The sequence below is a fragment of the Lygodium microphyllum genome, chromosome 15, assembly GCF_053477565.2.
Source record: "Lygodium microphyllum isolate KBCC chromosome 15, Lygodium_microphyllum_v1.1.10, whole genome shotgun sequence".
Classification (NCBI taxonomy): domain Eukaryota; kingdom Viridiplantae; phylum Streptophyta; class Polypodiopsida; order Schizaeales; family Lygodiaceae; genus Lygodium; species Lygodium microphyllum.
The window spans coordinates 82557422-82629510 of NC_141149.1; the positions used below are offsets into that span (position 1 = coordinate 82557422).

General features: G+C 41.8%; 1 protein-coding gene across 1 annotated transcript; it reads right to left on the bottom strand.

Annotated features, from left to right (window-relative positions):
- Positions 1-7184: 7184 nt before the first annotated feature.
- OVA9 (glutamine-tRNA ligase, putative / glutaminyl-tRNA synthetase, putative / GlnRS) lies at positions 7185-32232 on the bottom strand. Its single transcript, XM_087694370.1, has 23 exons — positions 31726-32232; positions 22964-23014; positions 22818-22889; positions 21114-21213; positions 20822-20917; positions 20613-20674; positions 20427-20528; positions 20142-20240; positions 19807-19959; positions 17490-17545; positions 12766-12856; positions 12593-12679; positions 11567-11764; positions 11385-11483; positions 11137-11268; positions 10904-11040; positions 9770-9869; positions 9467-9562; positions 9011-9111; positions 8822-8927; positions 8659-8748; positions 8429-8558; positions 7185-7590 (listed from the first exon to the last, which is right to left on the bottom strand). The coding sequence occupies exons 1-23, from the start codon at positions 31873-31875 to the stop codon at positions 7493-7495; spliced, it is 2406 nt and encodes an 801-aa protein (XP_087550496.1). The 5' UTR covers positions 31876-32232; the 3' UTR covers positions 7185-7492.
- Positions 32233-72089: the final 39857 nt, after the last annotated feature.

Here is a 72089-nt window from a genome sequence, read left to right on the forward strand (position 1 = left end):
TCGCTTAGAGTCCCAAGCAAAAACAATGGAGTAACCTTATCATTAAAGGTAATGCCCTGCGAAGTCAAGTTCTTGAGAATAGCATGGAACTGGCTCAAATGAGTAGACATTGTCATATTCTCCTTCATGCGTAGGTCCACAAGCTGCTTCAACCAATACATCTGACTTGCTGGACTTTTCTTGTCGTAGAGGTTCATAATTTTATCCCAAAGCTGCCAAGCACTCTGTGCTTCCTCAACCACATTGTAATGCACATATTCAATGAGAGACAAGATGAGGGTGGACTTGCATAACTCATCAAGCTCATCCCATTCGTCATCAGTCATAGTCTCATGTTGCTCGCCATGCATTCTTAGTGGCTTTATCTGCGATTTCTGCACCAATACCTGCTAAACTCGGCTCTTCCAATAGGCATAATTCATACCATCAAGCTTAATGATATTGAAGATAGCACTGTCAGTGAAAGAAAAACCCATAATGCATTCCAAAACATTGCAAACAGTTCAAAACTGCTTGTTGTTTTCTACTCTAAACTGCCAAAATACCACCAAAACCAAGGCAAAATGACCACGAACTGATACTAATGATGATGTCCACCAAGTACCATCAAAAGTATATAAAATCAGGATGATTCGACATGAAAATTCCACATTAGTCCATACACAACTGCTTGCTGTAATAAATTACAGCCAGGTACAATGAGAGCAAACTCTAAGCGAAATCAACGCATTAAGTCAACCACAGACTGTCAAAGCATAACCAACATCAAGCGGGCATAAATCAGCATATGACAGTCATATGGACATTGAGCAAATACCCAAGCATGTCAAACGAATCCATTAGTAAGCCAGCACACCCCCTGTGTAATAGGGCAAAGTGTACACAATACTGGCAAGACCTGACACAAAGGGGTGTATGCTCAGTAAGTGCAAAGCCCAAATCAGCCCAAGTACATGTATGCCGACCACGACATATCAACCATGCAACATCCAAGTGAAGAAGATCCCAGTCTTAGAAGACTCAAAGCTCAATAGCATAAACCACCTACTCACTGTCTGTCAAACATCCAACGATACTCCCATTGGCACAAAAGCTGTATGGTTCAAGCCAAGAAGCTCAAGAAAGGCATATGAGAGCACCAGTGACGAACGATCCAAGACCATACATCAATAAGACATCATGAGCATATAGGCTTTGTAGCCTCCAAATAAAGCATCCATAGACATCAACTGTATCCCAAATACAACTATGGCAAGCCAAGAAATATCCCAAGTAAGTTCTGGGAAGCTAGATGCAAGCCAAGACAAGGCACTAATAGCAATCATCTCCAAACAATGTAACTGGCATGTAGTAGTGGCATATGCCAAGCATGTAAAGACCGGTCAGACATAGGTAGCATACATGCCATATGTACATCCAAGACGGAGCATCAAATGTATTCCAAAACTAGCTCAAGCTCAAATGAAGATCTGGGACCAAAGACAAGCTCGATGTCGTACCCTGAAGGTCAATACTTCATTGCATATCCCAAAGACATAGCCCAAAACCAATAGGCATAACCAAACTGGAGATAAAATAACCTGTCAACCAAGGTAGCATAAGTCCCAACCAACAACAAAGTGTCCGCATCCAAATCAAGGCTCAATAGCTCTCAAATAGCATATCCAAGCATAAACCATGATGACCAAGCATCAATATATCCAACAGAACACCCGAATGTCAACAAAGAGCATTATGCATAAGCAATCCCTAATAAAACTTTGTTGCCCAAACAATATACAACAGTAAATCCCTGCATAAATCAAGCTATGGAAGCTTAAACCAAGTCCCAAAGCATCTCAAAACATTGAGCAAACATCCCCAAAGTATCTGGGCATCAAATACCAAGCCTCCGGAGCATTACATAAGCTAAGAGCATGACATTTTCTTGCTGTAAATCAACTCAGATCTATCGCAAAAAATGATGTGATCAGAATTTGGTATATCTGATATCGCCATCGCATCCAGAGCGTGCCAAAACCCCAAGTTAGACTCTTACCTTGCCCAAATCGGGTTCCGGATACCCGAGATATGAGAAAAAATTGGATTTTTAAGCCAGATTTTGAAACAAGCGCAAAAATAACGTGACCTTATTGTGGGGCCTGCTGGTTATGCTAAGGATAAGGGGGCATACAAGATGCCCAATGAAGCCAAGGAACACCTGCAAAGAGCCTATGAGGGCCGGAGAGAGGCGAGAGATGAAATCTTACCTCAGGGGGAAGAAGCCATGGCTGGCATTGAAGCTCCAAGCTCTAGGTCTTCAATCCGGGCTAAAGTAATGTCGTGCCAAGCTCCATGATCAAGATCTAATCCAAAGCTATGATATCAATTGAAAGGTGAGAAGGATTGAAGCTTGCTTGGAAGTGAGATATGGCGGAGAGCAAGAGCAAGAAGAGAGAGAGATACAAATGGAAACTCCAACAGTCACAATGTGTGACAAGGCCTTCCTTTATTCAAACTGTCACTAAAAGAATAAAGAATAAAGTGACGGTGACGGGTATCCACCACCTGCAGTGTGCAGTGGTGGATACTGTCAGTGTAGAAATACACGGGCTGCTAAGCAAAGGCGCCTTTACCCCCAACATTTAGCTTAGTAAACTTTTTGTATCTTTTTCCTATCATAATATTCATTAGTAGCAAACTTACAATGCATGCATGTGTATACACACATACTGACATTATCAATGGGACTATTTTTAAGTGTTTGTTACTAACTTTTCCCCAACACACCTTACTTCTTAGACATTGGTTTGATTGTAATTGATTTAGCCACACCATGTGAACATGCCTTTATCAATCCTCTTTAATTCATCCAAAACCAAGGTATAATAAATATTTCCAAGCCATCCCACTTTTTCAAACTAGCTTTGCTGGAAATCATTATCAAATGTTTATGTTTCTAGAGTCGTCAATGTTGTACTAATGGGATAGTTCCAATCTTTGAACTAGGTGCATTAGACAAAAGGTAATGGTTACTTTAGGCTTACTTTGTTTCATTTGCTTAAGTAGAGCATAATCCCTTCCTCTTGCTTCTATATTCAAGTTATGCACATCTCAATCAGAACATGGACAAATTCTAATTTGTAGCTTCTCTACTCCAATATTGTGGAACAATTTATTAACATAATCAAGCCTTTAATTACCTTTCAATTTTGGACATGCACTTCTCCAAGTTGTCAATCTAATGATGTTCTCGTGAATAGTTGGTTGTTTATTGGTCATGGGAGAAGTTGGCAACCTTTGGACGAATGAACAACCATCGAATCACAAACTTGCCTTCAATAGATAATCAAAAGCTCTTTTAATCAAAGTTTACGGTTTTGTAATGTGGTAAGTGCATCATCATTGACTCATGTAAGCACCGAATTGACTACTGACCATGACACATTCTAGCAAACTGCAAATGATGCATTGATTTGTTCCCCTTATAAGTTATTAACTATCACCAATTATCTGAGTATTACAATGCCCATATTTGTAATGGTGCAGGTATTAGCAATTGACCAATCAACTCATAAAGCATTGCACACTAAAGCTCAATGATGAGTCTTGTTATGCATGACATGTGAATCTATAAAAAGTAGTAGAGTGAGTAGCCAATCAATAGTCCTTACAACCACTTGCTTGTGATACCCACATTCTCATACTTTCACACATCGACCAAGTGAAGGTGCATTGCATTTCATCAAATGTTGTTTGTCTATCCATGTGAAAATATTCAAATGCCATGCAAAGACAAATTTGTTACTCATATCATGCCACAATTACCAAAATTTATGGCAATAAAGCATTTTGATGTAGATACATTGTCACATGATAGCCTACTTGGATTACAATGAAGCTAGTTTCATACCCCAAGATAGGGTTTTTAGATATTAAAAACTCAAACTTATAGTGTTCTTGCATCCACTACTTTATATTGAGAATGGCCATTGGAATATTTATTGAACTATTGGGCAAATCAACCTTGATGTAGAATGACTTAATCTTCACATTTTCATTTCCACTTTGTTGCCAAATCATTGCAATAGAAACAAACAATGAGATTGATTGAAAAGTGAAATTCAAAAATTCAAAAATTCAAAAATTTTATGTTTACAAAGCATACATTTGCATCAAATGCCTCACGAATTTGGTCCAACCACGCATCATGATTTTGAAATTTCTAATAACTATGTTTATATTGCATGACAACACGACATTCCATATTTTCAAAATCTAAGGTATGACCATATCTAAGGTACCAAGTATTGGTTGAATACATGAATTCGAACCACACCCTCCTTATTATAACCTTCAAGCTAATTTGATTTAGTAGCCTTAATAAAGGTTCTCCACGTCAACTTCCTCTCTAATAAATCATTTGTCTAGAATGTTAGGGAATTATGGAGTACTTGTGACTTTGCTCAACTAATTTGCTTTAGTAGTCTTAATAAAGGTCCTCCATATCAACTTCCCCTCTAATAAATCCTTTGTCTAGAATGTTAGGGAATTATGGAGTCCTTGTGACTTTGCTCAACTCTCTCCTACCGAGATTTGGGACTATCACATGGCTAAAATTACCAAGTATTCTAAGAACCACGATGAGCAACAAGCTAAAAGGGAGACGGGGCAACTTGCTACAACCAAGGAGTTTAGAGGTGCATTGCTAGAGGCCTTGGTGTCATACCCTGGTGATCGTATATAACTTCATCTCCTAGAGGAAGTGGAAGTATTTATCAAGGATTTGGAGCTCTACAAGATGTCTAGCCTCGAGGTCCAACTAGGGCGAACACTCTGCTACTACAAGAGGCACCTACCTCAACATATTTGGGCACTTCGAAACATAAGTAGAAGAAAGAAACCATTGCCTTGATTGAGGATGACAAGGGCAACCAATACTTTGATGAAGCATCCATCTACTATTGTTGGGATATCCTTCTCTCCATCACAAGGCTAGGAATGAAAGATCGAGGAATTCTTTCAATATATGGATCGATTTGTTGATCATGACTTGGCCCGTATCTCTAGCAAGGCCCTTTACTAAGGAGGAGTTGGTTTTTGTGGTCAAATCAATAAAAAAGAGCCATGCTTCGAGGCTTGATGACTTTCCTACTCAATTCTATCTTGAGATATGGGACGTTTTGTGTTGATGACGTATGTAATATGCTTGATCACTTCAAATTTTTTTGGCAACATGTCTAAGATTGCTAATGAAGGGATCATTAAGCTGGTGCCCAAATTAACGGAAAGGATGAAGCCTAAACATAAGAGGTCACTCACAATGCCAAATGCTCCACACAATCATGGCAAAATCTTTGGCACACAAGATTGAGCATGTTCTCAATCCGCATGTACATTGCATGTAATATGGCTTCATTCATGGTAGACATATTCAAGATGCCTTTCTCAATGTCATACTCAACATTGATCATGCACTAGCTCGTAAAGATGATTGTTTGCTCCTCAACATTGATATTTAAAAGGTTTATGATCAAGTTGTCTTGGCTACCCTTGAGAAGTCTACATTTGGTAATTGGTTCTGTCTTATCATACATGCCTTACTCTTAAATGCTTAGGCCATCATGTTCATCACCGATATGCATCAAGCAACTTTGCTCTCCAACGAAGTACTAGGCAAGGATGCCCTATTGCTCCTTTGCTATTTGCAATACCTACACCTTCTTTGCTGTATTGATCATGCTTTAAGGGCTCAAATGACTCATCCTTTAGTTTTACATGATGGTAATTATTTATACACTCAAATGTTTGTTTGTGATAATTCCAACATCATGCATGCTAACCCTCTATGCATAGGCACTTTACTTGGCATTTATGATGAGTTTTCTTTCTTCTCAAGCTCTAAGGTCAACAACCAAAAATTTGAGTTTCTCTACTAAGATGAATTGGGATAGAATTGAAGGCTTGTTCAAGAGAGTCCTATGGTTTTACAAAGATGCCAAAGGATGGCTCGCCATTCCTTAGAAACAAGTCACTTCACACATAGATAAGGGTGGACTAGGGCTTAGAGTACAAATGCAGGTCCAAAGGCTCTCAATCGTACTTCTTAAAAGATATATTAATGAGCAACCATGGTCTATTTTGATCAGTAACTAGATCTCTACCTCCAAAATGTATGGTATCATGCCTTTGACAATGGATTTGTCCTAGCTCGTCAAAATGCTAACCTCTACTACGAAATGCCACGTAAAAGGCTTGGATGCTAGTAAGATATTTAGAATCAAGATTCAAGTTCTTTTCTTAGTGTGAAAGAGTTGCTATCAAATTTGGGTTGAACAAGAAAGAAGCTTCCTAGTTACAAGATGGAATGTCTAAAATGAAAGATGAGTGGCTTGCCTCTCCCTACATGACCAATTAGGCTTTTCTTAAATACTTTGAACAATTCTCGTGGTAAACCACTAATGGTTGCAAAAGGAAGGGCAGGCTTGGGGAGCGCAATACAAGGTGGTTGCTCATGACTGCGAAGCCTTGGCAAAAAGAGGACCCTAGAGGGGTTTTAGGACATGGAAGAAGAATCTCAAAGATGCCACTGTCTCATTCAAAGTTGGTGCTTTGCTTTGGCTACTAAAGATGAGATATCCAAGTTCCGACACGTTAAACCAATGTGTGTTTTGTGCGAGAAACAGGTTGAAACTGTCAAGCAAGCATGCATGTTGGGATTGTCAAGAGACTAGAGCCTTGTGGAGGAAGATCAAGAGAGCTATGTAAGGGATGAAGTTGCACCTCATCGTTGGGTGGAAGCAGATGCTACTTGGAGACCGCCGAGGCAATCTGAATGAAGCCTCTGAAAAATTTCGGAATATTCTCCACCCTGCTGAGGTTGGAGCCCATATGGTCAAAAAGATGACAAAGTCTGATGAGGCTATCAAGCCCATTTTTAAGCTCGTCAAAGGGCCAAAGTCTTAGCTCCCCCCAACTACTAGGGGAGATGTAAATATTTTACCTTCGAATATAATATAAATCTCACATTCTGTATTAAAAAACAATTTCAGAAGCATGCATACTCAAACACACTAGCATTGCGCATGGGTAAGATCCCGTGATTAGCACATAGTAATGGTAAACTTTTGGGGTAAGGATGAAATCCCTTTTACCTAGACTGTAACTAAACACATACAAGCACCGACAAATATAAGATTCTTAGATGTTACAAAGCTGCCTGGCCATGGTCAACTGCATTAGGTTATCACCCAGGTTTTACAATTGGCCTGTTAAATCATTTGCATAAGCAGTCGTGATTTCATGTTTTGTAAGATATCCTTCGCTTTACAGTCAAATTGACAAAATTATAATATACAATTCAAGCTTAATTATCACCTCACACCAAGAGATGTTTGCTGTGGACCTCGGTGAAAATTAAGCAACATCAATTTCTCTGCCAGCTCTGAGTAAGCTTCACCGCACGTGCAATCCCCTATCTTTTTACAAGCAACATATGAAACTTCTAGGGTAGCTATTTACCCCCTGCCTTTGCATAGGTGTCCCTTAAAGTAACAGTTCTGTTGAAGACTAGTTTCTTGGGGCTCGAATCCATGTCCACGCAGAAGTAGCCTGCAAGAAGACACAAAGCTGAGAATAAACCTGTGAAGTTCTACATACAGTTACAAATTTCACAGTTCAATTGGTTCCCACTTATTCAATAGCTTTCTATGTTCTGTTGCCAGGTCAGTGATGTACAGGGCCCAGGATGTAGCTACAGTTAGGAGTTAGCTATGTTTGCTTAGCCTGATACTCTTGGACAGACAGAAAGCAACTACATTTTTGTCTTAGAAAGAGATGTGCTGGACAGTGATTCTAACTCTTGAAGAGGATCCGCAAAATAAACACCCTTGTCTCACTGAAACTACCACTTCAGATTTGAACATGTTTCTAGTAATTATGGGCTCAATCCAAAGACCTAGATCTTGCATATCATCAAAACAGAGCATTCTGGATTATAAAAAACATTCACTATACGTATCCAATGACACTTGTTGCATCAGCTCGTAAGGTTAAGTCAACAGAGGCAGGTGACGCTTGGACCACTCAAGCATCATTTAGTAAGTAGCATCAAGTGAACACTACCATTCAATAATACCACTGCCTGCACTGGATGAATACCTTCTATACAGCTGTCCATGTAATCAGCTGCATCAATGGTGACTTTTAGTCATACCCGCAAACAATTGTCGCATGCAACTCTCTAAAACAGCCTAAACCTGATTAGCTCATCCCTATTTTCTGACATTCAAAGCCATATGTACACCTATTAATAGTTAGTGGGCTGATAACATTCTCATTTTCATCCCGGCTTTACAAGTTTAAATTTGTACATCTTACATTGAACACTATCAGAAGCACAATAGACAAAATAAACTTATAATAACTTCATCATAGGATAAATTTATACCTAATCGTTCAAATTGGAACTTTTCACCAGGTCTAGCATGTTCCAAGGAAGGCACGGCAAAAGCATCAGGGATTACTGTTTTTGAATTTGGGTTTAAATCGGAAAGCCAATCCTCAAGCTCACTTGGGTTCTGCAACCATTCAGTACATGTACTAGTTATCAACCAAACTGGAACAGTAGACTAGTTGAGAGCATTATGAATGAAACTTGTCAATTGAAGGGAATCGGACCTCTGAAAGAAACAGCTTTTCAAATAATCGAACCTCCACTTTCAGTGGACTGACTCCACATGAAGGCTCGGAAACCCAATGAATAACACCCTGCATAACAGAGTAAATGTTTACTGTTGGCACAATAGTTAACAATTAAAGAAGGCCAAGAGCTGAACAATACCTTTGGTTTAGTGCTCTTTGTGGGGTCATATTCAGCATGTAGCTCCACCACAGTGGTCTTATCCTCCGCATAGATGACATCAACACATTTAATAGGGAAAGCATATCTGCAAGGTCCGTGTGACTAGTGCATAAGTCTGATCATAACATTTGAATATGAAAGAGAGAGCCATCATGTAAGGTAACCAACCTCAACATAACTGTCTTTCCAGGAGCAAGACCATAATAATCTTTGGAATCCTGGAGTCGAAAGTCTGATGATTCAATGTACACAACTCTGCTAAATGGTACCTGTTTGGTGTTCACAATTTCAAATCAGACCATACATTAATTTATATTTTACAGGAAACTCTGTAAGGGAAAACCAGACAGATGGATTGGTAGAAGGATAATGCAACCATATATGGTTGATCTGGACTGCAAAAGTTGGAAACAGACTAGCTTGAGAAATACATCACCACCATCTAATGTGTACTAATTAAATTCTTCAGGCCATTTCACTATTTCACCGTATACTAGAGCAAGAGAAAACCACACAGACTGCTGGAGTGTCAAGTTTGAACAAATCATTTGGAGAAATACAATATTACGATCTAGTGTGTACAAATTAAAGTCTACTTTACTGTTAAAAGACAAAATGAATTACCTTATAATGGGATGCATTATCACCGTCAACAGCATCTGGCCAAAATTTTGCTGGCAGATTTATTATAGTACTTGCCTCCAGATTTCTTATCACTACCTGCAAAAACAGTTCCTCATTGTCAATTCAAAGAGTGCTTAGCTTGGAGTAAGAACTCGTAATATTGTCCAAGAGTCCTTGTCCAAACATAGTGTGACTTGGAGTAAGAACTCGTAATATTGTCCAAGAGTCCTTGTCCCAACATAGTGTCACCTACCACATCCAGTTTTTGTGGCATTCCCCAATTTGACACTTAGGATATCTTACCTTAAGAGGCTTCAGAACAACCATCACTCTTCGAGAATTTTTATTCAGATCCTCCCGAATGTAATGCTCAACTTTATCGAGCCTGATCATGCTATTGTCACTGTGAACATAAGCAAATATACTTTTTGTATGAATTAAAGCTGGTCACAAGTTTACTTTCCAAAAAAAAGTAGGAAAACTTATGTGCTCACAACATGAATTAGAAGAAAACAGTTGAATACATTTCTGGAAGAACCAATAAACAAGACAACAGCTAATGATGAAATGTGTTTATAGTACAAGAAATTATCATGTCAACAAATATTATTTTCTTCATACTTGGATTATATGAAGCTTAGGTGCATCAACTTTTATGCTCAAGGTTCAGCATTGCAATGATAATGTGGCAGTTGGACCTTGTGCCAACCTTCGTGGATGGGTGAAGGTAGGATATTAAGCAAGCATGCTCTTCTTTAACAAAGGTGGAGATACTGTTAGGACACATACATTTTTAGTGGGAACGCGTACACCTAGCATCACCACTGACTGTGCAGCCAATGACATGACAGGTGCTGATCTGGTAGGCAGGCAGACAGGCATGTAGACAGACAGAGACACTGGCCACAAAAGGAAGATATGGGAACCAGCTCGCACAATGGGAAGTCCTAGTCCAATGAGCAACACACCATACCAAGGAGAGCAAGCCCACTATGGGTATAAAGACAACTTTCTTCTTCAACCAACACTCTGCTGTATATGGTTTACTAGGTAAGTCATAGACCTAGGTTTTGCAAGCTTCTATGCAATATAATTTTGGAGATTCCTTGATTAAAAAACAACACCATGTAACTTTTCAAAAAGAGCTTTTCAATTATCTGGGAGCACACATTGCTAACTTCATACCATCTGGCCAAAGCTAAAACTAAGTATATCCTGAGGTTCAACCAAGCATATCCTACAGCTAGAACTAAGCATATTCTAAAGCTAGAACTAAGCAAAAAGAGCTTTTCAATTATCTGGGAACACGCATTGCTAACTTCATACCATCTGGCCAAAGCTAAAACTAAGCATATCCTAAAGTTCAACTCAGGAAGTTTGTTGGAACACCTCCACCATTCGTCCTGAGAACAAAAAAGATAAAAAATAACTGAGTACCTCCTTGTTATCCCCACATCACGAACAAAAGTGTTTATCGCTTCTGGAGTAACTCCTTTTCGTCTTAAACCTGCCAAAGTCATTAGACGGGGATCATCCCATCCATCTACCCATTTTTCCCGAACCAATCTGTTCAGCTGCTCAAAATACGCTGGATAGTACAGTAAGTGACTGGGAATCTACAAACAACAGATGGTTGATATGGTCACTTCACTGATAGAGCTAGCACATACCTTCCGTTTTGAAAGGACCGTATTTGTTACACTTAATCGAGAGTACTCCCAAACATAAGGACAATACAGATCTAGAGCTTTCAGAAGCCAGTAATACGATGCCCTTCGGGTCTCAAACTCCAAACTACAAAGCTGTCAAAAGAAACAAGGTCAACATTGCTGTGAATGCTTGATCAAAGCTGCCAGAAAATGACAAAATATGGTTAGTGTCAAATAAGACAGTTGACACAGCTTAAAACAACACTTACAGAATGAGTAATATTCTCAAGGGAATCAACTATGCAATGTGTGTAATCATAGCTTGGATAAATGCACCACTTGTCACCAGCATGTGGGTGAGGCGTGAACTGTCCAGCAGAGACACATCATTATCCAGACAAGAGACTCTTATATTAGGTAGTATGAAGCTATACTTTAGTGAAATGCATACCTTTATCCGATACGCAATCAGATCATACATATTATAATTGTCACTCTTCATATCTTGCTTCATTCGGAGGGTTGCCTTTCCTTCATCAATCAATCCCCTCCTCATGTCATCAAAAACTTTTAGTGACTCCGCAATTGGGCGGTTCCTCCATGGGCTTTCCATTTTCCTTTCCCTGTATTCTTTGATCTCATCTGGAGTCTGGACAAAAGAGCCAAGGCACAATGCATAAAAGGATAACTCTTCACAGTTTAAGAATGCCCTGTAGTAAAAATCCAAGTCTGTATTCAATTTAAACTCAGCTGAGATCTTAAGAACTCCTGATATAGTGAGTCCCTATTGGCCTTTACCTCTTCCTTGAAGGTTCAAGAAGTGCTTAAGCCCACTACAGGCTGGAAAATTTTCCAAACAAAGAACCAAAAATATTGACTTATTAAAGTATTTCAGGATTCAGGAAAGCAGCTTATTTCTGGCTTTGTGTTTGTTGCCTCCAGACTGAGTTAGAGGACTGTTAGCGAATAATATAGTGCGTACAGATATTAAGGTCAAAGGGGACAACCTTGTGGAATTATCGGTTGCACAAAAACAATACCCTACACAAAGCCTCCCAATGATGAAGTCATGCATTAATGTATTCTTCTGTCAATTTAACCAATTTCAAGGTTGCAAGCAATATATCTCAAGCATCTAGCATATGAGCCCATTCCATACTTGTTGTTGTTCATTGGCATGACAAGGGCATTCTCTTCCATGAAATGATATCTCTAACTCATCTCTGATCTCCTTTGTGACAGGTTAAAGTCGTAACTTTGTTAATGCAAAACACTTCCATGTGATAACATCCTCAACTCATGTCTGGTCTACGCTAACATCTATCAACTTTAAACATTGGAGGCAAGAATGTTAATTGCAACACTGCTCAAGTTCTTTCAGGAGGGCCTCAAAAGGAGTGTGCATTCCAAATGGTTATGCTTCACTTGAAAGTACAAGTTTTCACAAGCTTCGATGCATAGTACGAGATTAGCATACCTGATGATCCACGTATGCATAGCCCTTCTTGATCAAATCCACTGCTAGATCATACAGCTCCTGGAAATAATCGCTGCTATATGTGACCTGGAAACCCACTATGAACTTGAGATCCAGTTGAAACAGTTGACTAAAGCACAAAAAATTGGACTTCTTCAAAAAATCAAGTTTACCTTGAAAGGTTTCCATCCCATCCAATGAACAATTTCTTGTATATGGTCAATATATTCTTTCTTCTCAGCTTCAGGGTTTGTATCATCATATCTGTTGCTCAAAATCAAGTAGCTCTTAAACCATGATGTAGTAGAATTTAGAAAACACTTTCAAGTGCTGATGCTAAATTGTGTGTTTTCGTCATTATTGTTAGTATTTTTGTTCTTTTTGGATACCCGGGTGTGTGTGTGTTTTGGGGGGGGGGGGGCGGGGGGGGGGGGGGAGTATGTTGTACAATCCTGAACAGTATACGAGGTTTCAAATTCTATCATCATATCTGTTGCTCAAAATCAAGTAGCTCTTAAACTATGATGTAGTAGAAAACACTTTCAAGTGCTTATGTTAAAGTGTGTGGTTTTGTCATTATTGTTAGTTTTTTTTTTCCTTTTTGGATACCCTATGTCGTACAATCCTGAACAGCATACAAGGTTTCAAAATGTATATGAAAATTTTTGACCTTCAAGGAGGCATGCATTAAGATTTTATGCAAGTCAAAGTGGTCCCTTGTATTTCTACCCAATCCAAGTACAAATATGTTTCAACATGCTCTTCAGCAAGCCTGTACCATTTGGGTGGAAGTGGTGAATTTTCCATCTCATCTATGGCCTTTGTTTCCACTAGTTTTGAGATTGCTCTTAACTTATGATCTAAGAACCTTTCAAAGCCAATGGGCTGCATCCCCTCTGTTGAGAAACCACTTCTTCCGTTTACACACTTTATTTAGGGTTTTGCACTAACAGCCCTAAAAAGGGTTTTGAGATTGCTCTTAACTTATGATCTAAGTACCTTTCAAAGCCAATGGACTACGTCCCCTCTATTGAGAAACCATTTCTTCAATTTACACACTTTATTTAGGGTTTCGCACTGACAACCCCAAAAAGGGCTAGTGTCCACATTTTGGCCAATTTTTCAATGGGCCACTTTTTCAATGGGCGCTCACACAATGGTCCGCCACCCTAAACAACTTATGCCTATAAATAGGCAGTCACTTCATTCATTCTTCACCACGCAACCTCTCTCTCTTAAGTCATTCTTCACCCCTCTTCCTCCGTCATCACACCCCCTTCCCTTCTCTCACCAACCCCTTCCACTGCCCTCACACCCCTTCAGGAGGACATTGCGGTTCATGGCTCATTGCTGCCTTCACCCTTCCTCTTCTACCTCAGGCACCATGTTCCATCATCGCACCTTGCATTTGGAGCATCTTCCACCTAACATCACCATCATTTGCTTGGCATACACCCTTCTCCACCAGGCTCCTCCTTCACCTACGTTCTAGTGTGGAGATCTCCTCCTTGCCTAGCGTCATCATCTCCAGCTTGGCGTCAACATCTTGGCCTCTGGCGATAGTCTACATCACCGAGCATCAATGATTTCATCACTTTCTATCACAAGGGCTGCTGGGACCCACGTTTTAACTATCACAGGGGCTACTAGGACCTGCATTTTTTGAACCTAGCTCCTCCTCCATCACTTGGCGTCACTTGTCTATCACCAAGGCTATTGGGACCTGCGTTTTTGCAGCCCAGCTCATCTTCCATCATCTGGAGTCAGCATTTGGGCTGCTCTCCTTGTGTTTAACAGCTCCAACACTCTGGGATTTGTGTTTTGCTGCCCAGGTCACTCCTTGGCATCGGAGGACTGCAGTTCGTCACTCCCTCAATAGCCAATGATCATCTTCCACATCTTTGACGACATTAGAGGAATGCGGTTCGCTCCCTCAACAACCGACTTTTACCTTCTAGGGATTACTTCAATAGCTCAATACCCGAAGGATTGCGTTTTACTCCCTTCATTGTGCAGATTCCCCACAAGTGATGCCACCTAATTCAAACAACACAATGCAGTTATATTTTAAGCTTTAGGTTCGTTGTATCAGCTTTTCTTCTCATAGCATGATTCAGTGCATCATCATCATGTTCTTGTGTTTCTGAGTTTCTCTTCTCTCTCAGTGTTTGCCGTACACACACTATATTACTCCCCACAAACCCTACTATCTCTCTGCAATGTTGCTTATTTTGACATGGTATCAAAGCATACATGCTATTTTTTTACATGGTATCAGAGCGTAGGAGCTCAAAGATGTAAAGACCCTGCTTATTAAATAAGGCACAGACAAGTTGCAGATCCGGAATCATCTACTAATTTCCCCCTCGTTTATGCCGCATCACCAAAAGACATAGATACCTTTCTCTTCCTCTACGACCCACCCTTCCTTTTACAAATTACCACTCTAGTGCTATGACTTCTTCACAAGCAAATGGACAATTCGTTGGGTTCTCTTCCGACATCACGGAACCCCACCAATGCTTGCCGCCACTGAAGAGTCGTAAGGAATGTCGTCGTCATCACCACTAGAAAGCAACTGAGAAAGGGGCCATCAATCCCTTCCTGCAATCCAAGGAAGCTGATCCTTTCTGCACCTTGCATTTCTTCTTGGTGGAGGATTGAAGTCTGAGTCTCAAGCAGATGATGACTCGTCGAAGGAGTCCACGTCCTCCTTCATCTTCTTCTCCTTTTTCTTCCTAGTAGCCGCTAACACTTTTGCAGTCCTTCTGTAAATGACCTTTCGTTCCACAATGGTAACATTAGGTCTTCGACTTCTTCTTCTTCAAACCCCTTGCTGAAGTTGCAAGAGCCTCACCAAAACTTGACGAAAGCCTCTCCTATAACCACAATGATGCCTCATGCTCAAGCAGCATTGAGGTCATTTGTGTTAAGCTGATAGGAGTCGATGATGTCTGCGCCCTCAAAGCATTCGCTACTCCATCAAACACTGAAGGGAGTTTGGAGAGTACAAGTCCAATAAGATGAGCCTCTAAAAGGGCACACTGCATTTGCCAAAGCTGGTCTTGGATCTAGATCAAATGAAGTAGAAAAGACTAGATAGTATCTTTGGCCTTGAATGGAATTTGTTGGAGCTGTCCATAAAGAGTAACTGCCCTCATGGTGGAAGGTGCCGCGTACATCAGCCAACTTCATCCATACTTCAAAAGATGTCCTACAGGAGATAACTGCCGATAGGACTTCTTTGGATACACACCAAAGTAAGGCCGAGTAAGCACGGGCATCGTCCGAATCCCTTATAAGCACCGCTTCCTCATGGCTGTCTTCATCAAAATCGACTCGAACAAAAAAAGGCCGTTGAGGACGTTCAATAGCTCCGCAAACCTCGTACCATGACCGCTTCTATATTAACCAAGCCTTCATCACAGCACCCCATGTAAGATAAGCAGATCCATATAACTTGTCATCAATGGATGTGCACAAAGGAGCCATTTGTAGAGGATTTAGAAGAGAAGTAGAGGAAAGAAGGTATTTGGAGAGGGAACACAACCAAACCACAAGCACAAACTAAAGAAAATGAAAGTTCACATGCAACATTCACCAAAATCTGACCAAAATACAAAGAAATCTGCTGCGAAAAGTCAAAAAATCAGCAAAAACTGCCTGAAACAGAAAAAACGGCCAAATAATGCAATCAACCAGCCAGGAGAAGCAAAGACACCAAAATCCAGGTTGGAACTGACATGCAAGGAGGAGAGGGGTTGACGCAAGTAGTACGGACGCTAATGTCAGTAAAAACGCAGGAAAACAGGTTGCTTGGGTAGAGCAACAATCACCTAATCAGCAATGGTCGAAACAGTCCTGAAATCAGTAAAGAAAACATAGGAGGAGCATAGAACCTGAAATTTGATAAGTGGAGCAGCAATGGAAGCGTAAACATCTGCTATAACAAACTGTTGAAACACAAGACAAAAGAGAAAGGGAACGAAAGAACACTGAAGAACACAATACAGATGAGAACTCGGATGTATGCTCGAGAAATGGAATCCATATATCCAACACAAGACAATTGCATACAACAATGAGTCACTGAATATGTGGGCACCGGCACTGGCTCCTCTCTCCACGGAATCTCCACACATGTGACAGCAGATGAGTCACTGAGTGAGGAGGAGGAGCCTGAATATATAAGACAAAAATATGTCCTCAATATGATCAAGTCGGCCAGCAATAAATGCTAAATATGACCAAAATGAAGACCGTAAAAAATGTCTACAATATCCTAAATAATGTGCCCAACCTTTGCATGCACAAACTCACACATGAGCTGACATATCTGCTAAAAATGTCATACCACACCATTAGGTATTTCCTCAAGTTGTGATTGACGTTGGCTATATAAAGCTACCCTCTTATACTCTCTATTCACTTGAGTGCAAGGACCTCTGTAGCTCATGTTGCGCTTTTTGTGCATATATGAGTACTTTTTATAAGCCTATTTACTCAAACTCTCTCATCCTACTTAGATAGTTGTTCTCCTATTTGAAGTTCTTCGCCCAAACTTTCAAACATACTTAGACATATTAATGCTCATGTGAAAACTTGTATGTTGAGTTTTCTTCCATGTCCCATTCTTTAAACCCCTCCCCCAAAATAAACAAAAACAAAAAAGGCTTGGCCAAAAATTCAGAGAATCCGATAAACGAAACAACATATTTGCATCTTACAAAAAAGAGCCAAGTATATTCAACTGCAGGCAGCCAAAAACGCTTCACACTTTTGAACTCCTGATCTTAAAATATAATGCAAAAGTAAAAAAACTAGGATGCCCCTAAATTTGTGGTTTCCAGACAAGATTCCTACAAAAAAGTTAAACAAAACCACAAAGGCAAAATACCTCAAATAGCAATTGCCATTCCTGTCCTCTGCCAATCCAAAGTCTACAAATAAAGCCTGGAAATACAATTCTACACAGTTTTAGTACAAAAAATTTTCTATGAGATCATTGTACCATGCAATGATTAAATCAATGCCAATATGCAAGATAATCATGCAAATTAATGTAAGAATTTTGAAAAAGGCTTCAGCCCTACACAGCTCCCTTTGATCATCGAACATATAAATCAATTTGAGAATAAAATATTCAAAAGACTACAAAAAGTCTAACAGACCAGAAAGGGCTTCCCCAGCTTTTGTACATACTAATCCATGCATTGCATGCCCACCTTTCAATTACCTGTCTACGCTTCAAGTGCCATTATGCAAGATAATCAAAAATTGCCTCCAACCCTACACAGTTTCCGACCCTACAAGTTTCCCTCTATAATAAGCATGTAAATCGACTTCAAAGAATAACATGTCCAATTAATATACCAGAAAGAGTTTGCAACATTTGGTCATTCTATTGCATGCATTGCATGCATTGCATGCTCACCTCTAAATTAGCTGCCTATGCTTCAAGTGCCCAATGTTATAAGGCCTCTAAATAAGGAGAAGCCATGAAGTGCACCAAACACTGGTTGGATTCTCAATTAAGACATTGACAGGGGTTGAGCATATGGACTAGATGGTTAGCTGGATGGTGGTTCATGTGGATATAACTATTGGGTCGAGTGAGAAGAGTAATTGAAGTTACTGGAGTAGACACTTGAGGCACCTCGCAATGAGTGGAAAATGATTAAGTGGCAGTTGTATCTTCAGTTTCATGTAGTAGAAATATTTTTCCCTCTTATTCTCTCTCTTGTAATCATGTCTGTTGTAACCTCATTATGCCATGTCTTCTTTCACTCCATGCATTTCAATATAAAGATTTTGTGCAACCTCATCGCAACTCTCCTGTTGATACTACAGATTTTGCTTACCACAAAAAGACTAAAAGCCACCTCAGTGAAAATTATTGATAACAATACAAAGTGCAAGGCCCCTAATGTCTATGAAACATGAGGGATAACTCCTACACTATCTGCTCAAAGAAACTGAAAAGTACCTTGGCTCATGAAATTTAGGGCAAGGGTCACAAAGAATTTGGCCCAATCAATTGTTGGTAACAGAATGAATTGAGAGATTGTGTGGCAACAATCTAGCTCCAGTCCTTTTGTGCTTTCTGATCATGTTCTAACTGCTGAATGAGTGTGCCAGTCTTGAGCTTTTTTGCCTTTGAATTCTGAAAGGCCAGTTTCAGGATGTAAGGACAACGTCACCCTTCCTAACGAGTAGAAGAGAGTGCCCTCTTTCAACGCTTCTGTATTGGACCTCCCCCATCTCCAGCCCCTCTAATAATGCTATTACCATTTGGAAGGAAAGATCATTAATAGAGACTTAGTTTTCAAGGCTAGAAAAGCCTTTGCCCTAAGTCAACACATCAAAGAAAAGAACTACTCTACAAATGTCTGGGGGGCTTTGTCTAGGGATACCTACATCTACTAGCTCACTGCTGAGAACCATCATTCTGGACTCTGATACCCAACCTAGGTGAAGTTGTCTTATGCAAATGGTTGGCCGTGGATGCAAGAATAGATTCACCACAAGACCCAGTAAGCTTGTTGAAGGAGCAAGAGTAAGTTCAGCTGAGGCTCTTCAAACTTGTCATGCCATCACAGAAAGAAGGGAAGAGGAATGAGGAAGGGCTGGCACAATGGACTCAGCCGGTGCAGTCCTGCAGCCTACAGGAGGGAAGAGGGGAATGACTGAGTCAGAAGAAGAATGAGAATGGAAGCTGGCAGCTGCAATGGCAACAGGACTTGTTCAGATTATTGATTCTTGCTCCTGATTAGTTATGATTTTGCAGCTCTGAAGCCTATTTTTACAATTTGGCAGGTCCACACTGTGTATGAGAGTTTCCACATGTTTGGTTGCCATGGTTTCACCTGCAGCTCCAAGCTAATTTAAGAGTTTCACCTGATGTTGATCTAATATTGATCGTTCGACATCAAAGAACTCCTTGATATCTCTTTACAACTCTCTTGCTAACATCAGAGATACAGGCACTCTTTCAACCATCCAAAAGTTAATGGAAAGGGAACAGAGCAAATCAAATTCCATCACTAGGTTCCCTCTTATTGAATATTATTTAGGGAATGGCATGCATGCGATCAACTCAAAGTAACAACCAAGTTCATCAACAACACATGCATATAGTCGTAAACAAATTCTCTGCCTTAGCATGCCCAATATGAAGATAACCATTGAGTTCAGAGAGAAAACGAATTCTCTACCTTAGCATGCCCAATGTGAAGATAACCATTGGGTTCAGGAGGAAACCTTGTAAAAACTTTCCCACCAGTGAACTTGAGGTGGTTTTCCAACTTTTCCTTTGAGTTGGATGGCCTCCAGATTGTACCGTCACTGAAAAATATCTCTGTGTGGACCTGTGACAAGAATTATACTTCAGCTGATACTGAACGAATCTAAAAATTTCAATGACCAAAGCAAATGACACATAGTTACTCAAAATTCCAGGTGTCCTACCTACCTGCCTAGAAAAGAATTGACAACTGAACTCAGACACAGGAGTATCTTCCAATTCAAAGGTACTCAGATGAAAGTGTACCTGTATATTTTCGCGAGGATCAGGAAAGATGACAAAAGGATTGATTTCTTCAGGAGTAGCATTTGATGTGATTGCCGCTGCAGTTGTAGCAGTTACCTCCTGTTGGACATGATGCAGAGACTTTCCCATAAGCCAGATGACAAATAAAACACTCAGAAACACAATTCATTCAATACTATCATAATACACTACCTGAAAAGAACAATGAAATAAAACTCATGTGAAATACAACACCCAAAAGTTAGTAAATTAGCTTTAAACTTCCATAATATGTTAAATGTATACCTCGGCCTTAGCAGCCTTCTCCTTCTTCTTCTTGACAGGTTTCTCATCATCTTCTGCTGTCCTCTCTCCAAGTAGCTCGCTGAGTTTTCCATCCATCTCCTCCTGCCTCAAAATTAGTAGCAGATAATAAAACTTAAGAGAACAACCTTTTAGTATGTGGGTTACTTCAAAGGGGAAAAAATTTACCTTCACTAGCTTCCCATCTGCCCAGGGTAGATCTTTCCGAACCTTGCCAAGCAATATTCCAACTGCACACTCTCAAATAAAGCCAAGCTCATTTTCAACAATAGACTCTTCTAGAGTACCCTTATACACTTCATAGGAGTTATGCAGCTTGTAATTCAATTCTTATTAGATTAAAAAGAGAAAATCCATATGTATCCTTGGTAACACACCATTGACTCTGTATCGCTGTGTGAGTATGAGTTCTCTGTTTTCCTCAATGGCAGCTTCAACCGCTCTCTTGATCTCTTCAATAGTAACTTCAATACCTGCACATTAGCAACAAGGAACCAACAAAGAAACAAACCCTTGATAGACTAACTCCAGCATTCTATGCAACTGCCATCCAACTGCAAATGAGCACTGAAAATATACAAATCTAGGGTAAACAATATATGCATGCTTTATACTTTCATGAAAAGTTATATAAGCGTGTCACCAACGCACATACTGTCGTTTACTTACCTACACCACAGTACTTCTCAAACTCTTCTGTGTCAAAATCTTCTGGGCCCACACGAGACAGGAAAGAGAAAGCTGCTTCCAACTGAGGTGTATTTTTTACCTGTCCATAAAAATGTGCATGATCAGATTAACTAGGTGGATAAGGCATTGGCCTCTCAAATTGGTATGCAAACATGTTGATAGAATATGAGGAGCAACAGCATCCAAGGAAACTACTTAGATGTATCAGCCTAAAATGCCTCATAAGCTCCTCAAAGTCATTCCAGAATCCAGACTTCCTCATTCCTGAAGCCTGTCTAGTCCTTTAAGCATACTATATGGATATAACATCCTCCAGCAGTATGTCATGGCTCTTAGACTTTAAGTTTATTCACTTTTCAAGTGAGACTCCTGATCAAACCTTACAATGTACCAAGCCTAGATTACAACAAAACGAGCTTTAGACTCAGACTGTGATCTGGAAATGTTTTAATCCTAACTGGTTATTCTCACCCTGGATCAGGAAGACATATAGCTGATGAATCAAGTCACTCTAGGTGATTATCATGTGCCCACTGATTGACACTGGCTCATTCTCTGCTGATCACTCATAAAGTGATCGTAATCCGGTATCCCTATGATATGTCTAGCGCCAACTTGGGGTATCATAACAAAATACAGACTAATCCTAGAGAGGTATGCCCACTGATTGACACAGACTCATTCTCTGTTGATCACTCAACAAGTGATCATATCCTGATATTGATCATCAATGTCTGTTGGGTATCATAGCATAGTAAAGACTAATTATAGTCAGAAATTATAGTGACACATTTGGTAGCACCTTAGGGCTGGTGTTATCTCCCAAGGGTCAGGGAAGCTTTGTTACTGAGGTCTTTATAAATAGAAATCTATGTGTTTAGTAATAGAAACCTCTTTTCTCTGAAAATTTATTTTAATTGTTTTCCACTTTCTGTTTTCAATTCAAATTGTTTTTGTCATGTGAGAAAAAATGAAATCAGTAAGAACCAGTGTTCATTTTGCTCGCATTATGCTTTCTGTTATTTTTAAAGAATTATTTATATTGTTTCTTCTCCCTGACACCCCATCTGAGTAACACTACCAACGATGAGGATCTTGTGGGAGATCATCTAACCAGCATACATAAAACTCTGGCTGGACTGTAGCATTCCAGATAATCTCTCAAAACAAACCTAACAAACTCCTCCACTGGAGCGACTGGATATGTCTTGAAAAGAGAGAGTGCCTAGATAAGAAACTCCCCTTAATAGAACTAATGGTACAATTGAAATATCAGGTAAATAAGGTGACCGTTGTGAAAAGCTCAAAAATAAGAAATGTGCATTGAACACGGATGGGAAACAAAAGGGTATAGGAAAAGGACATTGCTGCCACACCATCAAATTTGTCTATTGTCAGACTGGTAAAATCCAAGAGGTTCAGTGCCAAGCTACCCTTCTTTTCATCCTGCTACGATTGTTGGACATCCCTCAGAAAACTTTTCTCCATTATAATCCTCACACACTTTTATTTCTCTATCTGGATGGCCATAATGCATCTTTCTGCAAATGCAGGTACTTAAGCAGGTGCATTGAACCAAAAAACAGCATCTCAACTGTTTAAGGATCATCCATATTGACAAGTTTTCAAATTAATATACACTATCTGTGAGAGAGAGAGAGAGAGAGAGAGAGAGAGATGTACCTTGGACTCAGTGATGTAATCCAGAAACCAGCAACGGTGCTTCAATGCATTAGCAGGATACTTTGTTGCCACCTACATTGAAAACTATGCATGATTTATATGTCTAGATACCTCTTGCATTCTTACCAACACTGGAAAGGTATTACCATGTACAAAAGGTTGCCTGTCGCCTTGTTACATCCTTCTTGTACTCCAGCCTGTAATTAAAAAATAATGTACCTTAGCTGGCAACAGTATCTGCTGTCCCTTTGCTTTTTCATCAATTAAAAATCTCAACAGCTCATCAACTACTTGCATTTGGTATCCAAGTCCAAAAGTAAAATTTTTGAAATGTACCAAATTGAGGGTGCAACAAACGACTCAAACCTAAAGAGGAGCATTACATATTAAGCTTTCATTATCTCATTTAAACATCCCCAAAACTCAAACTTTAATGCACAAAGTGCTAGGTTCAAATGCGAACTTGAGTCCCAACAAGTCTTTTACTATGTGGAAGCATGTCAATAAGCTTCGACAATTACAAATGCAAGTCCAAAATGCAAGGAAGGTGATTACCTTGGAGGACATGGCGACAACTCTTCTTTTACAATTACCGCCCTGATTTAGTGCATCTTATTCTACCTTGATTGCTTCAAGGTGGACAAAAACACTTAAGTGGCAAGAGTTGATTCCGATAGTCATGGACCAAGAGAAACAACTCAAGGGTCAGAACGCTCTCAAGACAGAGGCTTTGACTAGTCAATCTTCACAACAAAAGGGAAAGAAGAAGAAGAACAACAACAACAACAAGTACAACCAAGATAGAGCCAAGGAGCTTACTTGCCACATCTGTGGCACAGGTCATAGGAAGGATTGCCCCAACAAGGACAAGAAGGACACCAAGAAGGAGAAGAGTACAAAAGACTCCAACGGCGGCTGCTCCTTCATCCGTCGCCTTCCTCCATTTGGAGAAGATTGAGAATGTTCCTTCGACGACCACTAATGCAACAATGTTGGCCCCACAATTTCGTGACAAGATTGTGGATAGTGGTGCTTACCACCACATGACTCCTTCAAATAGTATTGCTCATATGCATCTAATGCATGGGCAAATTCTCATAGGTGAAAGCTCTTCGGTCATGATCAAAGGAAAAGGTAATATGCAGCTAATTCTGGATGGGTAAGGTGGTGCCCACGCATCAAAGGTTCTCTATGTGCCGGGTTTAGAGTATCATCTCCTTTCAGTAAGTAAGATCTATGCTCTTGGTTTGCGAGTTGAATTTGATAAGGACTCTTTTCAAGTTCTTAATGGGATATCCCAACAAGTTCTTCGTGCAAGTCATGCGGAAAATGGAGTCTACAAGATACGGACTTCATTTGCCTTTTCTTCTCTTCTTCTTTCTTCTCAAACTCAAACTAAGCTATGGCATGCTCGGTTTGGCCATCTCAATGACAAATACCTTTGGAAGGCAACTCATGATCCGCTTGTGCAAGGAGATTCGTGGAGTCTCTAGCAAAGGGGAGTAATGAGCATCCCGTACTTGGAGATTCATGTAATAGTTGGGCACCTACTCCAATGCCTTTGGAGCCTCTACCTGTTGAGGCTTCGCTCTCAATGGAGAAGGAGATTGCTTCACCATTCGATTCACCCATTTCACCAACACCAACAATGGACATTCCAAGGACTTTGGTAGAGATAAAGCAATGAGAGGAGTATCACCCCCCCTCCCCCGGGTGGGCACATGATATACCCCGTGATTCAAGGATTGAGGGAGTCCTTGAGGAGTGGTAACCAAAGAATGGCCTATGGCATTCTCGGAGTAACCAAGCACACTACACCGAGCTTGTTTGTACTAACTATTGTTTGATGCCTCATGCCATACAAGATAGAGAGCCCACCTCCCTAAAGGAGGGCTTTTAGTCATAGCATTGAAAGAAGGCTATGGAGTAGGAATTGGATGAGATGAGTGGAATGGCACTTGGGATCTTGTGCCTCAACCCACTCATAGGAAGGTTATTAGGGTCGAATGGGTCTTTAAGACCAAGTATCATAGTGATAAAACTTTGGATAAGCACAAGTACAGCTCGTTGCAAAGGGCTTCACACAACAGCCAGGGGCGGATTTCCATGACACATGCACCACCTATAGCTTAGATGGCTACCATTAGGGTCATTCTTGCCTTAGCTAGCCATAGGAGATGGCTCGTTTATTAGCTTGATGTGAAGCAGCTTGCTTTCCTTAATGGAGATTTGAAGGAGGAGATCTATCTTGAGCAACCTCCTAGCTTTTCCTCATCCAATGACAATGTGTACAAGTTAAAGAAGGCCCTTTGCAGCCTCAAATAGACTCCACATGCTTAGAGTGAGAAGATAGACTCATTCCTCCAAGGGAAGTTAACGTACCAATGTTCCTCTTCCAATCCCCAATTGTATGTCCACACCTTAGCTAGACGGCACGTATTATTCGTACTTTATGTGTATGATCTCATCTTAAGATATGCCCATGCCTTGAAGGTCAAGCAAACAAAGGAGGCACTACATGAGGTGTTCAAGATGACAGATATGAGTCTTCTTTACTTCTTTCTAAGTCATGAGATTTGGCAAACTCCATAGGAAGGTTTTTAAACTCCCAACAAGGAGCTTTTGACTACGTTTGAGATGGAGGGATGTAAGGCTATTTCTACTCCTATGGATACAAACTAGAACTGGCCCATGCAAATTCTCTGGCCGCGATGCCACCCACTACAGTTAGTTGATTGGGTCGTTGATATGGCTTCTTAACACTCTCATTCATTTGTGCTTTCTTGTGGCTTTGCTTGTAGGGTTCATGAGCAAGACCAAGTTGGTTCATTGGAAAACTGCTATGAGGATTTTGTAGTTCCTAAGGTGGACCCTCAATCTTGGTATTCATTATCTATCAGGTATTGAAGATTCGGCTTTGGTTGGACAAATTCAAATTGGACCATCAATATTGACCAACGGCGATCAATGACAAGATATTGCTTTACTTCAGGTGTAAGTGTTATCTCGTGGAATAGCAAAAAGTAGTCCAACGTTGCCCTTTCTTCTAGAAAGACGAAGTGTAAAGCGGCATCTTTTACCACGAGACAATGCAACTTTGAAGGTTACTAGGAGAGCTTGGTTGCCCGTAGACAGATCGTATGACACTTCATGGCATCAGAGGGTTGCATTGCTTTGGCATGGAACCCTATGTTTTATGCTAGGTTGAAGGACATTGAGATACAATACCATTTTATTCAAGAGAAGATCTTGGATGGGACCATCAATGTGGTATATTACAAGACAGAGAACAATTCGACAGACTTGTTTACGAAGGCGCTTCCTCAAGCCATTCTACGACAACACTCTAAATCCATGAGCCTTATGCCACATCCAAGATCTGAGAGGAAATGTTAGAGATTTAGTCATCCCCTAGACTGGCATTGTCAAGCTACAGTTTGTACAATTAGTTCTCTCACGCACAATTACCCATTTCCTATCAATTTTGCATTTTCAGCAATCACCAAGAGCAAACATATTTTACTAGGTAGCTCAAACAATTTTGGGCTAGGGGCAATGGCACATGGCAATTCACGAGCAATTCGTTGATGCAATTGGACTGCTGCAGCCAATCAGCCACATCTAGCTGCTAGTCGGTCAATTTTGGCTAGCCACCTTGATCATTTTTTGGCCAGAATTTATGATATTTACAATCAACAATTCGCCTACCACTCCACTTGTGTTTCAAGTGGTGAGAGAAAGAGATCGGCTCGAGGAGATACTTTGGCAGCCCGTTCGTATACGTGTATCTCTCTTCTTCATTTCAGCATTCATTGACTGCAGATCTTTACATTCTATTGTCTCTTTTCCTCTCCTTCTTCTCTCGTGTTCATTGTCTTTCAATCTTGTCCATACGCTTCCATGTTCATTGCACTCTGACACATGTAGCATTCATTTATGCATCTCACTATGCAAAGCAACCCTAAGCAACCAGAACTTGAGCAATCTCCACCAACAATTCTTTTATCACCATTTCTCCATGTTATAAGGGCAATAAGAACTTCACAAGGATAAGGATTGTCACCTGACAACTTACAAGAGAATAACTTGAAGAAAAAAAAAAACTTATTTCTTATTACAAAATGATGAAATACAATAATATATTTCTTGATACAAGACAAGACCTCAATACAGGACTAGATTAAACACAAAACAAGACAGAACAAGAACTAGAGATACATGGCTTGAATTGGAACTAGAGAGGACTTACCTCACAGGAGTCTCACAACTAATGTTAGCAAGACTAAAATACTTGTAGCCCAAGACCCCTATTTATACTAGAGTTGAGAAGGTTAAGGAAAAGCTACTAGATGATGACAATCATTGATGACATAAGCATTGCTAACACAAGTGATGACATAAGCAATGCTAATGTAAGCACTAATATAAGTGCCCCTCTAGAACCTTCCAAAAATTTATTAAACCTTCTTAGAATAGAACTTTCTTGAATCTTCTAGGAGTTTCTAGAAGATACTAGGTTTCTTGTTGTCCATGGATATTACCCCCTCCTTTGACGATGTGTTCCACCAAGAGCGGTGGGTTTTCTCATAAGGCTCTTGGCTTCAATGGATGTCATTGATGAAACTTATTTACTTTACCAAGTGCTCATCAAAGATAGAACACTAGTTCCCATGTTTACTCACTAGCATCATAGCCCTTCCAAACAAGGCATTCAAGCCTTCTACAAGAGATTTTGAAATCAAGAATAATCTCGAGTTCGTACCCTAGGTGACCTTCGATTTCAACAAGTGGTGGTGGCTTTAAGCTCCTTCCCTTTGTTGAGGATATATGAAAAGGCTCCAAGATTGAGAGATGAAGTACTACATGAATTCTCATGGAGTGTGGTAGCTGGAGACGACAAGTGATTCGATTCACTTGGCCAATTATCCTAAACAACCCAAATCTTTGATAATCTAAATTCTAAAGGGGCGAGAAGAACATAAATCTTGCTATAAAAGCCAAACTCGATCTCCAATGTTGTAAGTTGGAAGTTGCATCCATTGTCTATCGGTATTTTCTTTATATCTTTCTTAGGCTTGTTAAATATGTGACTAACTCCTTATGGATCTTTGGCAAATGTTCAGCTAGATTCATAACTGCTAGATTATTCATTGGGAGATTCATATAAATGTCTATTTTAGGGTGTCAATTGGATTCATAGTTGTTGGATCTTTGATAAGATTCATAGTTGCTAGTTAATTTATTGGGTAACTCATATAAATGTCCATTTTTGGGTCTCTTTCATTGTTGGCAAAGAATGAAGTTTGCCTGGTAGACGTACGACTAGTATTATTGTAGGCAAATTCAACCAAATGAAGTAAATCCACCCAATTATCTAAATGATGATTGATTATTCATTGTAGATATTGTCCCAAGTCCTGATTTACTCTCTCTATTTGTCAATTACTTTGAGGGTGGTTAGCCAAAGAGACGTTGGTTTGGATGCCTAGGAGCTTGAGGAGACTTCTCCAAAAACCACACACAAACTATGGTCCTCAATCTAAAACAATGTCATCTGGTAACCCATGATAGCGGTAGATATATTCAATAAAAGATAGATTGTGCCTTAAAAAGTAATCATCTTGTGGATAGGAACAAAGTATTTCATCTTAGTAAATCTATGAATCACCACAAAAATAAAATCAAACCTCTTGGAGAAAGATACATCGGCCATGAAGTCCATTGACGTAGATCACCAAGGGTGATTAGAAATAGGCAAGGCATGGAGTAACCCATGAGACCAATGGGGAGGCACTTTGACTATATTGTACGTATCACATGTACCACATGGTATAAATTCTTTGATTAATTTCTACATTTAAGGTCACCAATAGTCTCAAGAGAAAAAAATGTCCTACAATAGGAAGGTCATGTCTCATTAGGAGTATATGTAACAGAAGTGATCCAAGTAGTATATACAGTAGCCCTTGATAATAAAGCAGACCTTCAACTTCTTGGAACCCTTCAAGATCTGTACACCCTTCTTGGATTTTTTGCTTTAGATTCTTGGCAAACAAATCCTTAGAAAGTTCTTTCTTGACTTATAGAAGAAAGATCAAATCTTTTGGAGCTTTGCTTGTAATTGAGCAAAGTTAAAATTATCCTAGTTTCAAAAGAATAGAACCTTGTTGGTCATAAATTGCATCTCCTTTTTTAGAGACAAGCATCAAGATAATGCATTTGGTTTTCATTATTGGTTCCCAAGTTGATATATCAAGACAAAATCAAATCTAGAAAGAAAGCTACTCCATCTTACTTGCCGTCAATTTGAGGCTTGACAACTCATGAAGGGCTACCATTGCCAGCATGGAAAAAAAAACACCAAGATCAAAATTTAATGCATCAATACCCAAGAAGAAAGGCGTGGATAGATCTATACGTATCAATGTAGGGGCCATAGTGAAGGCTTGCTTAAGTGTTTGAAAAGTCTTCTCTGCATCAGAGTTCCACACAAATTTATCATTTATGTTAATCACTTGAGTAGTACACTAATCTTGGAATAATCCTTAATGAAGATTTAGTAAAGGCTTACGAATCCTAAGAAGTATTGTATATCTCAAACTCATCTTGGTGCTTCCCATTCAAGGATAGTCTTCGCCTTCTTTGGATCTGTTGAGATTCCATTTCAAGGGACAATACATCTAATGTATTCCACTTCTAGTTGATGAAGGAGCACTTTTTCAATTTAGCATACAAGCCCTTTTCAATTTACTTATCAAGAGCAAGCCGCACATGATACTCGTGCTCTTTTTTATTCTTGGAAAATCTTAGAATGTCATCTAAATATATTACCACAAAGGTATCTGCGTACTCACACTAGATCTCATTCATTAGATGTTAGAAGACTGCTACAGTAATTAGGAGACCAAACAACATGACAATATATTCAAAGTGATCATTCCTTGTTCAAAAAGTTGTCTTTCATTCATCATCTTATCTTATTCTAACATGATTATAGACCCCACGAAGATTAATCTTTGTGAATATATTCGCTCTTCCAAGTCACTCCAAGAGTGTTGAGATCAAGCAAAGCAAATAATGATTCCTAATGGTATCTTATAGAATCCTCTATGATCAACACACATACAAAGAGAGCCATCATACTTCTTGACAAATAATATTAGAGCTCTTGCTTATGACTTCAAAGTACAAACTAAGAGAGGGTTGTACCTAAGAGGAGTGTACTCATAAGCCCCACTTCAAAATCATCATCAAGATAGTGTTGAAAATGCATGAGGATTAGCAACTACACCTTCTACAAAAAACATTTAAATTTTCTTCTTGTTCCATCAAAATTTTCATGTAGACTAATCTTTGACTCCTCCTTGTAACTAAGACAGCAGCTATAAGATGTTTAAAGGCCTTCTTGATCTAAACCTACCTCTCACAATTTTTTGAGCTAATTTTAAAGATCTTGGATGACTAACCCCAAAGCTAGATATTTCTCCACTTGTGATCATGTATTACTCTCACAAAGTTCTTAAATATTTGTAAAGTGGTGATGACACTTTTCATTACCATATTCATCATAACTAGGCAAAATCTACAATGAATGAAACTAGTCTTTCTCCTCATAGAGGGTGGTAATCATTTGATTAATCAATAATTAAAGCAAATAAATAAATTGCATAAACTAAAATACACACTTTACCACTTAAATCTTGGACAATGGATGGCTTGGTGAACCCAAAACTGACACCTCTTTTTCTTTAACTTTAATTGCAAATGGATGGAGTACAATATTTCATTGCTAGTTCGCGAATTCTCTCTAAGTTCATTATTATTTCTTGTTCACTATCCGTCGTGTTTGTGAATCATGCCTTGAGTTTATTGCTTTCACTTCCGTTGCACACTCACATATAAACCCTCCATGCTCGTACAATGCATAGTCACGTTACTTTTTGCCTTTTTAAGTTTTGGGCTTTAGCTTTTGTAGTTCATTTCATTCTCAAAATTTGCCTACATGATCTGACCGACACCAAAATATTACAACATGGGCTAGTTTACACTATATGGTAACTGTGCATCCTAGCACCTTAAGATACTCTACTCAATGATGTATCGTTTGCTTATTATGTCTACAAAACCTTCATATTAACTATTGTATTGGAGATTAACCCTCCATGTTCACTTAACACATCAAATGTAGGATTTTCTTCTACTTTCAGGTTTTAGCTTTGCTGTTTCTTTTGCATTTTTTGAGCCTTCTTGTCTTCATAGAAACAAATGCATCAAAGAAATATTCAACAATATGATTCTATGATGGACATGTGCACAATAATGTTTCACTACCTAAAAATCGGATAACATTAGTACCTATGTTTGGAGTGATCAGTTTACTTATTAAGTAGATTGATGTCTATGTTTGGAGTGATCAGTTTACTTATTAAATAGATTGATGTCCCTAGTGTATCTATGAACGAAGCTCTATAAGCACAAGGGACAAAACAAATGGCTCTATACACTACTAAAAAGACAATTGTGGTCCCAATTTTAGAAATGAACTAGACTGTGCAATACAATAGCTAAACTGAATGGCTCTAAACGCTTCTTTTAATCGATCACTGATACGAGGAAAGTATGCCGAGGCAAACATATATATAACCATAAGCTTAACTTCATTAACGCGAGGATCTGAGATAAGGAAATAGGAATTTCTGGCATAACGCACTAATACTCGTCAAAAACAAATGGAGCTTTCCTTAGCTCTCTGCTCCTTATTAAAGAGTTGAAGGACTTAAAGGAGTCGTGCTAGTTTGCTGAGCTTCAACAGGCGACATGCATTGTATTAGCATCGACATACCTATGGTGAAAAAAAAAACAATGAGATGCATGGCATCCAGACTAAAGTATTGATAATGCATGATACCTCGCGGATGACATCCAAAAGGTTGGATGTGACCTTATTGTTGGCGACAGCATTTGTTGCTGTCCGTTCGTCAAGACCGATCTTGAGAAACAGCTCGCGAGCAGCCTTATCCTTAAGCTCCTTGGCCGCCTTGTCCACGGCCGCCGGCATTTTCACGGACAAGATCTGAGGGGCGAGACGAAGGAAAGGCTAGCGGGGAAAGAGGATAGACGAGCAGTGGCAGCTAACCAGACCTCCACCTCCCCTACAAGAATCGGCAGAAATGGCGGACGCTTAAACCCTAGGCACAAATGAGGTCGATTCTTGCGTCACACCTGGGAAAGTCTTAGGCCCGGAAAAAATCAATTCAAGGCATTCGCGTGATACGACAACCGAGAGGCGTAAGCCCATAAAAATCGATTCAAGATACTTGGGCTATACGGCAAACAAGAGATCACAAACCCATACCAGCAGCCCGATACTAGTAGCGTGTAGGACTATGGGTAACAAGGGTGAGTGAGGGATTCGGTAGGTACTGTGATTAAATCCTGTGGGCAGCTATAAAAGGCTGCTCTACTCATAGGGGGCATTGTATAGTACCGTAACTAGCGTTCTGCATGTGCAAACCTTTTCGTAGTAGCTTTGCTGCCTCGAAGTGGCAAGCGAAGTTGTTCTGTTATTGTATGGTAATTTCGTTCAACAATCTAATTCTCATCTTTCTCTCTCTTTTTTTTCCCCTCATTGCTTTTAATTTTTTTCTTTATCCTCTCTCTCTCTTTCTCCCCAATTCCGTATATCTAATTTCCTCTCTCTCTCTTTCTCTTTGCCTTCTATTTTAGTTTATTTTTTCTCCTCTCATTTTTCTCTCTCTCTCCCTTTTTTGTCTCCCCCCTCTCTCCTCTCTTTTCTTTCTCTCTCCCTCTCCTCTTTTTTCCTTTTTTTCTTATTCTTCTCTCTCCTCATTCTCTTTTTAAATTTTTTCTTCTCTCTCTTAAATTTTAAATTTCTCTTTATTATTCTCTCTCTGTTTATATTCTCTCTTCTTCTTCTTCTCTCTCTCTCTCTCTCTCTCTCTCTCTCTTTAAATTTTATCTTTCCTCTCTCTATAATTCTCTCTCCATGTTTCCTCTCTCTCCTTTCACTTTCTTTTCCCCCCTCACTCTCTCTTAAGGTATGTAAATTTTATCTTTTTCCTATATATAATTATCTCTCTTTATGTTCATATTCTCTCTCTCTTCCCCCCTCTCTCCTTCTCTTTCCCTTCCCCCTCTCTCAAAAATATTTAAATGAAAAAAAACTTTTCTCTTTCCTCTTTTTTCCCATCTCTCTTCCTCTTTTCCTCTTTCTTTTTCTTCTTCTCTCTCTCTCTCTACTTTTCTTCTCTCTCCTCCTCTTTTTTCCTTTTTTATTCTCTCTCTTCATTCTCTCTTTTATTTTTTTCTTCTCTTCCTTTTAAATTGTGTCTTTCCTCTCTATAATTCTCTCTTCTTCTTTTCTCTCTCCTTTTCTTCTCTCTATCTCTCTCCCCCCTTTTCTTCTCCTCCATCTTTTCTCTCTTTTCTTTTTCTTCTCTCTTAAATTTTATATTTTCTCTCCTCTTCTTTCTTTTTTGCTATCTCTCTCTCTCCAAGTTTTTTTCTCTCTGTTTTTCTCTTTTCTCTCCCCATATTTTCTCTCTCTTTCAAATTACATATTTCCTCTATGTCTCTATCTAAGTCAAAAACTATATTTAAAAATATTTAATTTTAAAAAGACGATTTTGTTTTCTCTCTTTCTCCCTCTCTATGTCTTTGTGTCTTTCTTCTTTTTTTAATCCTTCTCCTTCTCCTTCTCCTTCTTCTCTCAACGTGTGAAATTTTATGTTTTAAAATCTTCAAATTAAAAAAACTTTTAAAACATTTAATTTTAGAAAGTTTAATCTAAGAGAGAGAGAGAGAGAGTGTGTGTGTGTGTGTGTGTATGTGTGTGAAACTTTTGATTTAGAGAGAGAGAGAACCTAAGCCCTATACATGAGAGAGAGAGGGGGGAGGGGGGAGGGGGGAGGAATTTAATTAAAAATGGAAAGGGGAAAAGAAAGAGAGAGATTATAAGTGAGAGAGAGGGAAAGGGGTTTTAATTTGAGAGAGAGAGAGAGAGAGAAAGAGAAAAAGAGAAAAAAAAAGAGAGAAAGAGAATGAGGGGGATAAAGGGGCTTTTAATTAAAAATGGGAGAGGGAAGAGAAAAAGAGTTATTACACATGAGAGAGAGAGGGGAGGGGATGAGATTTTAAACCTACAACAATTGCATAAAACGCTAGGCCGCTTTAGCACATTTATGAAAAGTCATCGAAATTTTTTATTTTGAGGGCAAATAGGAATTCGAGCAGGTTGTTAGAGCATTTTCCAAATTCTCGTAATGCTTTCGAAAATGAACATGAAAAAAAGACACAATGCTTTCAAAAAGAGGTTCTCTACTGTGAGTGTCACCACTCAAAAACCCTTGTTTTTCATGTTTCCATGGAGCATTTCCAAAAATTTCCTTAAAGCCCATGCTTTTGGCAAAAGCTTTAAAAGTTTGGCAATTGTTTCGTAGTGTTGACTTCAGATAACAAGTGGAATAGCTATTTTTCAACAAGATCTATAGGTCATTGCTCTCAATATATATATTCGACTTGCTCGCATGATGAGTAAGTCATAACATGGAAAAGAAAGATAGAAATGGAGGTGTCATCTCCAAACACACAAGGTAACGTTCTTGAACCCTTCTTGTGAAGATGCTCAACACATTACAAAGTTTAGAAGTACATTTCCACATTATTAATGGTGACTAGTGCAACTAGTATATATGTGGTGGCAATGGAAGATGGGTGCCAAAAAACGCCTATGGCTTCTTATTCTAGATGATAAAGGTGAGACTATTATAATTACTAGTGTTTCTTATGCACTTCGCATGCACAGAAGGTTATGCCCCTTCACAGTAGCTTTGTGCCATGCGACATCGCAAGGGAAGCAAAGTAGAGTGGCAACTTCACTTCCCTTACCCTCTCTCTCTCTCTCTCTCTCTCTCTCTCTCTCTCTCTCTCTCTCTCTCTCCTCTTTTCTTCACTCATCTTTTTTTCTCTCCCTCTCTCTCCCACCGCCTTTCCTTATTTTTTTATTTTCTCTCTCCTCTTCTTTCTCTCTTTGCTTTTATTCATTCTTCTTCTTCTTCTTCTTCTCTCTCTCTCTCTCTTTCTCTCTCTTCTTTGCTCATCTTTTTTTCCTCTCCCTCTCTCTCCCCCTAGCTTTCCTTTTTCCCCCTTTCTCTCCCTCTTCTCCCTCTCTCTCTCTCCCCATGCCTTTACTTATTTTTTTATTTTCTCTCTCCTCTTCTTTCCCTCTTTGCTTTTTTTTCCTTCTTCTCCTTTTTCTTCTTCTTCTTCTCTCTCTCTCTTTTCTCTGCTCATCTTTTTTTTCTCTCCCTGTCTCCCCCTGCCTTTTCTTTTCTTTTTCTCTCTCTCCTCTTCTTTCTCTCTTTACTTTTTTTCTTCTTCTCTCTCTCTCTCTTCTTTTCTCCGCTTATCTTTTTTTCCTCTCCCTCTCTCTCTCTCTCCCTGCCTTTCCTTATTTTTTCTTTTCTCTCTCCTCTTCTTTCTCTCTTTGCTTTTTTCCTTCTCTCTCTCTCTCTCTCTCTCTCTCTCTCTCTCTCTCTCTCCTCAATCCTTTCTATTTCTTTTTTCGTCTCTTTGTCTCTCTATTTACATTTTTTTCTCTATCCTCTTCTCTTTTCTGTCCCTTTTTTTCTTCCTTTTTCTCTCCCGCTCTCTCTCTCTCTCTCTCTCTCTCTCTCTCTCTCTCTCTCTCTCTCACACACACACACACACACACACACACACTCTCTCTCTCTCTCTCTCTCTCTCTCTCTCTCTCTCTCTCTCAAATTTCTTTTTTCTTTTTTCTCAAAATTTATTCTCCCTTTTTATTTTTTAAAAAGGGTTTTAGAAAACATCAATCCTCATTTTTGTATAAGTGAACTGACAAGTAATCCCTCAGCTGCTGTGTACATTCCAACTTTTTCTTTTTTCTTATTTTCTTCTCCATCTCTCTCTCTCTCTCTCTCTCTCTCTCTCTCTCTCTCTCTCTCTCTCTCTCTCTCTCTCTCTCTCTCTCTCTCTCTCCAATTACATCAAAAGCCTTAAAAGTATTTTAGTTTTTTAAAATTCCTTTCTCTCACTACACTGCCCTTGCCACCGGCTACCTACATCGCCGCCCACCACTGCCCACCACAACTGCCGCTCGAGTTGTCTCTCTCTAACTTAACCTTCCATCGACAATGCCTAGCTATTGCACATGCATCCTTGCCCTTCTGCCTCATCTACCTCCTATCAATGTGCCCACCTTGTTCGCTCAATTGGCTTGCCCACACTTGTCATCTAGACCCTCACCCTCATCCATAGTTGGCGCTTTGTTTGCCTACGAAGCTGAGAAGTATTCCATACTTTACTCGTGCTTGTGGTGCACCACCACACACCTTGCAAAGGCACACCATAGTGGTGGGCTATGTCCAGTCGGCGCGAGAGAGGGAGAGAGAGCTCTATGTTGGAACATGAGCCGAGACAAAGAGCGAAGGCAAGCGCGACGGCCTATCCAAGCCATGCCGCTTCTCACTTCACTGACTACCTCACAAGACCACTTGCTTGTTGGCTAAACCACCTACTCGCTATGGCTATCTCTAAACAACGAGAGAGAGAGAGAGAGAGAGAGAGAGAGAGAGAGAGAGAGAGAGAGAGAGAGAGAGAGAGAGAGAGAGAGAGAGAGAGAGAGAGAGAGAGAGAGAGAGAGAGAGGTATGGGCAACGCATTAGTGAATGAAGGCGCTACATCCTATTCCTACCCTGACTAGGAGAGAGAGAGAGAGAGAGATGTCTAGGCCATGCACTACTGAATGAAGGCGCTACATCCTATCCTTACCCTAACTAGGAGAGAGAGAGAGAGAGAGAGAGATGTCTGGGCCACACACTAGCAAATGAAGGCGCTACATCCTATCCCTACCCTGACTAGGAGAGAGAGAGAGAGATCATTGGAAGGGATCATGGAAGTCAGTAGGTAGAAAGTGTGAAAATTGGTGGCCGGCACACTTTTTGAAGAGAGAGAGAGGATTTTCAAAATCCCAATTTGTTAAGTTTCGATTAAGTTGTAGGCTTGGGAGGCCCTTAGAGGTTTGGGATCTCCCTAGGCCACTGCTAAAACATTAGAAAACTAGCATTACGTGCACCCTTTGCGCACACGAAACACTAGGCCGCTTTGCAACAGATTCGCTGCCCCAAAGTGCAAGCGCTCAATAATCCATTTTTCATATTTCTCTCTCCTATTTTCCCTCTGTGTTTCTGATTTTTTTATTTACTCTCTCTCTCTCTCTCCCCCCCCCCCCCAAATTTCCTATGTCTACTTTTCTCTCTCTCTCTCTCTCTCTCTCTCTCTCTCTCCCCCCCCTCAATTTTCCTATGTCTACTTCTCTCTCTCTCTCTCTCTCTCTCTCTCTCTCTCTCTCTCTCTCTCTCTCTTTCTCTCCTTTCACTTTCTTTCACCCCCTAGTCTCTCTTAAAGTACGTAAATTTTATCTTTTTCCAATATATAATTCTCTCTTTATGTTTATGTTCTCTCTCTCCTTTTATTCTCTCTCTCTTTGGCCTCCCTATTTTCTTCTCCTCCCCTTTTTCTTAATTTCCTTTTTTTTGTCTCCCTCTCTCTCTTTTAAATTTTATATTCTCTCTCTCTCTCTATCTCTCTCTCAAAAAATATTTAAATTAAAATAAGACTTTTCTCTATTCTCTTTTTCCCTCTCTCTCTCTCTCTCTCTCTCTCTCTCTCTCTCTCTCTCTCTCTCTCTCTCTCTTTTTTCTTATTCTCTCTTTAAATTTTTTCATTTTCTCTTTCTTTTAAATTTTATATTTCCTCTCTATAATTCTCTCTTTGTGTTTAAATTCTCTCTCTCCTTTTCTTCTCTCTGTCTCTCTCCCCCCTTTTCTTCTCCCCTCTTCTCTCTTTTCCTTTTTTATTTTTCTCTCTCTATAATTCTCTTTCTCTATTCCCCCCTCTTTCTCCCTCCCTCTCCTATTCTTTCTTTTTTGCTCTTTGTATCTTGCTCTTGGTTTCTCTCTCTCTCTCTCTCTCTCTCTCTCTCTCTCTCTCTCTCTCTCTCCTTATTTTTCTTTTCCTCTCTCTTTCTCTTTCAAGTTTTTTCTCCTACTTTCTTTTCTCTCTATATATTTTTTCTTCTCTCTCTATTTTTCTATTTTCTATTTTTCCCTTTCTCTTCCCCTGTTTTCTCTCTCTTTCAAATTATATATTTCCTTTGTCTCTCTCTAAGTCAATAACTATATTAAAAAATGTTTAATTTAAAGAAGACTATTCTCTTTTCTCTTTCTCCCCTCTCTCCATCTTTTTCTCTTTCTTCTTCTTCTTCTTCTTCTTCTTCTTCTTCTTCTTCTTCTCAAAGTGTGTGAAAAACTATGTCCAATCAATTTTAAATTCAAAAAGCTTTTAAAACTATTGTATAAAACTATATTTGAAAAAAATTACATTAAAAAATAATTAAAATATTTAATTAAAAATTTTCAAATTAAAAAGTTTAATCTAACTATGTGAGAGAGAGAAACTTTTGATTTAAAAAGAAGTTTGATTTAATTAGGGGAGAGAGAGAGAGAGAGAGAGAGAGAGAGAGAGAGAGAGAGAGAGAGAGAGAGAGAGAGAGAGAACCTAGGCCCTATATATGAGAGATAAAGGGGGAAAGGTGGAGGAATTTAATTAAAAAGGGGAGGGGAAAAAAGAAAGAGAGAGATTATAAGTGAGAGAGAGGGGGGGGTTTTAATCTAAAAAAGGGTGGTGAGAGAGGGAGGGGGGAGAGGGGCTTTTTATGACAAAAGGGAGGGGGAAGAAAAAAAGAGAGATTACATGTGAGAAAAAGGGGAGGCGAGGGGGTTTTGATTGAAAAATGGAGGTTTGAAAAAGGGGGTAGGTTTGAAAAGTCCTCTGGAGATTCGGGGCTTTCCGAACCTTCAACGAAAATAATATAGTAGTAAGATAGTTTGTTGAACTTTTTGCTATTTAGTATACTTCACAAAAGGAACAAAGTTCCTTACTTTCGAATAATGCCTTTTCAAACTCACCATGGGAAAATGATAGTTTCAATTAATTTTGCACTTTTGGGCTCCCAAACTTGTTAGAGGGGCATACCAAATGAACCAAATATACATGTTTATCATAGATTGTTGTTTAGATTTTGCATTTCATGTGAGCAATATGGAATTGTAGGGCAATTCGAGTGGCACTTTTTAGCTCATCACATCCTTGCACCTATGCCACTTTCCACAAAATAATGCTTTTTTTGGTCTTCAAAATCGGGGATGGACATACCTTGCCATTGGGTCCTACTTTGTTGTTGGTCCCTTCCTCCATGTGCTCAAAAATTCACACCCTTACATAAGAATAATATCACACAAGCCATGAACTTTATTCATCATTCAATGGTGTTGTTTCTTTTTAGGATGTAGCCTATACACAAATAAAAATCAAGAAGCCTACTCGAGTTAACTTGCGTCATCATGTGTCCATCTCTTCAACTAATGGAGAACAACAAGTCAACATGGACTTTTTACACCAATTAATGGAGAAAAATGAGTCAAGTGTCCCTTTCCTTGTGCATTGATATTTTGTAAAAAAAAGAGGAGAACTTGTATAGCTCAATTACATCCCTTAATCTTCATAAGGGGACCTTTGTGTTCAAGGTTTTAAGTTTGATGACACATCCCTTTACATATTATGAGTAGTCTTAAGACTTTTGTTTTGATGTAGCATCTTTCAAATGTTTTACAATCATGGGTTTGCCTTATCATCTTATTGGGTTGTCTTCTTGAATGTTGCACATTTGTTTAACATTTTATTGGAATCTAATTGTGGAGTATCTATTCCTCTTTTCAAGACAAACAAGGTGAATCTCAAAAACCTTGCGATTAGGTACAAAACTGAATGGCAGAAACAATCACTATAAGAAAAATTCACATAGTAAACATGTAACGTCGAATATAATAACTAGAGAGCACCAATTGGATCGTGCCGCAGTGAATCATGTGTGGGTTGAGTTCCGTGGGTGCATGAGTCTTATCCCTACATCATGCACCCCCTAAAGGCACAAATCTATTCACATCCATAATAACTAGAGAGAAAAAAATTTCATACTACACTAATAAAGATGTAAAATGGCTAGGATAACGCTTCACTTCCATGACATTTTTAGTGCGTGCTAAGATGCCAAGTGATATATAAAACATCTTGGCCCATTAAAGAGTAGTACATTTATTAAGACCTTCTAACAATTTTCTCTAATGGTTTATATTTGGTAGCATCTAATTTGGCCTAGCCAATAGACATTTGCTCTATGAGATAGATGTGTATGTGTGCTTTTCTATGTATGTACAAGTGAGTGGTTTTACAAGATAGAACATTACTCTTTTAATATATACTAGATACTTTCAATAGTACTTTCACATATATGTAAATTCATTTATCTATATGATAGAACATTACCCTTTTAATATATACTAGGTCCTTCATACTTTAAGCCAAGCTTCGCATGGCTTGAGTGTTGTTGGCTATAAAAACTCCACATATAAGCATCATATTTTGTTGTTATGACCAAGTGTCTACCACTAATCCCTAGAGCTTTGTATGTGTATATATTTTTCTTTTGGGCGGGGGGGGCGGGGGGGATTTGTAAGGGTATGGGCTTTGTAGCTATACCATGACGTTGGAGCCAGAAACACCTATATAGGGAGTAATAGTGACTTTGAGCTTTGCTTGGTTTCCACTCTATGTGTGATTCCTTGTACTCAGTGGGGTGAACCCTCACATGTGCGGTGTCATGAGGGTGTAGTCCTAAGATGTGCCTTGATGTTGTATATTTTGATATCATGAATACAAAAAAAGAGTTCCTTATTGATATATCTTGTGTGCCTTTCTATTGTGCCACTTTGTGCCTCATGATAGGTTATGACTTAAAGTCCCATGAAGGTTATGACTTGAAGTCACGTGAAGATCCATAATACATGGTATCATAGCAACTCTAGCATGAAGCATACTAGCTTGAGAGTGGAGTAGGCTCACGAATGTAGAGGAGGTTCTACCATAACACGTCATGCAATGTGGTTCAACGACCCCAACACGACATGACATAGCGCAATGCCCCACGTCGTGACGCCCCCCGAGCGTGTTACTTGTTGTTAAAAATTGGAAGATAACCTGATGTGACAACAAAGTTGAGAGGGAGCCATTGCGTGATACTGATGCACGACATACCATTCAAAAAAGTATTGGAGGAGCTGAAGCTGTGGAATGACACTTTCTTTGAAGAGGAAGATGAGCTATATCACTGGCTCAAAATCACATACAATAAACAAGAGCTGTGGCTCAAACTGATTAAGCAGACAAAGAAGACCGTCAAAGCATTTGAGAAGACCCACAAAGGAATAGATGTGTTGCACAATCTCGAAGAGAAGGCTGAAGAGCTAGATGAAGACATGGAGGAGATTGACTACTAGTTAATCGTAGTGCAAGAGAGATCTAGGTTGTGGCAAGTAAAGATGTCCCAAGACCTTAACACAGAGTTGCAAGAATAAATCATGTTGAGGTGGAATTGGGAGATTGCATCTAGATCTAAAGAAGCCAAAGGGCTCGCCAAACCATATTTGGAGAAAATGAGAGTCAAAAGAGTCCAAGAGTTGAAGAATGGAGAAAAGCCAACCAAAGAGGAACCAAGGAGCCAAGAAAAGAAGAAACGGGTGAAACAAGAAGAAGAGTTATGGTTAGATGAAGACGAATACGAAAATAAGGGAGAGGACGAACTCAACCCAAATCTTGGAACACCTCATCCCCAACTAGAAGGAGCAGACTACTACTACCCTAACTATTATCCTAAAGACTATTACCAAGAAGGCTACCCTGAAGACCAATACTCTACAATGAATACCTTCCTAGAGGAGATGGATACTGCTACCCCAAAGATTTTTGCATCAACTTGCCCAAAAGGAGAGTACCCCTACACTGACTACCCCTATCCCGAAGAATGCCAACCTGAAGGAGTTTAAGAAGAAGAAAATGATAGCATATTATGTGAAGGGAGAAGGATGGAGAATGGATGTGCGTTCAAAGGTAGAAAATATTATGAGTGAGTTAGGATACAAGTAAGAAGAGGAAGATAGGTGGACATGTCATTAGGATGAATCCTTGTACCCATCAGTTGCAGCCCAGTTAAAATAAAAACTAGTGTTAGAAGAAGAGAAGAGGGAGGATGTGCTCAATCTTGATCTTGGAACACCTCCACCCATTGAGATTGAGGGTGAGGCCAGATTGGCGCCCTCTTGTGAGGCATAGGATGCCTTTGATGAAGAGGATGATGATGAAGTAGATGAGGACATAGACTTAGAAGATGAGAAAGGAAGGGCAAAAGCACCTTGGGCAGGGTATCTGCTACATGGAGCCAACACTTTTACCTTAGATGAGGATATAGGTAAAGGAGAAGAAAGAAATGAAGAGTCAGAGGAGAAAGAAGATGAGAAATGGGAGGACGAGCTCAGACCAAATCTTGGAACACCTTTACCCCAACAACCCAAAGAAGAAGTGAAGGGTGAGGACGAGCTCAACCTAGATCTTGGAACACCTCAACCTCGACAACCCTGACCCCAATAATCGACGAAAACCACAAAGTTCAATGATGATAGGCTAGGAAGAGAGTTGAAGGAGAGGATCATGAAAATATGGGATGCGATAGATGAGATAGATGGAGATGATAGGAAAGGAGAATAAAAATACTCTTTAGATGGAGCCATAGAGAAGATCAAGGAAAATATGAAACAAGGAAAGAGAAGGAAGAGGTAGAAGAACAAGTAGAGTTAGCTCGGAAGAAGCTAGAAGAGATGACTTAGACCATTCCCTCCCCAATAACTTCAACTCCAAATGAGGCTAAGAAGAGCCAAAGAGGTGAATGCACATAGATCACACATTTTATGCAAGAAGGCATTGGTTTGTCTAATTTCAAGGCAAGCAATGAAGATCTAGTAAAGAGGCCAAGGAAAATAGCCCAAGTTCTTGACTTGGCGATGAGGGCAGAGCATCTTAGCAAACAAACCAAGAGACCCAAGCCCCCAAGGCCTAGGGCAACAGCATGAAGAAAGGGAGGAACGGTGCATAGAGCAACTCAATGGACTACCTCCCTTAAGGCGTGGCACAACATGGCTATGACCATGCCACCACACCTTGACCCCAACAGCACAACAACTTGGGATTGCACCTACAAAGCTTGGCATGCAAAGCCATAAGCGCCAAGCCACATCAAGTTAGGATTGTGAAGCCTCCACTCCTCAAATGTACTTAACTCAAGGGTGGACTAGAATAGAAAAGAATAAAAAGAATTAAGTCTAGATAGGCAGACCCTAGCCAGCTTGATAGAATAAGCTGTGTTAAGACCCCCAAGTTGTAGTGTGGCTGGCAAACACTGACTAGCTTGATAGAAAAGGCTGTGTTAAGATCCCACTAATGCATCAAGTCCTAGATCGATAAACATTGACAAGCTTGATAGCATGAGCTGCGTTAAGACCTCAAAATGTGTCCAAAAAACCACCTTTATATTATTGAGGAGGGACAACAATCCATTAAGGAGGGGTAAGTGTAAGGATATGGGAGTTGTAGCTATATCATGGTGTTGGAGCTAGAAACAACTATATAGGGAGTAGTAGTGACTCTGAGCTTTGATTGGTTTCTACTCTACGTGTGATTCCCTATACTTAGTGTGGTGAATCCTCACATGTGCAGCGTCATGAGGGCGTTGTACACATGACAACTTTACTTTCCTTGCTTATGCCTTTCTCCCCCTCCCTCTCTTTGCATAAGAAGAGAGACCCGAGAGGAGAGAGAAAGACTGCACAATAGAAATAAAGAGGTGAGAGAATATTGGAAGAGGAGAGATAAAGATAGAAAGAAGAGAGAGAAGCACATGGAATCCATCCAAGCTATGAACAAGAAGGAAAGATGAAAGATGACTCGTTTATTACTGAATGGTCATTGATGAGATGCAAAAAATAGTCTCTTATATCCTTTTATACTTAGCCCAATGTGATACCAAGTATTATTCAAATATCTATAAAACCTATTTGTAATTTTTGCTTCATTACAGTCCAAATGGATAGAAGGTTAAAACCCAAATCTGATACACATAGAGGACTTTGGCTGAAGAAAAACGTCAATTGGGCAACAAAGGAATGGTTGTCACCAATCGTGATGGATCCCCCTCTAGATTGCATACCCTAAAGCTAATCCTGTCAATAAGTCATGTGGGAAGAGGGCCCACCATCCACCATGAGCCCAAGGCTTCTCCTCAAAAGAAGAAGTAAGAGTCATATCCTCCACCTCAAAGACGTGCACAAAAATGGACTCAATGGTGGTAGTGAGTTAGCCTTCGAATCCTTGACCCCTCAAGCTTCAAATGGGGGTACTTCTGCCAACACTGCTTCTCAGCATGAGTGCCTTTCCCACAATGTTGGCACTCGGGCTTCTTCTTCTTCTCATCCTTGGAATCATCCTTCTTATCCTCTTATTTCTTAGCATGAGGCTTCCCCTTCTTCTTTCCATCCCCAGTCTCTACAATAAAAGCCTTTGTGGAGCTAGATCCACTAGTCCCCACCTCTCTGAGACACTCATCATGCTCCAAGATAAGCGGTGAAAGCTCCTCCCAAAGAATAGTATATTGGGTCCTTGAAGTAAGGATGCTAGTATAGAAGAAATCATACTTAGGGGATGGTTAAAGAGTTAGTAGAATCATAGCCATATCCTTTGAAGATATCATTCCCCCAAGGGATGCAAGCTCGTCCCACATATCCTCTAGTTTGTTCATGTGATCCTTCATGGAAGGAGAGTCATCAACATTGAGCATCAGAAGCTTCTATAAGGAGATCATATGGTGATACATCTTTTGATGATAAAGAGACACAAGCTTCTTCCACACCTCCACTATAGTCTTCAATTTGTGAACATGAACCAAGACAGAATCCTAGAAGCTCAGGAAGGATCATGCTCAAGATTTGAGCTGATCCCATAGGGCTGCACAATCCATCAATGACCCAAGGGTAGGGTCCTCCACGGGCTGGGAAACAAGGAGAGAGATAAACTCCCAAAGGTCGAAGGTATCAAGAATACTTTCCATCTTACATTACCATAGAGAATAGTTGGAACCATCCAACTTGTCTTCTTTGGGCAAGGAAGGAAGCACAGGCACCTATATAGCGGGTGCCATGTAAGGTATCTTCATGCCAGTAAATTGTGCCTTATGAGAAATAGGAAGGGAGGGAGGACAAGAGGGCCACTTGAACAAGGAGTCCATACATGGGACTCAAACCTCCAATAATCTCATTCTTACTTAGAAGAATGATGAGAAACCTCATCCTTTGAGTCAATAAAGCCAAAAAATTGGTGGCGAGACATGCTCAAGGACCTATAACCACCTTGAAAATTGTGTTTGATGAGCAACAAGCAACGAAACATAAGAAGTTAGCTATTGCCTGCACCCAAGTGGTGTTGCATGTGTCTAGATGGTGTTAGTTGTGTCTAGGAGCAATCACCTACAGGCACGAGCAATTGCCTACAGTCATGGATTGTTGATAAGGAGTAGAAGGGTAGAAAATTTCGTGTTTTGGTGCTAGATGATGTTGCTTGGCCTAGAGGGAAATTGTTTGGGTAGTAGAGAGGTCTATAAGTAGGGGAGAGCAATCAAATAACCTTGGAAGATTGCATTTGTAGCAAACACAAATTTGGGAAAGTGTGTCAGCTAGTTTGAGGTGTCGTTGTGACATGAAAAGCTCCTCTGCGATCTCTTGTTTGGCAATGATACCATGTGAGAGTATTGTTACCGGGTTTTCCGCAGCACAGAGGAGCGGAAAATGGAAAAACTAAGGAAATAGCAAAAAAAGGCGCCTTGACCGATAACCAGACCCTGAAAAATTTAAATGTTCAGGCATGACCCTCAGAAAGTCTTGGTGTCGCCCCGAGACAACAAAAGAGTAAAAGGGCACACCATTAAAATGTGGAAGCACCCCCAAATCCTTGTAAAAGAGCGCCAGGCTCGCTCCTGTGCAAAGTGTACGCATTAGTTGGGAATATGATAAATTAGAATGGTGGGAAATGGGAAAAAGGGCCTAGGCTACGGCCGGCCATGTAAAAAAGGGAAAAGGGGATGACCGCCCAAAAAGGATTTAGGGCTTTGTATATAAAGTTGAAAAGTGAATGAGAAGCTCATTCTTTGGTGTGTGGCAAAAAGAGTCTTCTTCTTCCTTTCTTCTTCTCTCCTTCTTGCTTGTGTGTGCTCTTGAGAGAGGGAGTGTGAGAGTGTGAGGGAGTGAGCGTGTGTGGGAGTGAGGGATCAAGAGGGTGAAGCTCTTCACCATCTCCTCTCATCTTCTTCTATTCTCTTCTCTTGTGCACGTGGCTATGGAGGATGGAGCTTGGAGATGGAGGAGGCTTGAGGATGCTTGAGCTAACATCAAGAATCGTGGAGCTACTGGAGTGCAAGAGAGAGAAGGGTACTCGATCAAGTATCAAGGTAAGCTCACTACACTCGTAGGATTGACGGCGCGTCAGCTAGGTGAGAGATAGCCATTAGAGCTTGCTTGGAACACTTGAAACAATAAGCGGTCCGTGGGTCTTGGCGGTTGAGCAAAAGCTCCCACATTTTGGTTCTGTTTTTGCCAAGACCAACAGATTCAAGCTTGAGCACTTGCGCGCCTCATATCAAGCATCGAAGTAGGGTATTCATCCCCGAAACAGAGCTTGAGATAGGTAGGAAGTTTGGGTGTTTTTGATCTTCAAAACATGTAAGTATTTTGGGATATTCTGGTTGTTTGCTGATTGGAAAACATGGAGAAATTAGTTCAGTTTTTTGCTTTCGATTTGTGTTGCGTTTAGAGTAGGTTAACAGTAGGAAATCGCACCGAGAGGCATGGGGTTTGCTGCTGTACAACAGGGAGAAAATCGGGGAAAACAGGGGGAAAATGGAGGAAATGCGCTTTTGAATATGTAGGAATCGCAAGGAGAGTGATCGGTAACATCTGAGTAATGTCCAGTAGGGTTATAAGTTCTTGAAGGGCAAGGGAATCCTCATTTGCAACCAGCTGAGAGAGAGAGAGAGAGAGAGAGAGAGAGAGAGAGAGAGCTTGGGCGACCCGTTCGATCGATCAGGGCAAGGAGTGACGTTGCTATTGGCGATCCCCAAGTATATAGATCTCTCCCCCATCACTCCAACATCATTCTCGGTGAATCTTGTAGTCTATAATCATCGATGTCTTAAGATTTTGGACGAATTTGTGCTTGAAAGTGCATTCGGGCCGGCGGAATCGGACACTCGATTCAGTGTTCGATTTTGAGAATCGGACGCTCGATCGGACCAACCCGTCCGATTTGGGCACTTGGACTCGGACACTTGGACACTCGAACCAACCCCGTCCGATCGGACTTTAAGCCTGATCGTCCGATCGAGGAAATCGGACTCACGAATTAGGACACGTCAGCAATCGGACCACACGCCTAGTCCAATCGGACCACGTCCGATTTTCGAAAATCGGACACTTAACCCCCATCCGATTCTGAGACTCGGACAGCTCAAACTCGGACCCACCTGGTCCGATTCCTAGAATCGGACAACTAGAATCAGACCATTGGAATCGGACCACTAGAATCAGACCATTGGAATCGGACCACTAGTAAATCAAACGTCTGATTCTCAGAATCGGACATACCCTTAGGTTAAGAAAAAAAAGGAAAAACATCAAAAATTGACCCCCACGATTGACTGGAAGCGCAACCCGCTCCAAGACAACATGACGAACGCCTTGTAGGCAGTTCCCGATGTAGGAGTCAAGACCAAGGACAGGGGGACAGTGCTGGAGCACTCCCCAGCGACCTAATGCATTGAGAACGGAAATCCAATCGGAGGACCTGTGATCGATCCCCTAGTGAATGGCAAGAAGCAGTGCAGACCCTAGAACCCGCTAGAACGGCTAGGACTTAAGCAATGAAGCTTATCAGTCCCGAAACAAGCGAGTGTGTATAAGACGCTAAGGAATTGCTTGCGGCACTCACATCGAATTTTCACACTTGAAGTACACTTAAGAAAGCTGAAAGCCTGATTGGGCACAAGTGCACGAGAAACGACACACTCACCTAGTGACCATAAATTGAGGTTTGTATTCAATAACCAAAGGAACTCACTCAGATAAACCACTCAAGGAACCCACCAATAGGAGAGGACCCAAGACATAGACAAACAATTAAAGCGCAGGGTAGGACCAAGCAAGGAGTGCCAACGACGAGGATCTGCCAAGTCTATTGACCTTGATCGACAGCGTAGTGGAGTGCAATAACTCAACCATGGCTGAAGAGAGCTCCGACTATCGGTCTAGTGAGGAGCTTGATTTGAACATATTCCCAGATGCTATTCAGCACTGGTGAGTAGTTACGATGCGCATGCCTGGTACGAGCACCGCGGCAGGACAGCAGACGCAATCATTGCAGACCTAGAGGAGGAGAGAAAGCTAGCCCGCAAGGCATTACAGGGAATAGCTGATTATAATAGGGATCAACAGGCTAGGAGCCAAAGGCAAAGCATGGAGTTACATGAGGTACAGCGAGTGCTGAACTTGGCTGGCCGAAACCGAACGGACCATGAGAGAGCACTAGAGGAAGACTTGACATTGAGTGAGCTCCTCATGAAATGGCTGCTCGATAACACCGCAGTAGAGCAGAGTGCCACCGCACTAGCGACATCTCCGCTTGCAGGATTAGGGGCAAACTAAGGCTCAAAGAGCCAGGCCAAAATACCCATTGTTGCCAAGCAACTCGATAAGTACCAACCTCATGACGACCCATACAGCTTTGTTGAGCAGTTTGAGCAAGTTTGCGAAGCCAACGGCCTCAACGACCAGACTCAACATTCACAAGCATTCGGGCTTTGCCTAGGCGACAAGGGTAGGACGTGGTATACAAGCCTGGATGCCGTAGAGCGAGCCAACTTCAATAATCTCAAGGATCTCTTCGTCAAGAGATTCGCCGAGCCCGGATACTCCCATAACCTGCTCGTGCGCTTGATGAATGTCAAGCAGAAAGAGAAGGAGGACATCCGTGACTACATGACCCATGTGAGGAGTCTCTTCAAGAGAATCCCTCTAGGCGAGCGACCGACTGACAGAGCAGTTTAAATTGTATTCATCAGTGAAATTTGAGATGAGGAGTTATATAAGGCATTGGCAGGCCATTCAAGCCTGCAGCGGGACGTGGTGGGCTAGAGTGTTTGAGGAAGCCATCAGAGTCGATGACTAGCTGAAAGAGCGGAGCTCTAGGAGCTTAAATTTAGAAGAGACCAACCCGCGAAGCTCAGAGAGATGAGGAGTTATACAAGGCATTGGTAGGCCATTCAAGCCTGCAGCGGGACGTGGTGGGCTAGAGTGTTTGAGGAAGCCATCAGAGTCGATGATTAGCTGAAAGAGCGGAGCTCTAGGAGCTTAAATCTAGAAGAGACCAACCCGCGAAGCTCAGAGAGAACGTCAGCCTCTAGTGAGCGGTCAATCCCATCATCCCAAGATAAGGGGAAGGCCACCGAGACAGACCAAGGCTTGGCTGAGGTCAAGATGGAATTAGCCAAGCTACAAGACATGTTGAGACGACCAACGCGATCGCACGTCCAATGCGTGTACTGTGGTGGAAACCACTTTTTGCCGGCCGAGTGTCAAGACCCTAGGTCAAGACCTTGTGCTAATTGCGGTAGATTCGGCCATGATGTCGCACATTGTAGATTACCAAGAAGACTTCCATACTCGCAACCCTACGGCCAGCCTTATCTAGCGAACATGCCACAGCCATTCTTTGGAAGGGGAGCCCCATTGGCTCTTCCTGTGCCTAACGATATGAAACCAACCGCCCCTAGAATGGACATAAATCCTACAGGCATTCCTAGACCTCTTGGTCCTTACGTGACCCACCCACCGAGCGATGCTCCAGTACACTACGTGGATGAGCCGACTGATGAAGAGACCTACATATACCCTTACGTCTCGCATGACGATGAGGGCAATGCGGTCCTCATGGATTATCGATCTGTGCCAGTGATGGCATTAGGACGAGGACGAGGTAGAGGCCTAGGAGGGCAGCTATAGGATCCGGTCACTTGTTCGACTTGCGGACACCCCGGTCATGTCTCATCATGCTGCCCTGAAAGAGAGCAGCAAAATAGGGACAAGGCTGACCAAAGGTGCGCAGAGTGCGGAATCACCCATCTTTTCGTAGACTGCCCAAAGCGAAAGCCGTCCTCTAGCTCATCCAACTTGCCATCCGTCCCATTGGGGCTGTTTGGTGTCGAAAACCCCGATGGGGAGGCCACACCTATTCCATTGCAGGTTATGACCCGAGCCCAAACGAAGCAGGCGGGCATCTCTCTGCCAGGACCTAGCAATCTTGACGCAATCTCAATAGGAAAGAAAAGCCGCAGGCGGAAAAAGAAGAGATCGGAAGCTAAGGTCGCACTAAAGACCGAGAGTGCTACAACTCTACCTGCGGGAAAGAAGGTTTCAGACGCAGAGGCAGAGACTTCAGCCCCCAAGACAGCCGAAAAAGGAAGCGCTAAGGTAGGGGAATACCCACATCCGAAGCGACAATTAGAGGCCATAGAAAAGGTGAAGGAATGGGTGAGGGAGGCTCAACAGCATCTCAAAGACGTTGAGCCCATCATAGAGGACGAGATCGATGATCTCTCCAGCATAAGCACGTCAATATCACCACCTCAACCTAAGTCGGCAGAAGCAACTACGCCACAAGCAGTGCCGCTAAGACAAAGCCTTGACACGACAGAGCCGCAGATTAGCCGCGGCCATTGGCCCGGACAGTCTAGGCTAGGGGAAGGACGAGCATCTAACGATCTCCTGACCACGCTAGTGACCACCCCTGTAACACTTAGCTCGGGAGATCTGCTTAAGCAGCACCCTACCCTATGGCAAGACCTTAAGCAGTGGGTTGAAGGATCACAAGAGCAGGTCACGACAGATCCTCGAGACCAGGATGCATAAACGCAATTGCCTAGTTTGACGCTGCACTCCGTGCCTTAATCCTTGCACGTCAACACCTTTTGGGAAGGCTCTGAGATGCACGTGGTCTTGCCGGTCCTAGCCCTGGGTGACACAACATGAAAGGGAATTGTAGACATGGGAGTTGGGGTTAGTGTGCTTAGCCACGCAGTGCTTCAGACTTGGGGAAACCCGCATGTCAAAGCTGCTAGGTTTAATGTCATGCTAGCAAACGGCATGAGAGTGAAGCCATTCGGGGTACTAAAGAATTGGCCAGTGAAGATCGCAGGTGTCCAGTTCTCTGTCGACTTTATAGTCATGAAGGGAGTGGACTACGATATCCTATTAGGCCGACCCTGGATGCGCAACGCTAGAGTCATCAAAGATTGGGGTAACAGCTTGATCTTCCTTGGTAATAGAACGGACATAGTAAGAATAGAGATGGAAACTTGGAAGACCTCACCAGTCGACCTAGACGCCATCTCTGCTATGCTCAAAGGGAACACTCAGGTCAAGAAGCCCTATGGGCCCTTGACCAAGTATATCCCATGCCCAGAGGATGAGCGGGATTGGATGCACGTTCTCGCTACAATCGACCTGCCATTCTCAGATCATGAGGTATATGAGCAGGCCATCAAAATGATCGGCAAGTCTAACGAAGCACTCTCTGCACCAGTCTGCATGATGGCATGAAGCTGCCGGGGAAAGCCTGAGCCTGTCACCTTCCAAGTACCATCCAACAAAAGGGAACTCCAGGGGGTACTGGAATACCTAACGGACCAGCTAGCTGGCAACCCAGCTGCAAATTTCAAACCACTCCAGGATCTCTTAGAGGATTCCAAGTGGCAATGGACCAGGGTGCACAATTTAACCTCATGTATAACTGGGCCCTAGTTTCTGACCAACGACACGAGGCATACCAAGCCCTAGGAGACGACGAGCAGTCGTATGACAAGGATTCCAACGATGAATACGAAGACTGCCAATCCTTCAATGAAGAGAGTGAGGGTGAAATAGATACCACAGAATACAACACTGAAGGACGAAAAATTGAGCAGATACAAGCAGACGCCAAGCCGCAGGGAAGGCAGACCCCTAGAATAGAGCGAGGAGTCATGTGTATGGAATGTGATCGCGCTTGGTTGGAATTCATAGGAGACATAGACCTTGAGCAAGCATGCCTAGCCCAGCCAAGAACGACATCAATACTTAGGACTGAATCACTATCTGAATTGTGGCCACCAGGGGAGACCACCTCTTCTAGTGATGATGGAGGGTTTGACTCTGAATCGGAAGTTACTTCGGATAGTGATCTAGAGATCCCTAGGCCGTCCATGATCAGACGCACCAAGGGGGACCTACCCGTCCACCTGAGGCCCAGACGGTTAAGGCAGGAAAAGGCAAAGCACCCCAGGGATACACAATCAGAAGAATAGCAAAAGCCGCAGGATCTCCTAAACGCTTCACGAAATTCAAACAAGGGGATAGGGTAGTAGTTCTGTTAGGTGCCAAATGTCAAGGGCAGACGAGCGAACCAATCAAGGGACCAGCCAAAGTCAAGGAGGTAGACCTAGCCCAGGAAGGGGAAACACCACGACCAGTGTTCATTGCCGACGACTTGACTAGTAAAGAAAAAACGAGTCTTGTCGCTCTCTTGCGAGAGTACATAGACGTGTTTGCCTGGTCCTTAGAAGAGCTACAGGGGGTAGATCCGAGTGTTGTGACTCACAACATACCCATGACGTCGGACGCAATGCCGGTCAAGCAACGACCATACCCTATGAATCCAAAACATGCTCATGCTGTCAAAGAGGAAATTGACAAGCTGATGAGAGCTGGATTCATTTACGAAATTGAGCACATAGACTGGGTATCACCCATAGTCATTGTGATGAAGAAGAACGAAAAAATCCGAGTGTGCGTCGATTACAAGAAGGTGAACGTTGCTACGAAGAGAGACAACTATCCATTGCTGTACACCGAGCACATGCTTGAGAGGGTGGCAGGCAAGGAAGCCTACAGTTTTCTGGATGGCTTCTCAGGGTACAACCAGGTGCAAGTGCATCCTATCAACAGGCACAAGACCACCTTTGCCACTGAATGGGGCGTCTTTGCATACATAGTTATACCCTTCGGGTTGACCAATGCCCCCGCCACTTTCCAATGCCTCATGTGCACCATCTTTAAGGACATGCTTCGCAAGGAGCTAGAAGTCTTTGTCGACGACCTGTGTGTCCATTCGACCTGGATCGAACACTTAGACAAACTCCGCGCAGTCTTTGAACGGTGCCGCTTATATCGTCTCTCCTTGAATCCCTTGAAGTGTTAGTTTTGGGTAAAGCACGAATGCATCTTAGGACACGTGGTGTCGAAGAACGGCATTGCCATTGACTTCTTGAAGGTCAGGGTTATTGTTGACCTTCCACCCCCCATTAATTACAAGGGAGTTCAATGCTTCTTAGGCCATACATGATACTATCGACGGTTTGTGCTGAACTACGTGCTGATTGCCAGACCATTGTACAAGCTGCTGATTGTCTTCGAGTGGACCGAGGCATGCCAACGAGAATACGAAGAATTGAAAAAGGCTCTAACAACGGCACCAATTCTACGAGCCCCAGATTGGACCATTACCTTCCACGTGCACATCGATGCTTCTAAGTTTGCCGTGGGGGCAGTGTTGTGCCAACCTGGTGAGCATAACTTAGATTACCCAGTGAGCTTTGCTAGCAGACAACTCACTGAGACGGAGATGAATTACTCGACAACAGAAAGGGAGGGATTAGCCATGGTGTTTGCTGTGAAGAAATTTCGGCATTATCTATTGGCCACACCCTTCATCTTTTTCGTGGACCATCAAGCCCTGCTCTATTTAGTGAACAAACCTTGTGCTACGGGGCGCATAGCTCGATGGCTTCTCTTGCTCCTAGAGTTCGATTTCTCTATGGTAGTACGAAAGGGAAAATAACATTACATGGTTGATCACATGTCACGCATCCCCATAGGAGAAGCCGCTGGACAAGGCATCGTTGACGAGTTACCTGACGCCCACTTTTTCCACATGTCCAACGAGAGAAATTTATTTAAGACTGATCTAACGCCATATTGGGCGGACGACATAGTCCAAGTGCTCGAGCACGGACTACCTGAGCGGCCAATAGAAAAGGCCCGACTTATGCACTTGATCCTGAAGATCCAGCCCTACCAACTGATTGCAGGCCAACTCTATAGACTGGGGCAAGACGGATTGCTGCGTAGGTGCGTGTGTGAGCATGAGATGCACAATGTGCTCTTGGAGGCGCACAGCGGCATTGCGGGAGGACACTTTAGTGGAGACACGACAGCACGGAAGGTGATGCATTCTCAACTATGGTGGCCCACACTTTTCCGCGACGCCAAGAGATTCGTCAAGCATTGTGACGAGTGCCAAACGGACAAAAGTCCCGATTCATAAAGATCAAATGGAGTTGACCCCAATTATTGCTCGCCAACCCTTCGAAAAATGGGAAATTGACTTCATAGGACCCATCAGTCCTGCGGCACAATACTCACAAGCCAAGTACATCGTAGTGGCCACGGATTACCTCACGAAATGGGCAGAGGCAAGAGCCACACGGAAAAACGATGCTAGGACAATTGCCAAGTTCTTATGGGAGCAAGTGATCTCGCACTTCGGTTGCCCCATCGAACTGGTTAGCGACCAAGGCACATACTTCATCAACGAAGTGATAGCACATCTCCTATCCACCTTTCTCATCATCCATCGCAAATCCTCACCATACTACCTTCAGGCTAATGGCCAGGCAGAATCAACTAATAAGATTCTTATCAACGTCCTGACTAAAGTAGTCTCAGCCTCACGAAGCGACTGGGACAACAAATTGATGGCATCCTTGTGGGCCTACCGCACAACTTATAAAATGGCTGTCGGTCAAACCCCCTTTAGGCTGACCTATGGAACTGAGGCAATTCTACCATTAGAATTCTTCGTTCCTAGTCTAAGAATAGCACTCCAAGAACGATGGGAAGGGAAGGAGGCATGGACGCAACGCCTGGTCGAGCTGGAACGCCTATCAAAAACTCGTCTTCTAGCCACCCACGTGCTTATCTGTGAAAAAGCCCGACGCAAGAGCTGGTTTGACAAGCATGTCAAGCAACGCGAGTTTGAATAGGGGGACTTAGTGCTCCTCTACTCAGTTAAAGGGCATAAACAAAAAATGAAATTCAGAGGTCTCGGACCCTTCAAGGTTCACGGGCAATCAACCGAACCGGCAATGTTGAGCTTGAGACCCTAGACGGTGAAGGAATAGGCTTCTTCAATGGCAGTCGTGTCAAGAAGTACTTCCCTCCAACCCATCCTTTGCATGAACCACCAATGTTAGAACCGTCGGTCAAAATATGAGCAACTACAATCACTGAAATTAACGAAGATGATGAGGAAGCCATAGAACCCGCTTACCTCCGTGTCACAGTCATTACCAAGCAAACATGCGCTTTCAACACCTTGATCGACGAGGGAGAAGACTTCAATGTCTTAACCCACAATCATTGGATCCAACTTGGCAAACCATTACTTCAACCCATAACTGCCAAGCTAAACCCATATGGGGCTCAATCATAAGCACTTCTCAGCAAGTGTAGAGTCGCCGTTTTTATTGAGTCTGAGACTGTTCCAATGCTTTTTTACGTGTTGCCAGGTGCTACAGATGCAGGTACGGAGTCACTGCTGGGGCGAACCTTCAAAAAGCAGACTCACTGCAATATTGATTATGAGTCGTAGTGCATCCACCTAGCAATAGGCAATGTGCGCATTGTCACAACTTTCAGCAAGGGTTGCACGACACTATCACCGTCCGCAAAGCCGCTGGTAGAAACATCCGTAGGCAAGACTAAGGAGGGGGTTAGTGCGCAACCGCCACTCCCCGACTCCCATAAATCACAACCCACAGCGGCCAAAGCTAGGGCCCAGCAGCCTCGCCTTCAATGGGTGCCTAAACAGTCTCAACAATCGCCTAGAAGTCCACACCCCCTATCCTCCTAAGACCCATAACTCTAAACCTAGCAGGCCCTGACACAATCACAAGAAGCACCGCGTGATCAAGCAAAAATGGGTCCCTAAAGCCCTCTTGCATGCGCAAGGCTACTACGAGGGAAATACCTGGCTGTGGATCCCTAAGCTCCCCACGGCCAAGGGCACTATTCATACGCCACCCTCAAGCTTGATCAGCCCACGTCCCCCAATGCCTCAAAACCATAGGCCGTAGTGCTCTCTAGAGCCCCAGCCATTCGGCTCATCTGCGCTTCGGCCCAAGAGAGTCGCCCAAACCTATTGGCCCAAGCAACAGCCACCGTCACAGGCAACATCACCTGACCAAGTCAAGCCGACTCCCCACGGCAAAGCTGACTGCAGCAGCCCATACGTTGTGGCTAACACTAATCTACCCATAATCCAAACAGCCCAACTGCAGGCTCAAGGAAACTCCCAACCGCAACTATGTATTGTCAAGGCCTCTAGTTCTAGCAAACCTCGATCGCCCATCGGCCTTACGCCCTCCTATGAACGAAAATCATTTCTAGCACTAGCCGCTGACCTTGCCGAGGACACCCGCGATGATGTGGTGGACTGCATTAAACGACTCGATGCCACTTCGTATCGCTAGCCCTCAGCTATGACCGCTTGGACTTGGGTCTATTAGAAGAACCCTTTGCAACGGAAGTGTGCAATATGCCTTGCTCTTGGGAGACTTTTGAATTCACATTTGCAAAAGCCTCTCGCTCTGCTACTGAGTTGCTCAGCAGTGAGATCTCCAAAGAGCAAGCCATTAAACAACGTCTCATCACATCCTACGATTAGTGAACCACTTATGCTATCACTGATCAGGAAATCACCGAGTTATCCAAGCTCGCTGATACGGACTCCACGTTTTTGAAGCGTTGGTACACTCTTAGGCTGCAATGGGAAGTTGAGGGGTGCTGCATAATGACCAACGCTGAGCAGCGCCGTGCAATCAAAACAGTAGAGTATGACCACACCTATGTCGCGCCAACCTCGTATCGAGTATTAACCACTCTCCGTGGCCAACCCATGGAAGAGCACATCAAGGGGTATCCCTACCTTGACCGCCTCTTAATAGAGGAAGAGCTCCACATTGCAAAGTCGGGTCGATTTTGGCTATCTCCTAATTGATGTTCTGACATACATCACGCGTGTCGGTATCCGCCCATTCGAATTAGATAGGGAAGCTCAGCTAGAGTATAACCCCAATTTCTATGCTTGGCTCCTGCACAAATAGATTGATGCCCTTTATGCTGAACGCCCTTAGCCTCTCAACCTCCAATCCTGGGACGGATTCTTCTCGTTCCAAAGGGGGAAGGGGTAATAAGGTGGAATCTAAAAAGTAAACCAAGTATGAAACGTTAGTTAAATTTGAAATGCAAGGGTAAGATGTAATGGTAAAAGTCTAAAAAGAAAAGTTAAGGCTATGCTCAATAAAATCTGCTACGCTTTTATTCTTTCAGCAAGTTATTTGTCAAAAAGCACTAATAGTGGAAATGGCTGAACTTGCAAGTAGCGATCATGGCAAGCCAGGACAAAGCGGGCAAGTTCCCCTTCTCGGAGGAGGAGCAAGCGAAGTATGGCCTCACGGTGGAGACGAGAGCCTTCAACCAGTTGAAGTTCCGTCACATCTTCAACCTTGAAGACGTGGCCATCGAAGAGCCAGCAGTGCGCCAAATCATAGATCAGTGCCATCTGCAGAAGTACCTAGATGCAGTGGGCCGGAGGGTGGACTACACCCAGTGCGCTGACTTCTTGTGCACCTTTAATAGGAACAAAGGCACCATCACGGTGCGCAAGAATGAAGCCACCAGGCAAGTGTAGATCGAGCTGACTCGGAGTTGGTGGAAAGGGCACTAGGGCTGCCGAATAAGGTGGAAAGAAAGCCAAAGAAGGATGTCTACGCCATGTTGGGAATGGATAAGGTGAAGGTCCATACCAATGATGGGATTAGCCTGGCAAACATACCAAACCCAAAAATCCAGCTACAGGCAAAAATGGTGCACGCTTTATTCTCAAGCTAGAGGTACAACATCATAATGAGCCGGATCAATGTATCTCTGCTCGACAGCATTGTGGCACAATCGCTGGACAAGGTGAACCTTAATGGGTTTGTGAGGAGAACCATAGAGGCTTCAGCTAAGGCCCTAGCAACAGGAGGAAGAGCCGCTAGAGGGGAATCCCCATCATCCTGATCAACCCGCAAGGCATCATCCTCCAAAGCCGCAACCATAGGATTTGGAGGCGTCCTTACGGCCATAATCCAAGAAGCACTAGGGCAAGGACGAGAAGAAGAAGACAAGAAGGGAGGCAATGAAGGAAGTGATGAGTCACCATCACAATCCCCACCTCACATAGAAGAGCAGCGTAGTTCTTCAGAGGAAACGAAGACTGACGAAGACGAAGAGGGAGAGTCCCAGGCCAGCCCACAAAGGCACGCAGAACAACAAACCAAAGCCCTGCATGGAAAGAGGGAAGAGGAGTGCAAGAAGAAAGAGAAGGAAGATCTGGAGAGGGCTCGAAGGGAGTCAGTCAGGGATGAGGAGGAGAGAAAAAAGAAGACTGAAGAGGAGCTGAGAAGGAAGGAAGAGGAAGAAATAGCACTAGCCACCCGTCACTCCATTGAGGAGCAGCACAAAAGAGACGAGGAAGGCGCAGAGAGCCCACACTGAGCAGAGGCACCTGGTTCTAGTACCAGTGTGCCGAAAATCACACCCCCGCCCCCGGCAGAGGGAAAAGGCAAGGAACCGATGATGCCAACTCCCCCCCTCTTCATACCTTCCACTCCAACCACTCTTATCATGACAACACCCACTGCCACTGCCACCCAAGGCTCCACCCCAAAAGTCGATGAGAGCAACGTGGTCACTTGGTTGCAATTCCTGGTGGAACAGGAGTTGGCAAGAGAAGCGGGCATGGCAACCGCAACATCAGGAGTCAAAAGGACAGCCACGCAACTGATTTGGAGCCAAGGCCGGAGCTAAAGAGGCAGAAAACACAAGTCGCTGTCACCACCGCCACCATGTCCCACCTCCCACCTCCAGCAAGCCAATACGACAAATATGTTAAGGAGCTGCTCTCGCAGCTAGAAAAGGCCAAGGAAGAAAGGAAAACAGTCGTGGAGGAGCTGGCAACAGAACGAGAATCACGAGCTGCTCTCCAGTTGGAGAAAACAAAGCAGATAACATAATACCAAAGGGAGATCACTGTGCTTAGGGAGGAAGTCAACAATAAGGATGCAGAGGAATCAAAGGCCCTAAAGGAACATGACGCTGCTTGGGAAGGAAGGAGAAAAATCTTGATGGAGCGTCTCAACGGGGAAAGGGAGACCAATGCTCACTTGCGGCGCAAGAACGACCAGATCTCTGCAGTCAACCTGGAAGCACAAAACCACCTTGACAAGATCAGACAGGAGGCTGTAGAGCTGGACCAATTAAGAGAAGAGCAGGTGCGAAGGATGCAGGTGAAGCTAGACCAGCTCAACGCACAGATCGTCGATGAACGCCAGGAGCAGTCCCGCCTGTACCGCGAGCTTGAGGCCTAGCAGCAACAACTCATGGCTATGACCCTCCATCAGGGGGAGAGACTGGAAGATATGGAAAAAAGAACAAAAGAATGGGCTGATCACAATGAGGGGAGAATACGAGACTTGGCACACCGGCTGGCCAAAGCCGAAGGAGATAGGGTGTTGCCTGAGAACTAGGCAGAGGTGGCCCAACTCTCCATGATAGCCCAACAGCACACCTTCCTCAATATCCTGCTCCACTCCACCAAGCCAGAAAGAAACGAAGCCAATGATCAGCTTTGCAGAAGAAGCTAGCCATTGCACGCAGAGCCCTAACAGTAGGCCTGCATGTGCCACTACAGCTAGGAGGCCCACCGCAGAGCCTGGAGGAGCAAAGGAGATATCTTGCACAAGTAGGCCTGACGGCGCAGGAAATAGATGAACTTGGCTTCACAGAGGCGAAGGCTCAAAAAGACTTGCAAGTAGAAGGGGGTGAATCAGAGTTTGATATGGGACCTCAAGAGGAGGACTACGTTCCACCACCACCTCCATCACAACAATAGGAAGTGCAACCCCCTGACACATCTGCTGAGAGGAAAGCAGCCCAGGCTAACTGCAGGAAAGAAATGGTAGAGAAGGCAAGGAAAAAGCTGAACGTTAGACCTGTTTCAAGACAACCTGCCCCTCTCCTACCGCGCCTTGAAGATCTCCCTGCTGAATTCCATGCCGAGTTGATTATCTGGGAACAGCAGGAATGTACCCGTGACCCCTTCAACTTGAGCTTTGAGTTTCCCTCTACATTAAACATAGTGATGCCCATTCAACTTGTAAATGACGTAATCGCTATGGGTGCAAGGCTCAAGGCCAAGTGGCTAGCAGAGCGAGAGGCCAACCCAACTACTTGGGGAGTCGAGGACCGTGAATTTTGGTAGGATAAAGTCCTCCAGGTGCCTAAATCAGTGGAAGGCTATAATTGCCAACCCACCTGGAGAAGACACATTTTTGACGTCAACCTTGACGCCGCGTGGATGGCGTTTTGTAACACCCTCCCTTCTGAGAGAAACGACCCCACTTTCATGCCGTATCCTCGAAGGGTAGGGGTTGACTTTAATCCGTCCATCCACGGCAAGTTCGACTTTCCCATTATCTATAACGCCAATAGCACCTCCCATAGGGACGTCCTTCTCTTTACCCTCCCTGATTTGTACAACTCTATAGATAGATTTCTTAGTGAGTTCACCTCCTATCCTGACCCCGCCTTCATAACCACTTGTAATTATCTTAGACTAATTAGGGTCCTAGTCCACCAAGAGCTCGCACCTGAAGAACGCCACCTCCCACCCCTCTACTTCGACCCCAATACCATAGATAGCAGCACCATGACTCGCCTCATGATGTGCGCTTCTCTTTTGCCATCCTTCTGTGTTGCACTGCTCGAAGATATGAGCGATAGCAAATTCACCCAGTGCAATCACCCCTTCCTTTCCACCACCACTCTCAAAACCTGCCTCAACCTCAAGGGCTACTTGTTGAGTGGTAGATTCCTTAACAAGGCCCCCCACCCTTCGCCATCCCCTACCCGCCATTCGGATGACAAGGAGTAAACTCCCGTCATGCCCTTGTATCACATGTATCCATGTATAAGCCTCTTTATATTTATTAATATTTAAAAAAAAAGAGGAAGAAGAAGAAGAAGAAGAAGAAAAGAAGCAAGCCACAAGACAACAAAAAAGGGTGAACTGGAAAGAAGAGACGACAGCGAAGCATAGCAAAGCCAAGGGATGCATCTACCATTAAGCAAAGATAAGCAGTGAGACCTTTGCAAGATTTGCTTGCAATTCCCCTTCGCCTCATCGTGCACCGCCGTCACTGCACCTAGGGTTCTCCCTAGCCCCTTCCCCACTTCACGCTTAGGGCACATCAAGGGCAGGACTTTCAGACCTGTCACCCTAAGACCTGCACCACACCTCTAACGACACACTAACTAGGTCCTCAAGTGTGGGACATTACCAAGGGCTTGCCCAAGGTTAGACCCATCTCCTAGTTCCACTGCCACGGACACCACGCACTACACGGAGAAGCAGACACACCCCTTAGGAAGTGCACAACTTTTCTTGCAGGTTATGTTCAAGTTTCAAGAAATGGCTACTCCGCTGAAGAGGATCACCCACGGCATCCTTTAATGACCAAAACTTTTTCCATGTGCCGATGTCCAGCCATCTGCCTGCTAATGGCTACCATGATTGAACCAAGTCACGATAGGTCTGCCATTGGCATAGATCTTAGAACCTCATCTTCCAAAGATGCATGCCCAATGCCTCAAGATCTACGGATCACTTATTGATTCCACAAGCCTGAAGAATTTCAATGTAGAGTTGAAGATTTTCAACGCAGTACTGAAGACCTTCAACTCAAAGATGAAGACCTTCAACTCAAAGACAAAGATCTTCAAATCAACGACACAAATTTTCCATGCAACGAAAAACCATATCTTTGTCAAGACAGAGTTCGGGGGGGGGGCTTCTCTAGAATAAATCCCTCCAATACCATCCTCCTAAGGGATTGCTTATTGCTTCAAGCATTTTTGATGCTCGAGGGACGACTGGCTATATAATGGATGCCACAACTGTGTGAAAGATGCCGAGCATCTTCATGGAGCCTAACGCATGCCGGAATCTCTTCTGGTCATCGTCATTAAACTCCATCACTTGTCATTCACACAACCACCTTGGAAGCAGTGTCATCCACCTACCTATTCCGCCTACCAGCCGACCTAACTAGCCACTACGTCCCACAGCAGTGCCATGGGGCTGGCACTTGGCTAGAAGGGGGGTAATGTTACCGGGTTTTCCACAACACAAAGGAGCGAAAAATGGAAAAACTAAGGAAATAGCAAAAAAAGGTGCCTTGACTAGTAACCAGATCCTGAAAAATTTAAATGTTCGGGCATGACCCTCAGAAAGTCTCGGTGTCGCCTCGAGACAACAAAAGAGTAAAAGGGCATACCATTAAAATGTGGAAGCGGCCCCAAATCCTTGTAAAAGAGCGCCAGGCTCGCTCCTGTGCAAAGTGTACGCATTAGTTGGGAATATGATAAATTAGAATGGTGGGAAATGGGAAAAAGGGCCTAGGCTACGGCCGGCCATGTAAAAAAGGGAAAAGGGGATGACCGCCCAAAAAGGATTTAGGGCTTTGTATATAAAGTTGAAAAGTGAATGAGAAGCTCATTCTTTGGTGTGTGGCAAAAAGATTCTTCTTCTTCCTCTCTTCTTCTCTCCTTCTTGCTTGTGTGTGCTCTTGAGAGAGGGAGTGTGAGAGTGTGAGGGAGTGAGTGTGTGTGGGATCAAGAGGGTGAAGCTCTTCACCATCTCCTCTCCTCTTCTTCTCTTCTCTTCTCTTGCGCACGCGGCTATGGAGGATGGAGCTTGGAGATGGAGGAGGCTTGAGGATGCTTGAGCTAGCATCAAGAATTGTGGAGCTACCAGAGTGCAAGAGAGAGAAGGGTACTTGATCAAGTATCAAGGTAAGCTCACTACACTCGTAGGTTTGACGGCGTGTCGGCTAGGTGAGAGATAGCCATTAGAGCTCGCTTGGAACGCTTGAAACAATAAGCGGTCCGTGGGTCTTGGCGGTTGAGCGAAAGCTCCCACAAGTGTGCAGTGAAAAAAGGAACTTGAACACAGAGAAAGAAGACAACATGAAGATGAAGGAAGACAAAAATTTGCACCAACTGAAATAAATGATAAATACAAATAGATGGACTGATTAGTCCTCCCTACACATAGCCCGAGGTGTTAGTAAGGGCACCTGATTTGGCCTAAAATGATTATAGCAGCAACAACATGGGAGACAAAGGAGTGTGCCTATAGTCGGAGAAGTAGCATGTAAAAGAAGTGATCTGCCCTGGTTAGCTAGCCTAGTATAAATAACACGAAATGACCAAAATTGGTGGGCATGATGTTGATCGACTAATTGCCAATTAGCCGATTGCATTTAATGCAATTAATAGTATAAAAAATGTAGAAAATAATACAGATAACATGGCAAAAAATTAGGGGGACAAGATAATATTTGTGATAGAGTGGCCCAGGCTGGGGAATGTTGAAAAATGCTCACAAAACTTGAAAAATGTGCTTTAAAATGCCAGAGCTCCCATGTCTCCATCAAACTCTGGTAGGAGCTCAAAATAACTAGGAGATGATAAACTAATAACACTAAAAGTGATGGCTGACAACAGCAAGCATTCTTCTTTCAAATTGTTTAGAAGGTGATAACACCAATAGAGAAAGAAGATGTGGCCAACATAGGGATTAAGTTACAATCTCTCCAAGATGCTCTATAGCACAAATTTGCTTCTAAACTACACTATGTAATGTGCGCAAACTATAAACAAGGGTTGCTTCAAGGTCTCAAAGCTATATAATAATTTTTGTAAGAAATCCAAGGATGTGCATGAGGGTAGGAGGACACTAGATCTAGCCTAAAATGATGACATTAGTACCAACATTGGAGATGGATAAGTGCATCCATTGCAGTCGAAGGAGTAACCTACAAAAGAAGTGATTTGCCCCAACTAACCTACTATAAATAGCAAGAAATGACAGAAATTGACCGATCTAATGCTAACTGACTAGTTGGCTGCATTTAATGTACTTGGCTACATAAAAATGCAAAAAAAATACAATTGACATGGCAAAAAGTCAGGGGGATAAGACAATGTTTGATAGAGTGGCCCATGTTGGGGAATGCTGAAAAATGCTCAGAAGACTCAAAAAATGCACACTAAAATGCACAACTCCCATGTTTCCATCAAACTTTGACAGGAGCTCACAATTGGGAAATGACAGATTGACAACACTAAAAGTGACATGCTAACAACAACAAACATTCTTCTTTCAAATTGTTTAGAAGGTGATAACACCAATAGAGGAAGAAGATGTTGCCACTCTAAGGATCAAGTCAGAATCTCTCCAAGATGCTTTGTAGAACAAATTTGCTTCTAAATTACACTATTTATAGTAGGGTTGCTTCAAGGTCTCAAAGCTATACAATACTGTTTGTAAGAAATCCAAGTATGTTCATTATACCCTACCCCACCATGTCACCATAACCCACACAAAAGGAGCCTCTTATGCCACAACATGTTGAAATCTCATTGGAGCAAGGGTCCCCAATACCCCATCCTCCCATGAGATTTCAATAGGTTTTGACACGAATGGGGTTTGTCCACATCACAACCATTGAAAGGATGATTTTGTAGTACCCCCTTCCTTAGACACAACCACTCTTGTGGGGCCCTCAACTAGCCAAGTTGACCATGAAGCTAAAAGTTACATCCAAACTCACAATGCAAATCCTTGTTGACGATTGATATGCATGTCAAATATGAGGAAAACTTGTAACTAATCAGGGAGAAGTTTAAAGCATCACAAAAAAATAGATATTCCATTCAATTTTTACTTTAGCCTCCCCCATAATCTCCAAGAAGTGTACCCAATGTCTATTTTCAATCTCCTTGTCAAATGAAGCATCAACTTGGCAACAAAGTAGCAAAAATAGATTGATAGACATGCTTATCTTGGGTTCTATAGAGACAACAAAGCTTAGCATGCCAAGATATCTTGAAATCTTGAGAAAGCCTATGGCATACAAATATATTAGAGCAGAATGATATTAAACATTTATATTGAAGCATGGTCCTCCTATTGTTATCACTCTACAAAGGAATATGAGGGCTTGAGTGCCTTTAAGTTTTGGCAACACATTTGGTCCCAACAAGGATAGTAGGCATAATTTTCCTAAAATCCCAAACATCTTTGCCCAACACCTCAACCATATCTACATTTTCCACCCAAAGACCTAGTTCCTTATTTTTGTACCTTCATTAAACAATTTCCAATTGTGCTAACCTTACTTTTATTACAACCATAAATTACATTAGACTCCTCATCTTCCTCCTTCAAATTCATCAAATCCCTTATGAAGAAAGAATCTCCACTCTCTTCTTTGACATCAATACAAGGATCAACCTACCAACAATGGTGAGGCTCAACCTCGATGCTATGCACATTTGTGATATGCTTCTTACCATTTAGTGTTGAGATCTATTTGATGATACATGTGAGACTAACTTTACTTGAATGTAGGAACATTGTTTCTTACATACCACCTCCCTTGCCACCCATGAATATTACCATCTCCACCTTTTAGGCTTCAAAAACCTCCTCAAAATCCTACGATATCTTTCTCTATCAATCCCATATTTCCAACCTCTTCCTCCACCTCCTTTTTTGCCTCATGATTTCCCACCCCATGACTCCATTCATGCCTCTTATCTCATGGAAAAACAAGAGAAAAATATTCAACTTCACCACATAGACTCCACTGCACCTAAGGGTTCTCTAGTGAATGATGCTAGATGGCCTCAATTGGTTGGGTTTAATCCTAATCCATTGCCCTCTTTTGCATGTCAAATCTAGGGAATATTAAGGATAGGACACCCCCAAGCTTGCTCAAAATACTTGATCCCCTATATGTATTTCACCGCACAACCTCTCGCCATCATTGGGCTCCTCAAGTGTGGCACCTAGGGAGTTCTAGCTCACCTAGACTAAACCCATCTCTAAATCACACTTTCACCCATCACCACTCACTTGGACCTGAGGTACATTTCTCTATAAGAAATTTGTATTTAAAGCAAGGTTGAGGAAATAAAAATCCATCAATTTTGGCATTTTATCTTGTCATTGATTTATCATTTCCAAAAGGCCCCTTTGCACCACCCTTGAGTACCATAAGATTGGCACAATCTAATAGGGGGTAACGTTAAAGGATTATGGCAATGACAAGGGGGGCAGAGTTATTAATTTTTTGAATTCAATGATCAAAGTAGTCAAAATAAAAGTTGAAGGGAGAATTGCAAAGGTTAAAGGACAAACATAAGTAGCCAAGAAGATACACAAACCTAGTTGCTTAACAATTTCTAGACATAAAAAGCTTGAAGTTTACATGTTAGGACTAGAAGGCTAAATATAGCTAGAAGACACTAAAGTAAGGATTTATAGAGTGTCAAATTAGTTTTTAGAGCTATTTTAGGTATTAGGATTATTAATGGCCATAAAATAGAGCCAACTTATTTTACTATGTGAGATAAATCTGAAAATATTATAGTTGCTGAAGGTAACATATTGTAAATTCCAAGCATTGGGCTCACTCCCTTCTTTAAATTTCTAAAGTCATGAGCATGTGCCAAAATCCCATCATAGTTATTCACAAATATTAGAAATTCCATTAGTAAAATCCAAAGACTTGCATGCATTCCATGAAAGGTGAGCAGAAGGTGGAAGCACAAATTGAAGCAAGAAGAGTACGAGAGCTATGGAGGTTCAAGCAAGAAGAACAAAGAGATCAGTATGTGGGAACTCCAATAGTCACAAAATGTGTGATCTACCTTCCCTTATTCTATTTGTCATTAAAAGAATAAAGAATAAAGTAACAATGATAGGCACTCACCACCTACAGTATACACATGTGCAGGTTTGTATGCAATAATTGATGGCGGCTAGGCATAGGTGGCCTTTAACACCCAACAACCTCCCACTTAAAGGGTGAATGTTTCTTAGTGAGGAGTAAAACAAAAAAGAGAAAATTACAATATTTACATAGAGTACAACAAGATGAGGAAAGACTTCAACTCATCCTATGCCTATCAACCTCCTAAGAAAGGAACATTTTTCCATTGGGAGACTTTTAGTGAGCAAATTCAAAGGATTCATATGCATAGGGATCTTGGCAAACTCAATGGACTTGTCTTCTACCACCTCCCTGATAAAGTGGTAGCGCACCTCAATGTGCTTTGTCTTTGCATAGAAAATTAGATTACGGGTCTACTTAATGACAGTCATCGAATCCAAATGTAGTGTAGGAGTCATAGTCATATCAAGGTCTACAACTAGATAGCCAAACCGTAGGGCCTCCTCACAAGCCTCAATGGTGGCTACAATATACTCAATCTTGGTAGTAGACAAGAGACAAGGCCATGCATTTCTACACCCTGGATATCTAAGGATAACATCTTTAGCATATGTAAATACATAGCTAGAGGTGGACTTCCTACTATCTGTATATCCTGTATAATCTGAGTCAATATAACCCACGACTCTTGTATCCTAGCTACCATAGTATATGCACACATTTGCTATGCCATTCAGGTATCTCAAGATAGCCTTCATAGCATTCCAGTGTTGCTTGCTAGGTGTAGCCGTATAACATGTCGCAACTTCCACTGCAAATGCTATGTTAGGACAAGTGGCTATCATGGCATACATTAAATTGTCCAGTACGGATATATATGGAACCTTGGCCATCTTGGCCCTCTCATCATAGAATGTAAACAATCAGCTTGACTAACCTTCACATGAGAAGATAAAGAACAACCAATAGGCTTACCATCCTCCATATGAAATCACTCAAGTACTCTGTGTATGTACTTCTTCTGGGCGAATATGTGTAATACATATACCAAGTATGTGTGAGGCCTGTTCCATGTCCTTCATCTCAAAGCTTTTCTTGAGCCGAATCTTTGAAGTACCTAGCTCAACATGAGCACTCCCAACTATAAGTATATCATCATCATAAAGTACCATGAAAATAAGGCTACCATCACGAGCCTTCTTCATGTATAAACACAAATCCATGTCACTGTGGGAATACCCCTTTATTGCATAAAAGCATCAAACCTATGGTATTACTCCTTGGGTGGTTGCTTAAGCCCATAAAGACTCTTCTTCAATCTACACACTAGGTGTGTTCCTTGCCTTTCTTTGCAAATCCCTTATAGATTGTTGCATATAAATCTCATCATGCAAGTCTCCATATAAGAAAGTTGTCTTAATATCCATTTGATAAAGATCCAAATCCAATTGAGCAACCAAGGCCAATATCAAGTGTAGGTTAGTCATATTGACTACATGAGAAAAGACTTCATTGAAGTCAACACCATGCTCCTGTTAAAACCATTTACAATCAATCTAGCCTTATATATTGGCTTAGGGTGGCTAGGGGTACTCTTCAACTTTTACATCCACTTGCATGGCAATGTTATTTTCCCATCAAGCAAGGAAACTAAGTCCCATGTATGGTTCTTTTGCAGCGAATCGACATCCTAGACCATATAGCTCTCTCCTAATAATGAGAGTCACCTTTGGGTATAGCCTCCTCATAGGTAAGTGGCTCAATAGAGTCTATCACCATGACATAATCCATAGACAACTCATAGCAAGATAAGGAGGATGTTAAGCTCTAGCAGAGCGTCTCAAAGCTAGCTGTGGGGCCTGTACGACATGTCCTCTCTGTCTAACAATATGATCCTACACAACGAGTGGATCGTGGGCCACTACATCATCAATAAATATAGCAGTCTATCTCAACTTGAGTTAGATATATGGTGATAGGAGGCTCCTCTTGAAAAATCGCTATGCATATCTCAATCACCTACGTTGGTCTCATATGAATCTTATCCTCATGAAAGATAGCATCATGGCTATGAATAAACTTTCGAGGATGTGGATCTCAATGATGATAGCCCATCTCACTCACATCATTATATCCAAGAAATATACATTTGACAGACTTTGGATCCAACTTATTGTGCTTGTCTTTGGGAATATTGTAGAAAGCCGCACATCCAATAGGGAGGTTTGCATAAGAGGGAGGTTTTTCAGACTATACCTTCTCTATAACTCTATCACTAATAGTAGTGCATGGGGATCTATTAATGAGATGCAGAATAGTAGTAACTATCTTAGCCCAAAAGTACTACGGTAAGACCACCTCACTAAGCATACTATTGACTCTTTCTTGAATAGTCTTGTTCATGGGATTTACAATACCATTTTGGGGTGGGGTATATGGGGCAGTCAAGTGATACTTAATACCCCTCTCATCACATAGATGCTCAAGAGCCTTAGAGATATATTCACCACCATTATCAAATCATAGGCATTTTAGCATGTACCCAAACTAGTTCTCAACCATGGTGAGAAAGTATTGAAATGTAGACAAAACATCCAATGTCTTCATAGTGGGATAGGCCCAAATCTTAGGAAAAATTTATCTATGAATGTAACAAACTACTTTACTCTACCCAAGGATTGATAGGGCATGGGGCCACAAATATCCGAATACATAAGAGCCAAAGGTTTACACACATGCTTAGAACTAGACTTCTTATGTGAATTACAAGTCTGCTTGTCATAAAGACAATGATCACAATAGTTAAAACAAGAATAATCCAAGGGTGCGAGATACTATAAATAGGTCAAGAATTTCATTCCTTTTAAATGCATGTGCCCAAAGCGATAATGCCATAAATAAACATATGAAAGATCTATCATAGACAATAAATGATCAACTAACCTAGAAACAAGCAAAGGGTAGAGGTTGACAATATTGACACCTTTAGCAAAAACCAAATAGCCATAGATTATCTTCCATGAAGAATCACCAAAGGATACATGGTACCTAGCATTATCCAATTGTCTAGTTGAAATAAGGCTTTTTGTCAAAGCTAGGAAATGGCATACATCATGAAGCACAAATTAAATACGAGTGCTAAATTGCACTTTGACGCCACCTATGCTAATAATATCCAATGTAGTGTCATCCCCTAGTCTAGTTGAACTTGTAACAATATGGTAGCTATGAAACCAATGGTGATGTGGAGTAACATGAAAGGAAGCCCTTGGATTGAGAAGCCAACAGTGAGAGTAAGCAGATGGTGCATGAGTCAACTAAATAGTAGTAAGAGATGAAGCTGTAAGAATATAATCATCAAAACTATACTCCAATGCATTTATCTCCTCTATCTTCACACCTTCACACTGTACTTGGGTACAATATTAATGGACTTTTCGTTTTCTTGTACTTTTCCCTTATCTTTCTCATGGCACCTATCATTACACCTATTATGGCATTGCAGCCTAATATGACTCTGTTGCTCACAATAATGACATATCAAAGAGAACTTACATCAATGGGACTTATTGCCAAATTGCCAATGAGATTGAGACTTGCCTTTGTTAGGTTGAGTCTTTACCATGGTTGTTATTGTCATTTTCACCATTTGTGCCTCTAACAACCAATACAAGGTGCATCAATGTTCTTTTTGTTTACTTTTTTTGTCAATAGAGCACTCTCTACATCATTACATTTAAAACCACCCTCATGGGAATGAGTACTCATAGCAGTATGAAAAGTGCCCCATGACTTATCAGTATAACAAGTAAGAACAAAGACCTAATATTATCCTCAAACTTGATGTCTTATGGAACAAGTTGGCTAAAAATGGAGTGGAACTCATTCGAATAAGTAGACATGGGTGTACCTTCCTTCATGTGAAGATCCACAAGAGTCTTTAGCTAGTATAACTAAGATGTAGAACTTCACTTGTCATAAAGATCACAAATCTTTTTCCATAATGCATAAGCACCACCCTTAGTGTCAATGACACCAAAATACACATACTTTGATAATGATAGAATGATAGCAGACTTACATAGCTGTGTCCAATTCTCTACATCATAAAGCTCAAGCTTTATGCCCTCTAACTTTAATTGTTTAACCTACCTCTTTTGTACTGATTTACCATATTTACATCTTCCAATATTGGAAGTTATTGCCATCAACCTTTTCAATGTTGAAAATAGCACTATCAACTGATGAGCATGCCACTGTTTGCAAATAACAAGAGTACAAGATGCTATAAATAGAACAAAATACCCCAAAACTAATGCAAAAGGGTGGGCAAAAGGGCGAGAACAGAGGGGGGTATAGCTATCCACAAAATGCAATGAATAGAGTGACAAAGCAAAGTGTCTGCTCTCCAAAAGAACGTGGAAAATAATAATTATAGCAATGTTGAAATAAATGCAATAGTATATATCAATCTAATTATGGGCAAATAGCCCAGAAAGCAAGCTCCCCCTACCAATGATATCTCGGTAGTAGCTGGGATATAAAGAATGCAACTAGTGAGCATAGACCACCAACACAAAGATTTTCATGAACTCAAAGTGCTAATAAATCACACATTCCATAAGCATATATATCATGCATGTAAAAGAACTCAAGAGCAACTATAGAGATTGGCCAAATGGACAACTGACTTAGCAAAGAGCAATGATGCTTAATACATAGCCAATATGCATGTATACATCATTAAAAAATTGCTAATAGAGGCAAGTGCTAGTGCCCAAAGCGTACAGAATCAAATCAACCCACAAACAGAAGTAATTGCATCCAATAGTATGCAAGAGAGCATGTACATGAATTAAGAGTGCCATTGTCTCAAAGAACCAAGCTCTGCCAAGTAAGTACAAGTGTCTCCCAATTGAAGTAAATTTGTAATGCAAAGTGAGCAAATGAAGTTATATATATATATATATATTGAAAAGCCCAAGTGCATCACAAATACATCTAGGAGTATAAGTGTCCAATAAAGCTTGAATACTCATAAGTAAATAAGTACGAAAGCTCAAAGTAATTGGCCAAAGAACAAGTACATCAAATATAGGTCAAATCCAAGTGTCAAAGCTTGTCATAGGCATATCCAAGTGCATACGTCAATGCTAGACATCATAGTAGACATATAGTATACCCAAAATACCATGTGGGCACAATAGGCATAAAGCTCACTATTGTATGCTTGCTGTCCAAAC

Bases quoted from the DNA above. Each gene is read 5' to 3' on its own strand.
- OVA9 (XM_087694370.1), bottom strand. From the start codon at position 31,875: ATGCCGGCGGCCGTGGACAAGGCGGCCAAGGAGCTTAAGGATAAGGCT. The intron at 23,015-31,725 runs GTATCATGCATT...TTTTAATTACAG, and splicing joins TTTTGGATGTCATCCGCGAG to GCTGGAGTACAAGAAGGATG. The intron at 11,269-11,384 runs GTAAGTGTTGTT...TTCTTTTGACAG, and splicing joins TTGAGAATATTACTCATTCT to CTTTGTAGTTTGGAGTTTGA.